At 36.9% G+C, this 72,089-nt stretch overlaps 1 protein-coding gene and 1 pseudogene across 1 annotated transcript; one reads left to right on the top strand and one right to left on the bottom strand.

The window, feature by feature from the left end:
* Positions 1–5,852: 5,852 nt before the first annotated feature.
* LOC119506263 lies at positions 5,853–7,327 on the top strand (annotated as a pseudogene).
* Positions 7,328–29,578: 22,251 nt separating this feature from the next.
* SHISAL2B (shisa like 2B) lies at positions 29,579–52,541 on the bottom strand. The gene is made up of 3 exons (XM_037799430.1): positions 52,222–52,541; positions 47,930–48,087; positions 29,579–30,046 (listed from the first exon to the last, which is right to left on the bottom strand). Exons 1-3 carry the CDS (start codon positions 52,410–52,412, stop codon positions 29,916–29,918), a joined length of 480 nt encoding a protein of 159 aa, XP_037655358.1. The 5' UTR covers positions 52,413–52,541; the 3' UTR covers positions 29,579–29,915.
* Positions 52,542–72,089: the final 19,548 nt, after the last annotated feature.

Below are 72,089 nucleotides of genomic sequence, written 5' to 3'. Positions count from 1 at the left end.
TTCTCATCCCCGTACTGTGGCCTGGAAACTTTATCCAGGCAGTAAGCTGGGGCCATCATAGAGCTCACCTTCGTTTCCCTTCTCAAGGATCACTGCCCTGTAGTATCTGATATCCATGTCCAAAAATCATTTTTTCATCTATTTCATTTGTTTAGTAGTTTCAACTAGGAGATTAAATCTGGTTTGTTAGCCCATTTTAGTTGGACTTGAAAGGGATTTGACTTGATCCAAGCTAGGTCAGCTGGGTACACTCTTTTGGAATTGGGATTCCACTATGTGGACAAGAAGGCACAAGAAGCTAGTGCAGGGAAGAGAAAAATGAAACAAACACGGAAAGAAGGATGAAAAGAGTGCTGATGGCATTGCAATTCTTGCTCAAGTCTTTCATGAAGCCCATGGCATTCCTACTCTTGGGTTTCTTGAGAAACTCTTGATTCCTTACAGTAAAATCTCCTTTTCTGTTGACTATATGTTCAAGTTAGAATCTATTACTTGCAACCAAAGGGTTCTACATCATACAGCATATCATCAGGCAAAAATGAGGGGGGTGGCGTTAAAGTCAAGAAACCAAAGATCTTTAATCAATGGAGCAACTTCTGTTAAAAGGGGAAGAAAAGCCAGCACAATGGACTTTTCTTCCTGTTGCACAAAGGAACCGAGGTTTTAAGATGAAGAGGAGGGAAGTTCTTCTGGAGAGATAACAAGGTACGATTTGGGTGCTTGAAGAGAATGGAAAAGATTTAGAGTAAACACTGTTGGAAACATGCCTGGCTGTCCATTAGAATGGAGCAAAAGAATTTGTTGTACTCATCGGGTAAACCCACTGCCCTCCCCCTACATGGGACATGACTCCCAGGGGTGTAAATCTCCCTGGCAACATGGGATCTGACTCCTGGGGATGAGCCTGGACCCAGTATCATGGGATTGAGACAAGCTTCTTGACCAAAAGAGAGACTTCAAAGTTTCAGTAGCTGTGAGACTTCAAATGGAGTCAAAAGGTCACTCAGGAGGGTACTTTTATGCATTATGTCGATATCCCTTTTTAATCTTTGGTGTATTGGAATAGCTAAAAGGAAATACCTGCAACTGTTGAACTGCAACCCAGTAACCTTGTTTCTTGAGGACAATTGTACAACTACGTAGTTCACACAATGTGATTCTGTGATTGCAAAAACCTTGTGGCTCACACTCCCTTTATCCAATGTATGGATAGATGAATAGAAAAATGGGGACAAAAATTAAATGAAAAATAGAGTGGGATGGAGGATACAATGTTTTGGGTATTCTTTTGTACTTTTATTTTTTCTTATTTTTACCTTTTTTGGAGCAATGAAAGTGTTTAGAAGTTGACTGTGGTGATGAATGCACAACCGTATGATGGTACTGTGAACAATTGATTGTACATGGGATGATTGTATGGTATGTGAATATATCTCAATAAAACTGAATTTTAAAAAAGTATTTGGTGCATATTGAGCCCAGTTATGGTTAGAAATCCTTGCTTTCTGGTGGAATAAACTTGTTGGTTTATGTGATTGTCTTCCACAATCAACAATTCAGGAACAGAAGCAAGGAAATGAACGCTAGAATTTGTCAGTGTTGGTTTCCCACAGCTGCTGAAACAAAGTACCACAAACTGAGTGGCTTAAAACAACAACAATGCATTGTCTCACAGTTCTGGAGGCTAGAAGTCCAAAACAAGGTATTGGTAGGGTGATGCTTCCTCTTAAACCGCAGGAGAGAATCTGTTCCTTGCCTCTTTCTTGACTTCTGGCAGTGACTTGCTGGTAATCCATGGTGTTCTCTGCCTCGGTTGTCACATGGCCATCTCTCTCCCTATCTGTCTCTCTGTCCGTGTCCAATTTCCTTTTCTTATAAGGACACCAGTCTTACTATTTGGGCATACCCTAATCCAGTTTGGCTTCATCTTAATGAATAACATCTTCAAATAGGGTCACCCAGATAGGATCACAGTCAGGGGACCAGGGGTTAGGATTTGGACGTATCTTTTTTGGAGAACACAATTCAATCCATCACAGTCAGGATGCTTCTCTGGGGCTGTGTAGGCTGATCCACTACTGGCTCTGCATATTCCCCAAATATACCCCAAAATACACCCAAAATGCACACAAAAGCACACACGAAGAAAGGCATGTCCACAGCTGCCAGACTTCACCAAGCTTAGAGTATAATAAGGCCTCTGAAGTTCAAGCAAACAATGGAAACTTTTACCGTATGAGTCTTAAAGGAAGTATCAAAAGTGTGGCTTTCCACAATAGCAGTTCAGAAAATGCATATTGCTTTCTTGACTTTGCCCACAATGTGGTCTTCTGTGATTGAGTCCCCAACTGTCTGCCTCCAGGCAGGAGGAATTCTGGCAAAGAGTGGGTGGGGCTGGCTCAAATACTGAAAGATAAATTGCATCTTTAGTTTTCCTTTCTTCTTGTATCTCAGTGGTTCTTAACAAAGGTGGTACCACCTTTAGGGAATATTTTGAAACTTTAAGGGGACATTTTTGATTGTCATTATGACTGGGTAACCCATCTGGCATTTAGGGATGCAAGCCAGGAATGCTGGACACCCTGACATCCTGCAGTATGTACAAGAAAATGAAGAACTGTCTGTGACTTTCAAATGTTCCATAGGACACTCATGTAGGTGAAAAAGCCATTTATAATTATCTGAGCCCAGAACCTATTTCCATGTTACAAATAAACACACTATATTTCCTGAATATTTCCAAGAATTGAACTACCATGTAAATTGAGGGAAAATTGTTCTTTGTTTTGTCTGGAACTTTACCAAGAGTTTTTTCACTATTTTAGGAAATCATGTACTGATGGCAATTTTGCTCAAGGTTTTGTATTTGATTTGACAATACTGCCTCCCATCTGTGTCAGCCTGCATTTGAACTGTCACTCCAAATATATGCTACACTGATTTGTACTTACTGCATGCACAGATTGGTGCAAGCATTATGTCTTTTAGTATCACTATGCCTGATTATTTACATATGGAAGTACATCTTTTATTGTATATCGCAATCCATTTATTTCTTTTTATTACAATAATTATATCTAATTAGGCATGTAGGTATGTCATATTATATATGAATTTTATTTCAAGATAGTTGTATTAGTCAGGGTTCTCAGAGAAAGAGAACCAACAGGATATATAATGTAAATATTAAGAGAATTATAATAGGAATTGGCTTACACAACTGTAGGGATGGGCAAGTCCAAATACCATAGGGCAGGCCACAAGCTGGGAACTCTGGTGAAGGTTTTTGATGAAATCCCCGGAGAAGCTGGTTGGCTGAAGAAGAGATGGAAATTCTCTCTTCTGACTGCTGAAGTCATCAGTTCTTTTAAGGCTTTCACTTAATTGGATGAGACTTCTCTCATGCTGAAGGCAGTCTCCTCAGTTGATAATAGATGTAATCAGCCATAGATGTGATCAACTTACTGATGATTTAAATCCATGAAATATCTTCACAGTAACAATCAGGCCAGAGCTTGCTTGACAAAACAACTGGACACAATAACCTAACCAATTCACACCATAACCTAGCCAACTTAACTATCATAATAGTAAAAGGAGAATTGCAGAAATATTTATTATAAAATGGGGACATGGAGTCTGATAGGATTGTGAACTACTGGTAACACTTATCAGTCAGGCAATGGTAAACAGTATGTCTCATAGATGAGTGCTGTCTCTTACTTCTAATCTCTTGCCCAACAAAGTTCATCTAGAATTGGCATGATGAACAAGCAGAGATAGAGTTTAGGGGCAATAAATATCTGTCTCTGGGGTAAAACACAGTAAGGGGACAAATGAAGCTGACTTGGCTATAGAAATAATGAAGAGGCCAGATGAGCACTTTGCTCAAAAACCTTCAATAGATCTTTATTCCCAAACTCTCTATAATCAGTGCCATGCTACATTTGCAACCTCATTTCTCTTTTACTCATCCCTAACATGCTCTCCCACTCTGGTGAATCAGTCTTCCCCCAGAAACATCTCCATATACATTTTTCCATCTAAGAAATTCCATGACTTTCTTTTTTTTCCAAAACGTATACAAAGCCCAACCTTTTCTCACCACGTAGTCTACTCTGAAACTCCCTGAAACGTCCTTCAACTGATAGAATTGAGCATTTAGTGGGTAAAAGAGAACCTGAAAATACACACATGAAGAGGCCATAAGGAAAAAAGGACTACAAGAAAGTTGAAATTATGGATTACAAGTTATAAGGAGGAGAGAACATATGAATAAACATATTATTATTTGTTAGGAGTGAAAGGAAGGTTAGAAGCAGAAAGGAGTTATTGTGGTGGTGGGCTGAATGTTGAATTCTTGCTGCTGGTTGTTGCATGTATAGGTAGTTCTTTTTTGTTGCTGTAGTAATGTATGGAATGGATGTCCCCCAGTTTGTTTAACCATTTATCTGTTCAAGGACGTCTGGGGTTGTTTCCAGTTTGGGGCTATTTTGAATAAAGCTGTGATAAGCAGGTTTTTAATTCAACAGAACTTTTCATTTCGGTGGGATTAATGACCAGAAGTACAGATGCTAGGTCATATGTAGTTCCATGTTTACATTTTTGCTAAGCTGCCAAATTGTTTTCCAAAGTAGCTATATACCATTTTATATCCCCACCAAGAATGTATGAATGAACTACTTTCTCAACATCCTCACCAACATTTGCTGTCACTTTTTAAAATTTAGCCATTCGTATATGTATATAGTGATATCTCATAGTTTTTAAGATACATTTCTCTAATGGCTAATGATGTTGAATATTTTTCATTGCTTATTTGCCATCTGTAAATTCTCTTTAGTGAAATGTCTTAATGTCTTCTGCCCAGGTTCTCATAGTATTATTGGCATCTTTACTGTTAAGATTTTGAGTCCTTTATATATTCTTTATACTAGTCCTTTATTGGATAAAGATTTTCTAAAAGTTCTGTAGCTTTACATTGAAATCTGTGATCCATTTAAAGTTAATTTTCTATAAGGCATGAAACGTATATCAAGGTTGATGTATTTTTTGGTCTATGGATATCCGGTTGTTCCAGCACCATTTATTGAAAGGTCCTCCACTGAATTGCTTTTGCATCTTTATCAAAAATGACTTGGGTATATTTGTGTAAATCTATTTTGGGGTTCTCTACTCTGTTCCATTAAGCTATATTCTTCTCTTTCCACCAATACCACACAGCCATGATTACTATAGCTATATTAATGTTTTGATTTCATGTAGATCAATACCTGCCCCTTTATTCTTCTGTTTCAGAGACATTTCATCTATTTTAATTCCTTGCATTTCCACATAAAATTTTACAATAATCTTGTTTATATCTTCAAAAAATTGTGCAGGAAAGGAGAGTGAGTGAGGCAGAGGTGTGGGGGAGTGAGGAGGAAGGTCTCTGCGGAGGAGGGAGGAGATGGAGGGAGGCCCTGGAGAATCTGTGGAGATTGGGCAGGGGGAGCTGGACAAGGACTGGTGGGGCCAGAGCGTGCCCAGAGGGATAGGGGGTGGTGACAGCTATTTCTGTATAATGGACAAGTGGTGAAGACATAATTTGCCAAAATGGGAAAGTTTTTGGAACCATGATGAATACAACAATTTGGTCAATATTGTCTTAACAGGCTTCAAATAAATCAGATATTCTCAGTACAGCTGAGTCTTGGTGACCAACCAAGGGAATCAGAAGGGAGCAGTATAAATAAGGCCCAACAAGCTACTACTAATAATGCTTTGTCTGAATCTACACTTCCCAAACCAGTTCAGAAACCACCCAAAAGTAAGGTTAATAATAACCCAAACAGTATAACTCCAACATGGAATTGAATGGGCTTGCTATGAAAAGGGGAGAGCCTGCCATCTACAAGCCATTAGACCCAATGCCATTCCCCAATTATAGAGCTAATTATAACTTTCGGGGCCTGTACAATCAAGAGTATCATTGCTCAATGCCTGAGATCTTTTTATGTCCAGCCGAAATAATGAATTTTTTGGAGAAGGAAATACCTGACAAGCTGCTAGACACAATGCTGCAATGAAAGCCCTTCAAGCGCTGCAGAATGAACCTAATCCGGAATAATCACCTCAGAATGGAGAATCAGGAAAAGAAATGGATGATGACAAAGATGCAGATAAATCTGAGATCACCTTAGTGTTTGAAATTGTTTTGAAGAGAAATATGCCCATCAGTTTTGAGGTTATTAAAGAAAGTGGACCACTGCCTATGAAAAGTTTTGTTACTCGGGTGTCAGTGCAGGAGTTCTCTGCAGAAAGAGAAGGAAATAGCAAAAAGTTCTCCAAGAAGCATGCTGCAACCACTGTTTTACAGGAGCTTAAAAAACTTCCACCTTCTCTGTGGTTGAAAAGCCAAAACTGTTTTTTTAAATATGCCCTAAAACAATAGTAAAGGCTGGTCCAGAATATGGTCAAGGAATTAACCCCATTAGCCACATGGCTCAAATTCAACAGGGCAAAAAGAAAAGGAGCCATATTAAATTTTGCTTTCAGAAAGAGGAATGCCTCAATGTCGAGAATTTGTGATGCAGATCGCAGTAGGCAATGAAGTTGCTACTGGAACGGGACCTAATAAAAAGATAGCCAAAAAAAAAAAAAAAAAAAAAAAAATGCCACAGAAGCAATGCTGTTACAGCTTGGTTCTAAGACATCCACTAACCTTCAAGAGCAATTTAACAAGACAGGGGAAAACAAAGGATGGAGTGGTCCAAAGGCTGGGTTTCCTGAACCAACAAATAATACTCCCAAAGGAATTCTTCATTTGTCTCCTGCTGTTTATCAGGAAATGGAAGCCAGCCACCACAAAGTAATCTCTGGCACTACTCTAGGCTGTTTGTCACCCAAAGATATGAACTGACCTTCAAGCTCTTTCTTCAGTATATCTCTCACCTTGAATAGTTCAGCTGCAATTGCCAGGGAACTCCTTATGAATGCAACATCCCCTACCTCTGAAGCCATAGGTTTAAAAGGAAGTTCTCCTCCCCCTTGTTCTCCAGTATAGCCTTCAAAACAGCTGGGATATTTAGCAAGGATTCAAGGCTTTCAGGTATGAACTAAAAGCAAAAACAAAAAAACAAAGTATCTCAGCCCCAACTCCTTCCTCTCTATCCATCAGAAGGTTCATTCTTGCCTTCTAGTATGGTCTGCATGCCACTTACACTGTAAATTAGGAACACAGAGGACAGAAGGAAGAGAGCCATGCACATGCCTCATTTCTTTATTATTTTACAGTCTATCCAGTAATTTCTTTGCTGCCTGGGTCTCCTCCATTTTCCTTTTTCCTTCTCCTCCTTTTTCTTTTTCTTCTTTTCTTTAATATTTTCATTCTCTGTTCTGGTCTGTCTTCTGATTGATCTTGAGTGGGTGCATCACTCTATCTTCTACAAATAAAAATTCTGCCTTCAGGCATTTGGTATCAAATTGGTTTGATTTTTTAATGATTACTTTCATTGCAATTTTGTACTTTGCATTCCATTGCCAGTAAAACTTCAGATACAGCATTAAGGTACCGAATCCTAGAGGTCTGTTACCTGAGGAGTTAATTAAGCATGCAGTTAAAATAATGAAATGCTTTCTAATTGTTTGAGGCATAAAAATGTGGATTTGTTTTACTGGGTCATGGTTGGGCCATCTAGTGTAGCACCTGCCTCAGAGGGTGCCAACAATTCTATTTCACCACATAATCTAAAACTAGCTTGTACCTCACTTAGCGTGTTGTGTGTATGAATTTGGGAATGGAAAGTTTTTTTTTTTTCCTATTTGTTTCTTTTTCAGAAAAAGTAACAATAATAACAACAACAAAACAATTCTTTATGGTTAGGCCAGAGCTTTTAAAAGAATTGTTAATTCTAGAAAGGTGAAACACCTGTGTCCTGATTTCTTAGTTGCCTTGAAAATCATGTTCTAAACTGTAACTGCTAACTTGACTGGATAAACAGCAGCATGCTTGTGTGTAGAGAGTGTACTGCTCCCTCAGATTTCACTGTTTTTATCCCCTTTTCCATCTTAGACTTAAGACCAAAAACTGTAATTTCCTTTATAAATACTCTAGAAAATCTGTATTCTGTAGAATGATCATGTATTTATAAAATTTTACAAGTTTAGTTTGTAAAATAAGAAAGAAAATCATGTGTTTTGAGGAGTAATTTGAGTATTTTTTGTTTTCCTTCACAAAAACCTGATTCTTTGAACTCTGTTGCCAGGTAGTTGTTGGTGTTTTAAATTGGACTATTAATGTGAAATTAAAGAAGCTGTTAATGATTCTTGGCTCTGTCATCTGAAATTAATTTACAGTTATAATTTTAGACTTTGTTTTTGTTTTTTACCTCAAGAATTACAATAAATCATTGTTTAATAAAAATCATGCAGGGATTTTGGTAGGAATTATGTTAACATGTATATCAATTTGGGAAAAACTCACATCTTTACTACATTGACTCTTCCAAACCAAGTACACAATATGTCTCTCCATTTATTTAGATCTTTGATTTCTTTCATCAACATTATGCAGTTTTCCACACACAAGTCCTGTACATGTTTTGCTAGATTTATACCTATGAATTTAATTTTTAAAAAAAAATTGTGAGCCTGATATTGTATTTTTAATTTTGTTGTCCACATGTTCATTGCTAGAATATAGAAAAATAATTGATTTTTGTATATTTGTATTATATCCTGCAGCCTTGCTGAGCCCACTTATTAGTTCTAGGGGGTTTTGGGTAGATTTCTTGGACATTACAACGTAGACTATCATATCATCAGTAAATAGAGATAGTTTTATTTCATTGCATGCCTTTTATTTCTTTCTCTTACCTTATCACACACACTACAAATTGCAACATTAATGTTGAATAAGAGTGTTGAGAGCAGACATCCTGGCCTTATTTCTGATCTTAGAAGGAAAGCATTCAGTCTCTCACCATTTGTTACCTGTGAATTTTTTGTAGATGTTCTTTATAAAGTTCCCTGTCTATTCCTACTTTTCTAAGAGGTTTTTTTTTTTATTCGAGAAGTTATAGTTTTACAGAAAAATTATGCAGAAAATACAGGGTTCCCAATACCCCACACACATACACATGCAGTATTCCCTATTATTAACATTTTCCATTAGGAAAGTCCCTTTGTTACAGTTGATGAAACAATATTATTATAATTATACTATTAACTATAGCCCATACTTTCCATTAGGGTTCACTGCTTACGTACAATCCTATATTGTTGTTCTTTATTCAAGTAATATAATATACAACCTAAAATTGCCCCTTTTAGCCACATTCAATATGTGAGTGGTATTAATTACATTTACAGTATTGTACTACCATCATCACCATCCATCACTAAAACTTTTCCATCACCCAAAACAGAAACTCTATACCAATTAAGCATTAACTCCTCATTCCTTACTCCCACCATGGCTCCTGGTACCCTGAATTCTCGTTTCTGACTATGAATTTGCTTGTTCTAATTTTTTCATTTCAGTGAAATCAGACAATATTGATCTTTTTGTGTCTGGCTTATTTCACTCAACATGTTGTCTTCAGGGTTTATCCATGGGGTTGCTTGTATCAGAACTTCATTCCTTTTTACAGCTGAATAATATTTCATTATATGTACATACCATATCTTATTTATCCATTTATGTTTATGCACACGAGGGTTGCTTCCGTGTTTTGGCAATTGTGAATAATGCCATTATGAACATCAGTGTGCAAATATCTGTTTGACTCCCTGCTTTCAATTTTTTGAGTATATATCTAGAAGTGGGACTTCTGGGTCATATGGTAATTCTATATTTAACTGAGGAACTGTCTTCCATAGCACTGTACCATTTTACATTCCCACCAACAATGAACAAGTGTTTCTATTAGTCCACATCTTCTCCAACACTTGTTATTTTCTATTGTTTTAATAGTACCTATTCTACTGGGTGTGAAATGGTATCTCCTTGTGGTTTGGATTTGCATTTCCTTATGGCTAATGATGTAGAGCATCTTTTCTTGGGCTTATTGGCCACTGGAGAAATGTCTATTCAAGTTTTTTTGCCCATTTTTTTTAATAATTCAATTTTATTGAGATATATTCACCTCCCATACAGTCATACAAAACATACAATCAGTTGTTCACAGTACCACCATATAGTTGTGCATCCATCACCAAAATTAATTTTTGAACATTTTCATTACAACACACACAAAAGTAATACGAATAAAATTTAAAGTGAAAAAGAACAATTAAAGTAAAAAAGATCACTGGGTGCTTTTTTTTTTTTTGCCCCCATTTTTCTACTCATCCATCCATGCACTGGACAAAGGAGAATAGGATCCACATGGCTTTCCGAATCACATTGTCAGTCCTCATAAGCTACATTTTTCTACAATCATCTTCAAGATTCAAGGGTTCTGGGTTGTAGTTTGATAGTTTCAGTTATTTACTGCTAGCTATTCCAATTCATTAGGACCTAAAAAGGCTTGTCTATATTGTGTGTAAGAGTGCCCACCATAGTGACCTCTCAGCTCCTTTTGGAATTTCTCAGCCACTGAAACTTATTTCATTTTGTTTCACATCCCCCTTTTGGTCGAGAAGATGTTCTCCATCCCACGTTGCCGGGTCCAGATTCCTCCCCGGGAGTGATATTCCACATTGCGAGGGGTATTTACACCCCTGGGTGTCAGATCCCACATAGTGTGGGGGTGGGGGGCAGTGATTTCATCTGCCAAATTGGCTTAGCTGGAGAGAGAGGGCCACATCTGAGCAACAAAGAGGCATTAAGGAGGAGACACTTAGGCACAATTATAAGCAGGCCTAGCAGCCCGTTTTTTAATTGAGTTGTCTTTTTGTTGTTGAATAGTGAGATTTCTCTATATTTTCTGGATATTAAACCCTTATTAGATACATAGTTTCAAAGTATTTTGTCCCATTCGGTAGGTTGTCCTTTTATTTACATAATGAAGTGCTTTGGTGCACAAAACTTTTTAATTTTGATGAAGTTCCTTTTATCTATTTTTTTCTTTTGTTGCTTATGCTTTTTAGTGTAAAGTCTAAATATCCACTGCCAAGTACAAGGTCCTGAAGCTACTTCCCTGTTTTTTTCTAGGAGTTTTAAAGTTTGGGTTCTTAGATTTAGGTCACTGATCCATTTTGAGTTAATTTTTATATATGGTGTGAGGTAGAGGTCCACCTTCATTCTTTTGTTTACAGATATCCAGTTTTCCCAACACCATTTGTTAAAGAGACTATTCTTTTCTCATTGAGTGTACTTGAGATGAATAGATGTTGAATGGATAAATGGATGGATGGATGGATGGATGGATGGATGGATGGATGGATCACTTTGAATAGAACTGATATCTTAATATTTGGTTTCAATCCATGAACACACAGACTTCCCTTCAATTTATTGAGGTTTTTTTCTTCTTAGGAATGTTTTGTAGTTTGCTACATTTAAGTCCTTTATATCCTTGGTTAAATTTATTCCTAGATATATGACTTTCTTAGTTGATGTTATAATTTTTTTTCTTGAATTCCTATTCAAATTGTTCATTACTACTTTGCATTTGTTGTTTTTTCTTTGACCCATTGTTTATTTGAAAGTGCATTGTTTTATTTCCACATCTGGGGAAATTTTCCAGTTCACCATCTGTATTTTATTTCTAGCTTCCTTCCATTGTGCTCAAAAAGATACACATTGTATGATTCATTATTTGTGAATTTATTGAGACTTGTTTTGTGGCCTAATATGTGGTCTATTCTGGAGAATGATACATGTGTACTGGAGAAGAATGTGCATTCTGCTGCTATTGGATTAAGTGTTCTGTATATGTCCATTAGGTAATTTGTTTAGAGTATCATTCAAGGCTACTATTTTGCATGGATCTTCTATCCAGATATTCTATCCATTACAGAAAATAGTGTATTGAAGTCTCCTATTAATATCGAACCATCTATTTCTCCCTTCAAATCTGTCAATATTTGCTCCATATATTTTGGAGCTCTGCCATTAGGTGCATATATATTTATAATTGTTATGTCTTCTTGATGAATTGACCCCTGTATCAATATATATTGACCTTTGTCCCTCATAAAAGTTTTTGACTTAAAGTCTATTTTGCCTGGTATTAGTATGGCTCCCTCACCTCTCTCTTGGTTAATATATGCATGGTACATTTTTTCTATCCTTTCACTTTCCACCTACTTGTGTCTTTGAATTTTAAATGAGTCTCTTGTAAACAACATATATGTAGGTCATACTCTGTTATCCATTCTGCTAATAATCTCTGCCTTTTCACTGAAGAGTTTAATCCATTTACATTTAAAGTAATACTGATAATGCCGGAACTTCTTCTTCCTTTTTGCCATTTGGTCTTTATAATTGATATACATTTTTTGTCCCTCCTCAATTCTTCCATAATGTTTACTTTCATATTTACTTGACCTTTTGTAGTCTACCAATTTGAGTCCCTTCTCATTTCTTTCTGTACATATTTTCATATATTTTCTTTGTGGTTGCCATGGAGCTTAAATTTAACATCCTAAATCTGTAACAATCAGATTTGATTTAAGTACCAATTTAACTGAAATCAGATGAGAGCTCAGTAACAGAAAGATAAAAAGAAAACCTCCAAACAGTTGAAAACTAAATAACAAACCTCTAAATAATTATGGGGCAAAGACGAAATACCAAGAGAAATTAAAAAGTAGATTGAGGGATCTAAGATGGCAGATTAGGAGAGACAGAACAGAATTCTCCTCCATGAAAAACACTAGATAAAAGACAGAAAGTGCTCCAGAACAGCAGTTCCAGGGTTCCACCAGCTGGGCAGGGACTTCTACATCCATAGTGATTGTGCACTTGGAGAAACCAAGAGACTGCATTCAGAGTCATTTAAAAAATAAAAATAAAGCACACGAAATATACTAAAATTAAAAAAAAAAAGGACATTTGGACACAGGGAGGAGGAGGAGACAGGGAGAGAGACAGGCATGGGACAAAGGCAGAGATTGAGTGACCATTGCCAGCGAGCCACCACCAGGACACCACCAACTTCAGAGAACACATGACCTACCAAAACCTGGACTTTGGACTTCTAGCCTCCCAAACTGAAACAATGAATTCTAGTTACTTTAAAAAAAAAAAAAAAAAAAAGTAGATAGAATTGAACGAAATGGAAATATACCAAAATTTGTGGGACACAATGAAAGAAGTGTTAAGAGAGAAATCTACAGCAGTAGAAAAGAGGGACAGTCTCAAATCAATATTCTAAGCTCCCACCACAAGAACCTAAAAAACAAAACAAAACAAACAGTAAATTAAATCCAAAGCAAACGGGAAATAAAGAAGATAAGATGTTCTCTGTATTGTACATATTGGGTGATATCTAATGTTCTGTCTTTCTGTTCAATGATTATTTCCTCTTCGCCTTCATTATGGTATTGAGCCCATCCACTGAACTTTTTATTTTCAGTCATTGTGTTTTTAAGTTCTAAAATTTCTAATTGCTTGCTTATTCTTTTAATCTTCTATTTCTTTGCTGAGACTTTTTTAATAATGAAAAATTCTCTAATTTCAGAAGAGTAGATTTTTAAAATACTTTTATGTGAAATATGACATACATACATAAAAGTGATAACTTTCAAAGTACAATTTAACAAGTAGTTATAGAGCAAATTTCAAAGAATGTTATGGGTTATGGTTCCACCATTTCAGTTATTTCTTCCTAGTTGTTCTAATACCCTAGAGACTTAAAAATATTTACTTATATGAAGATTCAATATTCATAATCCTTTGTTAAATCCTATGTTCTCTGTTGCTACTCCTCCCTCTCATTTGATCACTGTCTCAATCTTCAGTGATACCTGGGCAGTGTCCACCCTAACTTGTTCATATTGTAAAGGGGTGTTGACATGGGGAAGGGGATATGTCTGGTTGATGTTCTGTTGCCTCTGGGTTTGGGGACTTATCTAGCTTAGGAACACTCTGGAGGATTTAAGTTTCTGAAAAATAAATTTAGTGAGTGAAACTTTTATAGAATCTCAGATGGGGACCTAGCTATTCTTTAGGATTCTTGGAACTGCTGTTGATTTGGGTTTGGCATACTGTGGCTGTTCTGCTTTGCTAATGCTGCTGCTATGCAAAACACCAGAAATGGATTGGCTTTATAAAAGGGATTTATTTGGTTACAAAGTTACAGTCTAAAGGCCATGAAAATGTCCAAATGAAGGTATCAACACAAGTATACCTTCACTGATGGAAGGCCAATGGCATCCAGAAAACCTCTGTTAGTTGGGAAGGCACATGGCTGGTGTCTGCTGATCCCAGGTGTGTTCCAGCTCCAGTCTCAGCTCCTGTGCATTCTTCAAAGTGTATATGTTGGCTGCAGCCCCTCCTTCTGTCTGTGTACTCTTTTATAGGACTCCAGTGATTCAATTAAGACCCATCCTGAACGGGTGGGGTAGCACCTCCATGGAAATTATCCAATCAAAGGTCTCGCCCACAGTTGATTGAGTCACATCTCCATGGAAACAATCAAAGGAGTCCAATCTAATCAACATTAAATATGTCTGCCCCAACACAATTGCATCAAAGAACGTGGCATTTTGGGGGACATAATACATCCAAACCGGCAAAGTGGCCGTTTGGAATATCTAGCTGAAGCTTGCGTAAGAGTAACCTCCAGGATAGCCTCTTGATTCTATTTGAAATCTCTCAGTCACCAAAACTTTATTTGGTTACCTTTCTTTTCCTCCTTTTGGTCAAGAACGCACTCTCAATCCCTCAATGCTACAGCCAGGGAGTTGTGTCCCACAAGGACAGGGAGACTTACTCCCTTGGGAGTCATGTCTTACATAGCGAGGAGGGTCATGAATTTGTTTGCAGAGTTGAGCTTAGAGAGAGAAACGCCACAACTGAGCAACAGAAGGGGTTCTCTGGAAGTAGCTCTTAGGCACAACCATAGGTAGGCTTAGCCTTCCCTCTACAGACATAAATTTCACAAGTTTGCTGAGACTTTTTGTTTCTTTGTTAGGGCTTTCTCTTTTTTTTTGTTTGTTTTTTCATTTATTTCTAGTGTACTCATATTGCTTATTAAGGCATACGATGACTGCTTTAAAATGTTGATCAGATAATCCTAATACATCTGTCATCTTGGTGTTGTCATCTATTGATTTTTTTTTTTCTATTTGAGATCTTGGTTCTTGGTATGACTGGTTATTATCAGTTGAAACTTGGACATATTTGCCTTATTATCTATTGCAGTTTGTCACAGATTCGTCTCTTTACACCTCAAACCTATAAGCTCTGTTAAAAAGGCCTGAACTTTATCAGGTTATGATTCAATGGATTTGGGCTTCCATCAGGTAACCTCCCACTCAATTAAGAGTATAGGACAGGCAATAGTTTAAAAGTAAAGAGAACTCAAGACAAATATTCACCTTTAACACATTTTTACTAAAGGAGCACTTAAGGTAAAAGGAACAAGTTTACAGTGTAAAAATTAATTGATACATTACCAAGCCTGGGAGCCCCCGCTCTTCCAGATACAGCTGGACATGAGATTAGAGAGCTCCCTCTTGTTTGAGTTACAAAAAACTTATAGCATCTTGATTTAGAATAACTTTAATTAAGTCATGTTCTGTTTCTACATTAAATGATGCTTCATGAACACAAATGTCTCACGAAGTGAAACATCTTGATCCATGAATGGTTCAAGATCAGAGGAAGGTATCCACGTTATCAGAGACTTAGCCTTGAATCCCTGTAAAACTCTACTGATAATATTTTAACTAATTAATCTATGATTTCTGTAAGAGCAATGTAACACACTTTTATTTGTGCGAAGTCTAAAAATCACAAAAGATTACTATTACTTGTCTTTAACTTGTTAATATAGTTTTATCATTTTGTTTTATGATTAGTTTAGCCATTACATCATATTGTTAAACATACATTTGATTAGGACTGTATTCAACCTTGCTGCATTATTTACGACTTCTCAATGATTAAAGTAACAGCTGCAGCTCCATGTTGTTTTCACAGAGGACTAGGCGATTGCATGTTATCTATATATAAGAAGGTTGAGAGGGCCTTTCTGCTTTCTTGAATATACTCACAGTTCTTTTTAACCATTTAGCTTCTCCTTCATTATGATTTTGTAATGTAGGACTTGAAGGATATGAATCATCTGTCCCAGTTATTATAGTAAGGCCTTTCCACTTTTAATCATTTGGAATTTGTACTTGAGTGTTTTTAGGTAAAAGTTCTGTTAAATATGCTTCTATATCAGAAGGAATAACTGGTTCTTTACTATTAGAACAGAAAACATCAGTTGGTATATGAGAGCAGCATGGAGAGAAGGAGTCAGCATCCTCCTTATTAGATTCCTCAGTAGAGATATTATCCTGCAACAAGATTAGAAAGACAAGTTACAGACTGGGAGAAAATATTTGCAAAAAAAAAATTTTTATAAGGATCTTATAATGAACTCTCTGAACCTAAAGTTAAGAAAACAAATCAATCAAAAATGGGCAGAAGGTTTGAACAGACATTTCACTAAAGACAGTATACAAATGACAAGCATATGAGATGTTCAACTTCATTTGTCACTATGAAATACAAATTGGTAACACAGATACCTCTATGTACCTATTAGACTGTCTAAAATTAGAAGATTAACCATACCAAGTGTTTGCAAATTTGTAGAGCAACTGGAACTCTCATAATTGCTAGTGGGAATGTAAAATGATACAACCACTTTGGAAAACAGTTTTGTGATTTCTTCAAAAATTAAACATACACCTACCATATGACCCAGTCATTCTCCCAAGTATTTTCCCTAGAGAAATGAAAGTGTATAGCCATTCAAAAACTTGTAAATATATGTTCATAATAGCTTTAGTTGTAGTATCCAAAAACTAGAAACAACCCAGATATCCATCAGCAGGTTCATAGATAAAAGGAATTGTGGATCTGCAGTGACTGTTCAGTAGTTGCCTGGAAGCAGGGCAAGGTGGTAGGAAGTGATTATAGAGGTGTAAGAAAACTAGAGAGTGAAGATATCTTTATTGTCTTCATTGTGTTTATGGTATCTTGGATCATATGTCAAAACTTAACAAATTGTGCACTTTAAATATATGTGATTTATTATGTTAGTTATACCTCAATAAAGCAGATTTTTTAAAAATATGATAATGCATGCCAATAATTGAGCAAAATAACTCTGATTGTCAAAATAATACTAAATATGTAGCTTGATTTCTTTTATCCTTTCAGCAACTCGATAGGTTAACATTTTCTGTTCCCTTTTGATTTTTTATTTATCGGGAAATTGAAACTTAGTGAGGTTGAAACTTTTCTGACTTCACACACTAGTAAGTCAAGGGGCTAAATGCAAGTACACATCTGCCTTAACTCTAAAGCTACTGTGCACACTGCTTCTCATGCTTATTCAAACATGATAAATACATACCATGTTTCTCATGTACATTAAGTAGATAAGCAACTGGATACATCTTCTTTGGTAAGAAATCTCAGAATTGAGAAATAGAAGTTAATTTGAGGGAATGGAAAATAAAAAGAAAACTGAGACACAGAAGAAAGACCAAAGCACTGGTTTTCAGATGGTAATCAATGATCTCTGACACATGTTGGTTTGACCTTTACTTTAAAAGTCTCAAGCACTCTAATCTTTGCTTCTCTAACAGAATTCACCTGAGCTGGTAGAGTCTGCCGCTTGCAAATACCACATGTAATTGAAATAGGTGTACTTCAAATAACCATGTTATCATTCTGCTTAGGATAGAATATAATCTCTCACAGCTTTCCTCACTTTTACTTTTTTAATACTTCTCTCTTATAATGGGGAGAGAGCTTTGGGGGCAAATGGTATTGGCCAGTTTACTAAGTAGCTGCTGGCATAACTGACTGATAGAAGTAGCCTGTTATACTTAATTTTGCAATTTCCTACTGTCCATATATACATCTTCATGTGATTATTTTTAATAATTTTCTGTATTCCTCCTGTTTTTCTTCAAATTGCCTTTTATCATTTTTTTTCCAATTACCAGGCCGGCTATTGACACCTTTACCTGACAGTGCTCAAGAGATGAATAGTCAACTCAAGACTCAGAAAAGAAGAGAGATAGCCAAGAGCTGAAAACCATTAAAAATAATCCTTGGAAATTTCAGGATTTTTTCTTCCTTTTAGTACATTTTATCTTTGGCCATTTTTTTTGTTTGTTTTCCTTTTTTCAATCACAATTTTAGTACTCTTTATACAGAATCCTTCTCACTGATTTTCTTTAACAAATCTCATTTACACGTTTCTTTATATGATGAACATATCATCATATTGTTTCCCAACTATTAAAGAATGCTTTTTGAGGCTCCTGTCATTTGACTTTATCTTCCCATTTTTGTTGTCTTCATCTACCTATCTCAAATCACTCATAAGACTAGTATTTGGTTGCTGTCTTCCTTTTCATGTCAAATCCTCTCACTCGTGGTGGCCTCATTAGATGACTTAGCATGACCTGCCCAACATGCTAGCCCATCTTCTTCTTGATCTTCTCAATGGAAATTATCTTTTTTCTCACTTTACCTCAGCCACATATTTCTGTGACTGCATGACGAACTTTGTGCTCAAGCTCCAAAAGCAGTAAGTCAGACATCCCACCCTCTTATCTAACTTCCTATCCTTTCAGGTTATTTAACATAAAGATCACCAAGCTATTGTCCCTACCATTTTCATCAGTCTGTATTCTCCTTATCTGGCTTAGATTCCATCATTTTTTATTATAACGACTCTCCACAAATACCCTTACTCCTTTGTCTCTCGCGGTCTTTCACCCTCACAGGGCAAAAGACCAAACATGGGTAAACCCCTCCTTCACCTTCACCATGCTAATCTCTTACAGCAAACAATGGTAGAGAAAATCGAGGCAGATTACTGTCACTAGAAATTCGTGATTCCCAATCTCATCTATGCATTTAACATGGCCAGGAATCCTACCAGCTTTCTCTTTTAAGCGCTCCCCCCCACATATATTTGTACTTTCCCTCAGTGTTCAAACATCACACTTCTCATTTCCTCATTCAGCTAATGATTTCTTCCTTTATTGAGAAAATAGAGGACATCCAATGAAAGCTCCTTTGCCTTCCTTTTACCATATGTACAAATTTGCATCTTTGTCCATTTTCTCTTCCTTCCCTTCAGTTAAAATGGAGGAATTGCCCCTCCTTTCAAAAGGCTGTCCCATCGTATATGCTGTGAATTATATTCTTTGTGGACTTGCACCTTCATTTATCTCCTCTCGCTATCATCAATTCCCTCAACATCAGTTTTTTTTCTTGTTTCTCCCATTTTTAATAAAACTTCCCCAGATCCTTTGTGTCTCTCTTAACAACCCATTTCTCTGCTTCTTCATTACTAAACCTCTCATAAAAGTTATTCTTGCTGTCTCTTTTTTCACTGACATTGATTTTCCTTCCATTTGTCAAGGTCCTTACTGACTTTCTTGTTGCCTTTCCCCCCCTCCCTCCCTCTCTTACTCACAATGCCTCCTTTTAATCCCTAGCACAGAACAAACTCTTTTTTGCTAGCTTTGCACCTATTATCTGTCTTCCTGAAATGCACTGTCACTGTTCTTCACCAGATAGGCTCCTTCTTATCCTTTAAAATCTCCTAGGACCCTGTGATTGCGAAAACGTTTTGACTGACATTCCCTTTATCCAGTGTATGGACAGATGAGTAATAAAATAAACACACAAAAATATATAAATAATAGGGGGAATGAAGGGTATGGCATGTTTTGGGTGTTCTTTATTTTTTTCTTTATTTTGACATAATGAAAATGTTCTAAAATAGATTGTGGTGATGAATGCACAAATATATGATACTGTGAGCCATCAGTTGTATACTTTAGTTGGATTATAAGGGTGTGCATATATCTCAATAAAATTGCATTTAAAAAAATCTCCTAGGATTCTGTGAAACGAACTGGTCTCTGTATTCTCTGCCTTGCCAAATGAACTCAAGATTCCTTGACTACTAAAAGAATATCCTGAAAACAATAACAAAATTATAATTCTCTTATTTATACTTTTTCTGACATCTACAAAATCTTTATATTGAATGTGCATTTATTTTATAATTAGAAAATATATAGATTAAATATATATACACATACATATATATGTAAATGTCTAAAACCTTGACGATGTAAAAATAATTTAACCTAAGAATTGAGAAGTAGAGTGTAGAAAAGTGAGAAGTATACTTCTTACTTCTCAAATAGTGAGAAGCTATTTTTTTCTTCTTTTATTGCAAGGAGTCAAGCAATACTATCTAAATTTGAAATATAATGTTAAAAAGTAATCCAACCTCTTAAATTTTATGAACTTTTTTTCTTAACCCTAGAGAACTTTTATGAGAAATAATTTTTCTTTTGGAAAAGAAATATTTAGCTAAAGGTTAGCTCTTTAAGTTTTTTTTTTTTTTTCAGTGTTATTTTCTTCTATTAAATTCAAGTAAAATTAAGTGTAATACTTTTAATTTAAATCTTTGTTTAAAAAAAGTCACCTCAACCAGAAATACTTCTCACATATGCAAAGATGTACATACAGGATTTCTAGTGCTTATTGTTTCTAAGGAGGAAAAACTGGACATAAACCTAACTATCCCTCTAAAGGGAAATGGATAAATAAATTATAGTTCGTGTGTATAGTAGAACACTAATCTGTTTTTTAAAATGAAATTTGACTTATGTTTAATGACAAGGGGAAATGTCTACTGTGTTAAATGAAAAAAATAAGTTGCAATTATATACGCCATGATCCATTTTTCAAAAGAGAAAAAGAAAATGCAACTATGTATATATAAGAGAATATGTCTGGATTTGGTTATATAGAGAAAAGGCCTAGAAGAATACATGCCAAACTGTATATTTTTAAAAGCAATTTAGAGAATAATACATATTACATGGTCTTAATTTTATTTAAAAAGAAAACACAAAAACTGTATACTTTTGTCTTTTAAGGCCTGGAAGGATATCAGCAAATGTTGATCTTGATTTCCCATGGGAATTAGAGATGGGGTGCTTGCATTTTTTACTTTTTATATTTAGAATTATTTGTAGTTTTTATTAAAAGCATGTAATACTTTTATAAGGTTTTTAAATTAATAAAAATAATCAAGAAAGGGAAAATTGTTTTATTAGAAAAGAAAGTGCAATATCCTGAACAGTAAAATTAAAGTTTCACATACCATATTTGTTTATAGACTCATCCTGACCTGAATTTTTTTATTGTCACAGGAATAAATGAAGAAGAGGAGAAGAAAAGAGCAAAAAACAAAGAGAAAATCAAATTGAAAAAAAAAAAGAAAAGGTAATTTTTTTAACATTAGTTTTAAAAAAAACAGCAGGACTGTGAGTCCAGTATGGATTATAAGATGTTATTTTTAATGTGTAATTCAGTTAATTGAATGTAAATTTTTTTCTTAATCTTTTTTTTTTTAAGAACAAATCAAGGTATAAAAAGATAGTAGCCCTTCTTTTCTTTTATGTATTCTATTTGTATTTTAGAATTTTACGTTTTAAAATACCAGCCAAACCTTTAGTTGGACATATGCCCAAATTCTTCCTTGTATACTTCATCTTCTTATGTATAAAGAAGTTGGAGCTTAAATATTTATATTTTCAAAATACCATTGTCATGGCTAAGGAATTAATTAAGTAATAGAATTTATGTACTTACTTCTAATGCTAAAATATCCTTCAACTCGTTCAGAACCTTCATCAGCCACCTGTGAATTTTTGCTATTGACTCTTTTGACAACTATTAGGTTAACAAAATTTATCAGAAGAATTAAGAGGCAGCTTCTTCCCTGGTTAACGAATGCTGTTTCATTCATGCTAGAATAAATATAAATGAAGACATTTTTTAAGGCACTTGGCATGGTTTTGTCTGGTTTGGACTCTAGTTCTCACACAATTACAGTGGGTTTTTTAAGTCAGTTTTTACAGAGTGTTGTCACATTATAGTTTTTATAGAGCAATTCATCCATAAATTCTAACACCTCAGATATTTTATAAATTGGAAAAGTTCAGTTTCAAGTATTTAGAGTCAAATAATAAACTAAAAACTAATAGGAAGCTAGAGCTCAGGATTTCTGACTAGTGTATTGTAGAATCATTCTACACTAGCACAGCAAAGTGGATTGCTTCTAGAAAAAGTAAGATTATCTATTTTCTTTCAAATCCTAATATACTTGCTTTATATTAATAGATTATTTATGCAGACCCCTCTATCTTAGGTCACAACAGCCTCAAAACAGGGGCTGAAATGAAAATAATTTCTCTAGGCACTCTCAGCATACATAATGCCATCTAACTGTTGCTGTGCCAAAAGCCTATCATTTTGCTTTTAAAAATGAGAACCCAGGACGAGAAGAAGTCAAAGCAAAAAGTCAGATTCCAGAGGTCAAGTCAAGCAGAGTTCTTTAAAACAGGAAAGCAGACAGGATCTGAGAATAATAGAGCAGAAGAGAGATCAGGAAAAGAGAAAATTGCCTCAGCAGATGGTCAGAGGTCTAAGTAGACAAGGAGGAGAAAGGAATATAGCATTACAGATATAATGGAAAACAATGGCATCACTAAAAAAAGTAGGCAGTCAAGGAATTTATGCAAGTCACTATAAAGACACAAGATAGCCTTGAAACCTTGTCTGTTGCATTTACTTTTTGCCCTCTTTATATGTTTCTGACAAGTTTCTAATGTTCAAACCATTGAACTATTGAGATGCTTTCCTTTTAATTAACCCAGTTTCTGTCTTGTCACAAATATACTGTGTTCGAGTATAGGTATAATGTTACACACTTCCTTTTGTATGATCTTAGCTGGGTTTTTCTGTTTTCTGTTTTTCCTTTTCTCTTGTTTTAATTTTAGAAGAATGAATTCTACAGTTTATTTCACTTTAGTTTTAGAGTGATATTAGAAAAATAAAATGATCAATCATACTCATTTATTTTTATAAAGTAGTCATTTAAAAGCACTCTTTCTATAAATAATGAAAATTATATTGGAATACAAGTGTTCATCTGTATCACTCTGCATTTAAAGGGGTCAAGTACTTTAACTTGAAAAAATCAAAAGAATTAACAAACATGCTTTTATTTTGCTAATTTTCAGCTTTCATCCATTTATACCAAGGTAAAATTAGAGCCCTTTATACCTGCATCCCTTTGTAGTTCTTTTAGGAGCATATGCTAATAAGTTATTAGTATACAAACAAGTGAATTATTTCTATATTGAGACTTGGTTAATGCCACTTTGTTTGCCTTATTAGGTTTTAAAGTGTAGGTATAACCTTAAATCAAATCACAGAAAAATTTTGTCTTTCTTACTGAATTCAAAATTTACTGCTAGAGTGAGCAGAATATAGGTATTTGTTTTGTCAGTTTCTGTGACCAAGTTGCACAAATTCTGAATTCAGCATTTTAAAAGAATACAAATATATGAAGTGTTTTATTTGAGTTTCTTTATGTGTATTCTCCCACCTTTGTTCAGGAAAGGATTTAAGGCATTTCAAATCCCATTTAAATTTACCTATCAGCCATAAATGCAATTAGTATGTATTATTGCCCATAGGTCTTATTCCTCCAGTTCCACTGATGAGGACACTTCAAAACAAAAGAAACAAAAATATCAGAAGAAAGAAAAGAAAAAAGAAAAAAAGAGCAAGTCAAAAAAAGGAAAACATCACAAAAAGGAAAAAAAGAAGAGAAAAAAGGAAAAGCATTCATCCACCCCTAATAGTTCTGAAATCTCCGAAAAGTAACTGAGATTTTGGCCTAAGCCATTAAATTTTAAAATGTGTTTTTAAAAATTATTTAACCTTGGAATTTGCTATATAATTATGCTTTGCAATAAATCACAGCCCTTTCCATGTAGACATTTTTTCATATGTGGGACCATTCTCCCTTTGAAAATACATTTTTGGCATGCTATGACTATGAAGTATTAAATCACTTGGTAGTCATTCCCCAATTATGGATCTTTGTACTTACAACACATCATTTTTGTTATTTGTGCATGTGTTTGGCTAAATTATTACTTCATAAGTTGATTGTAAAATGACTTTACTACAGTCAACACAGGTAATCTACCTAGCATTTCATGAGTATTGCTGAATTGAGTGTCAATCAAGTGATGAAGCTAAATAGGGGATGATGCTTTGCTCTGACTCTTAAAAATTTAATACCTTTGTATACTATTATGTAATATATAGAGAGTGAAATTCTTCACAGTTGTTTTTAAATCTAAGCTTTTTATTAATGTTATAGGAGATGAAGCTGCTTTATTGGTCTTGAGTAGTACTTTTTAATGAGCGATATCTGCAGAAGATGATGAGCAAAAATATTTATAACAGAGTTTCACTGTTTTATGAAATGCAGAGTTTCGAGCACCTGCCTCTTCTGTTTTGTCACAATTAAAATATTTCTTCCATATTTAGAAAGATAAGTGTACTTCAGCTTATTAGTCTCGTAGAGATGATGCTGTGCTGATAAGAATGTTTAGGATAAACTGCTGGGTTGTTTTGCAAATATGCCATATTGGCATGTGATAATGTGATAGCTCAAATCTGGACATTTTTATTTAGGAGGACAGTGAAATCTTAATTAGAACTGATTTTTATTGTATTCAGTATGTAAATTTTATGAAGCTTATTTCTATGATTAATATGGAAAAATTTTATAAATATGAACATATATATTTATTTCATTTGAAATAATTTGTATGTAGTTTTGAATCAGGTTTCACATTGAATCTATGGGTTCATAAATAACCAGTTTGGTATGTTTCCAGTCTTCTACTTCAGCCATAAACCTCAGAAGCAATGACAAAAATTTAGAATTAAGAGTCTTTTTCTGTTCTTTTTAAAATTTAAGAGCCAGGGAGTCACATCATGAAAGCCTTTATATAACAATGGAAATTATATATGGCTAAGCATTTTTGTATTAGCAGGTTTAAATGTTTCTTAGATTTTAAGTTTCAGTGGTCAGTATTACTTACTTTACTTAGTACTTAGATATCCCTTATACCCAATAAGTTATTATTGTAGCAGCATTGAAAGTCAACTCAATATTGTGGCATAGCACCAAAGATTACAAGAACCTCAGAGTAGTGCAATTAAAACTTTTCAAATTGGTAACCCACAGATGGGGCTACGGGTGAATTCACATGGTGAAATCAGGTAAGTGCATATAACCTCATAGATTGGAAGGATTCACCGGCTCCCTAACTGGCTTGCCCTCGGTAAGACTGCAGAAGCTTCAAAATTCTTCCTAACATATGCTTACCTGAAGCCCATGCTCAAATTATTTTGCTGCATCCACATCTCTGTATTCTAGCATTGTAGTCATAGAAGCTCTCACACTTCTTGCTTTACCATAACACAGTTTAGTTATGTGGCCCCCTCAAAAAAGAAATTGTTTTGTTTAAATAATTCAGTCAGTTATTTGGAGAGAAACAGAGCTACTTGATTTTTTAAGAGTTTGTTTTGCCTTTGCTACTATTTTGTGAAAATACAGTACAGTAACTCTTATTTCTTTGGTTATCAAGATGAAAAAATAAATACAAAAATCTTTTTTTATAAAAAGAATGGAAAACGTTACACACAAAAGGATGGCTTTATCCCACTGAGAGTATAACATGGTTAAAAATGATAGTAATTATAGTGAAACAAAGTTAATCCAATTTTTCGTAACTTATTTCTGTTAGTTTTAGAGATGACAAATTGGCTCATTAGATTTTTCTGAATGGTGACACAAGTAATTATGATTTAGAAAAATTACATATAATATTCAGTCTTCATTGACTAATATAGTATGCAAATTCAAAAATTTTAATGTTCAGTAATTTCCCCCTTGAGATAATCTTGGAATTTTTCTTAAGTAAATTTCCCTTAGTGTTATTAGCATAGTTTATGAAATATTTCATTTCAATAAAAATCCTTTATTTTTACTAAAAAAAATTTCTTCATAAATGATCTTGTTAGTATTATTGGGCTTGGATGCAAACCTCACTGATAATCTTTAGGAGAATATAAATGAAATCTTATTTCAGGCAGTATGTAGTGGAAGGAAAACTGAATTTAATTAAAAAATCCAAAGACTTGGCTTTTCTAACTACTTATATGACCTTCAACAAAGACATTTAACATCTCTGGGCATAGTATCTTTCATCTATAATATGTACCAGACTATCTCTGAGATCTCTTCCAGTCCTTAATGTATATGATTATCAGTATTTCAGTAAAATTCAAATAATATTTTAGAAATTATTGCAGATAATCAGCTAGCATTCTCTATTGGTAAAGGTTGAAATTATGAATATAGCTGTTAAATGCATTCAAAGGGGATAATTTTTGGTCCACATCATTACCACCAAATGTCATTTTTACCAGATGCAGACAGAATTTGCATTTAGATTCACATCATTAGCTAGATTATCTGAACACTTCGAAGCCCATTGCTTTTGGACTGATTGACCTATTCCACGCACAGTTCCCCCTTTTGTTTCTCCGTATCATCTGTTGGCTAAAAGCTCCCAGAGGTATCTCCAGGTCTTCGTACTTAATACATCTCTATTTACATCTTTGGTTTCCCTGAGGCCGAAACACCAGTAAATGAGGGGTAAAACTACTACGTGAGTCTGTATTTACTACTCACTCTACCTAAAAGTCTATAGCCCTAGGCACCTTCTATTGCAAACTAGGCTGAAGAGTCATTAATAGTGTTGATTATAATGCCATTGAGTCCTTTCTTAAGCAAATATTTATTGAATGCCTAGCATGTCAAGCCCTGTGTTAAGTACTGGCGACGCAGAGATAAATACAGCCCGTTTGCTTCCAAATGGATTTTGCCATTTAATTGGTAGGAGAAACACCAGAACACATCATTATATAATAAGCGCAACAGTTGACCTGAACATAGGTTTATAGAAACACAGAGGGGTACCTAACTTAGTCTGGAGAAATTAGAAGTGGCTGCTGCTTAGAAAAGGTAATGCCTGGATTGCATTTGGATTGAGCATGAGAGTAGGGGTTATGACAGTTCCTGGCAGAATGGGTACTGTGAACAGAGACCACAAATATAAAAAACAGTGCTGTGTGTTAGGAAATACAGACAATCTGGTGTTGCTGGTGTGTCATATGATACAAGAAGTGGTGAGAATTCAGACCATCTTTCTAGTTTCTCGCGAACAAAAGGAGGTCTTGTGTTCCGTGTTTGGGAGCTTGGATTTTAATCCGTAAGTAGTGAGATGCTGTTAAAGAGTTTTAGGGAGGAAATAAATTTTATTGGTGCTTCGTTCCTTCCATTTCATAAAATCCACAAGTTCTAAAATCCACAATATCTAATGATATTGCTCTCATTAGAAGGCTACATCAAAAATAATTTGGTTCTTTTATGTTCTATTATTTGAACTCTTCTTCTAAACCTATTATTTTTTTCTAGGATCTGATTATTGTTACCAAAAATGACACAGTGAATTCTAAAAATGTATAAATATACTATATTCTTTATCAGACCCATCTCCAGAATTATATGTATGTATACATACTTTGAAGTTTGTTTTATTTTGTTTGTAACTAATTTAGGTTATTTTTTGACTGGCTTATAATATATTCTATCCCTGTGTTAGTATTCATTAAGTCCAAATAAATCTTTAAAATATATTTTTAAATGTACAGACTGTGCCATAATTGATAAGTCTTCTTGCTTTTAATATTTTGTCTAAATTGCTTCAAAGTTAGAGAAAAACATAGCAGTTAGTTCACTAGATGACCCCTGTGGCTCTGCCTCAGGTAACCTAGCAATAAGCTGGCTCATCAGGGAGTGCTTCAAGGACCTCAGCTGACAGTGGTGCTGGATTCAAACTTTGTAGGCTGTTAGCATCCAAGAAAGAAGGTTTCTTCTGCCAGCATGACAGTAACCCCAGTTGTAAAGCCCAGGTTCCTCTGACCTCAATTGTCTCCTCCATACTCCTCTAAAAAAAATGCAGAGTGGCAGAGAATTGGAGACCCCTCCTATAGAGTAACCTATGATGCATCCAGCCATACCCAGTCTCAGAATGCCTCTCCTCTAGAATGGCAGGAGTCTGGTGGTCATAAGCATTCCGCTGACCCCGAGTCTCTAAGTTTCCTGCTCCTTGTGTCCTTATGGCATCTGCTCTTGCTCTTGAGCAACAAAAGCAGAACTGTACCAGTGCCTTAAACTAAGCTTTCTCAACCTAGATTTTTACCTGAGGTGACATCTAGTTAGTAGTAAATTATTAATATCTATATATCAAAATAGCCAGTTTTCAGGGATTTTTTTTTAATCAAAGCTGGATAAAAGATCTAGAAGTACCCACAAAAGCTTTATGAGCTTTCACAAAAATAAATTAAAATTCTTTGATTTTATGACCATGTAAAGTCATTTATATAATGGAAACATTTTAACTTTCAAAATTCACATATTATATGAAAGCAATTTTAATATTTCAACATTGGCAAAGATGTCAATGTGTACTTTTTGAATGTGAAATCCAACTTAGGCAAAAGGATGTTGCAGTAATGATCTGGAACTGCACTGTTGATACAGCCACATGTATCTATTTAGATTTTAATTAATTACAATTTAAAATTTAGTTCTTCAGTTGTACTAGCCACATTTCAAGTGCCCAGTAACCACACCTAACTAGTGGCTACCATATGAGACAGTGCATATATATAGAACATTTCCATCATCACAGAAACTTCTATTGGACAGTGGTAGTCTAGAAGATATCCACAGTTCTTTGTAAAAAAATTTTGACAACCTCGTAATCAAAAGTAATCTAGCCCTAAACTTTGTGTGCCCAAGAAGAATAAGGCATTCTTTTTTTTCTCTATATCAAACCAAAAAAATATATATTTTTGTATTTGTTTTGTATTTGGCACATTTTTAAAAGATAGCTTTCCCAGTCATGGAAACTTCCCACAACACTATAGATGTGTCAGCAGAGATGGCTGTAAAATTAACCTTTTTTTTCCTATTGAATTTCATTATACAACCTTGTCTGTGTTCTTGAAGTAGAAATCACACCTTTGAATAAAAATCCTTTAAACCAATTATAATTTGCAGAAACTGTAGTTTTATTTCTATATGTCTAGATAGTATTACTGTGGTAGAATTAGATGAGACCAGAGAACTGGTATTTTTTATAACTTTAACCATAGAAATTCTTTAGGAACTTTATCAGAGAAGGATTTTTATTATGGTTGTCCCTTGAAATGCAGAAAATATTTATGCAGGTTATGCACTTCAATATTTTTTGTTACTGAATATATTATTAGCTTTTATGAAGGTAATAATTGCCTGCCAGCAAATCCTCCAAAAAGGCAAGGATTTGATTTTTAAGAGACTTAAGAACATGTCACTCATAGTTTACAAGACATTCCCCCTGAGATTTATGTATACAGTACCATCTCAGTAAAAAAAAAAAAAAAAAAAAACCTGTCTCTGTCAAAAACTTGTGAAATGCTTATGTTACAAACTCATTGTTCCTCACTAAGGTCTGTTACTGATGTCATTTCATTTTTTCCTAAAGTATTAGCATAATTTCATGTAATGCAGAAACATCTTGATTAGCAAGTAAAAGTAAACTTAGGCACGTGGAAATCTGTCAGAAACCCTTAGTGAGTGTTTAATAAATTAATCAAATGATCAAAAATGGAGCAGGGTCTTGCTTTGTGAGTGATGAATTTCTGAAAACTACTCTAATAACTATATTTGAATGCATTCTTTATTTTTATTGCTCCATTTCTCCAGTGAGCTCTTACAACAGAAGATTTTTAGTTAAGCATCATTGAAGTTTGTCATATCCATTGTTCTTTCTTGAATTACATCATCAGCTTCAAAGGATGTTTCATTTGTTGAATTTGATGCTGCATTTGAATTGATGGCTTTCATTTTTCTATTTGAGTTGCCTGCAAATACATAAAACAAAATGATACTATTATTTGAAATGACATAAAATTTGACTTCTTAAAATTTGTACTTAAAAAACACGGTTAATTTCATAGCATTATTGAAAATATGATGTCCTTAAAACACTATGCAGATGAGTGAGAAATGAGCCATTTAACAGTTGTTTTTGAACATTTCTTCAAATGAGGGAAATATTCAGTAACAGAAGTAAAGATTTTATTTCCATACTTGGCTTTCTTTCTCCATGCTTCCATGGAGGAAGCTACACTTTTGATAAAAAGTTAATTTCTGGATCACTAATAATTAAAGTCTAGCTTCTTATGCAGAAAGTGAGCAAACTACTCTAAAGCCAGTCATCATAATTTGCAGCAATCTTAATTAAATCTTTGCCGTCATACTAATCAATTTAGATGTGTGTGTGTTTTTTTAAAGAACACATTTGTGCCATATCCCATTCACTCACTCTACATAAATATGAGACCAAAAGGAACAAGGGTAGAGGATTGTGGATCTTTGCTCATTAGAAGTTAGGCTAACAAGGGGAAAAAAAAAGTTAGGCTAACAAACTTATAGCAATGAAATGGATTATTATTTAGTGAATGGTGTTAGACAAGTTGGATAATTGTGTAAATAAATAATTTCTCATACATTTCGCCAATATGTAAAATATAAATGTATTTAAGTAATATGTAAATATATAAAAAGCAGAACAACTAATTTTAAAAATGAACAGTGATTGAATAGATATTTCTCTAAAGAAATTATACAGGTGGCCAATAAGCACATGAAAAGGTGTTCACCATCTTTAGTAATCAGGAAAATGTAAATCAAAACCACAATGAGATAATACTTCACACCCACTAGGATGGCTACTATTAAAAAAAAAAAAAAAAGGAAAATAAGTATTGGCAAGGATACAGAGAAATAGGAACCCTTGTACATTGTTGGTGGATTGTAAAATGGTACAGCAGCTGTGGAAAACACTTTGGTAGCTCCTCAGAAAGCTGAACATAGAATGACCGTATGACCCAGCAATCCTTCTAGGTATATATCCCAAAGAATTGAAAACAAGGACACAAACAGATATTTGTTCATAAAGGTTCATAGTAGCATTATTCATAATAGCTAAGAGATGGAAGCAACCCAAATGTCCATTAGCAGATGAATGGATAAACAAAATGTGGTATATACATATAATGGAATGTTATCAGCTATAAAAAGGAATGAAGTTCTGATACCTGCTACAATATGGATGAACTTTGAAAACATCATGTTGAGTGAAATAAGGCAGACGCAAAAGGACAAATATTGTAAAATTCCACTTATATGAAACACCTAGAATTGTAAATTCATAAAGACAAAAAGTAGATACAGGATGCAGAGTTATTGCTTAACGGTTGCAGAGTTTCTGGGGTGCTGAAAAAGTTCAGTAACAGATGGTAGTGATGGTAGCACAATATTGTGAATGTAACTTACTGAATTGTACACATGAAAGTGGTTAAAATGGGAATTTTTGAGTTGCACATATGTTACCACAATTTTTCTAAGCAGAGGAAGAAATCCCATACATTGCTAATGCTAATGGTCTCCATGTTGTTAAATCCACAGTCCAGTTTTCAGTCCATCTTACTTGACCTGTCGTCAGCATTTCATCAGACACAGTTATTGCCTTGGCTTCCAGAATGCCACCATTCCTTGGCTCCCTCCTACCTCACCGTTGTTCTTTCTCAGTCTCTTGTTGGTTCCTTTTCTTCTCCCAGGCCTCCCAGACTTTGGAGTGCCTCAGGCTTTGGTCTTGTCCCTCTTTTAACACCATCTCTATGCTCATGACTCACAAATACATACCTCTAATCAAGACCTCTCCTGAACTCCAGGCTCAATTGCCTAGGCATCATCTCCACTTGGATATCTAGTAGACATATCCCACTTATATCCCAAACTGAAATTCGGATCATTTGTCTCACACACACACACACACACACACACACACAAACACACACACACACACACACAAGCCTGCTCCACTTGCAGTCTTTCTCTTCTTAGTGGATGTCAACTCCATGTCTCCGGTTGCTTGAGCCGAAAACCTCCGAGTCATCCTTGATTCCTCTCTTTTCTTTCATATTCCACATCCAATCTGTCAGGAATCCTGTTTACTTTAAAAATACATCCAGAATCAGACCTCCTCTGACCAGTTCACTGCTATCACCCCGATTTCTTGTCTGGATTATTGCAATAGCCTCCAAACTGGTCCCACATCTGCCCTTGCTTTCCTATATTCTATTTTCAGCATAAAACTAACAGTTATACTTATAAAACATAAGTCAAATCATATCCTCTGCAAAGAGCCATTCATTTACACAGTCTTTACAGTGGCCTACATGATCTCATAAACACACCATTATCTCCCTGACTTCAACTTTTTTACTTTGCCCCGTTTGCTCTGACCTCTTTGGTCAAACATTTCAGGCACTTTCTACCCTTAGGGCCTTTGAACTGTCTGGTATTCTCTTCCCCTACATAATCTGCATAGTAACTCCCTCATCTCCAAGATCTTGCTCAAAAGTCACCTTTTCACCCTGTTTAAAATAGTTTCCTGTACCCTCTAATCCCTTTGCCCTTCATTTTTTCCCCAGAGCAACTATTTTCTAACACACTTTATAATTTACCTATTAAGTGTATTATTTATTGTCCATCTCCCTCCACTAAAATGTAAGGATTGCATGCCAAAGATTTTTAACTATTGTGTTCACTAACAGTGTATCTAGAACAATGCCTAGCACATAGCTGGTGTTTAATAAATATTGAACTAATGAATTAAAGGATAAGATTGAAAGTTTGATATAATAAAGGCTTTAATATTTTAGATAGCAAAAGATCGAATTGAAAGCTAACTAGGAAGAAATGATTTATGCCTAACAAAGAGGTCTTAGAAATCAAAATGAAAACATTATCATCTAGTGGGCAAAGAAATGGACAGAAAAGATGCAGACAGCTAATAAACAAGAAAAATCTTCAATCTGGCTAGTATGAAATAAATGCAGATTCAGAGAGTAAGATACCATTTTTCATCTCTCAATTAGGCACAGATAAAAAGTAATCTTTCCTGGTCAAGGGTATGGTGTGATGAGAATATTCATAAATTTTCTGGTGGGTGTAGTAAATTGGCAATTTTTTTTTAAGTCTGAAATGTTCCTACCCAGTAATTCCACTTACCATGAAATTCCCAAGGAAACTATCAAAGATGAGATCTAAAGTTTATAAACAAAGATGTTTACTGGTTATTTGCAATACAAAATAATGGAAGTACCTTATATTTCCAATAATAGAGGAATAACTAAATAATCGTCATGCTAAGGTATCGTGTAGCTATTTTAAAAAAAATAGTTTCCAAGAAATTTTAATATCATAGAAAGTGTGCAGAATACAAACAATGTTAAGTGAGAGAGGCTACAAAACTATCAACAGCATGATGATACTTAATACTTATACAGCATTCACTATAAGCCTCTCTCAGCTTAAAAACCTTTAGGATCAAATCTGAACTTCTTGCCTGTCCTGGCTCAGCTCTTCCCACTCCCTTCCTTGTACTTGGCATCTCAGACACTCAGAAATACTTACAATTTCCCCAATCTTGTCCTGCTGTCTCTGTCCCTAGCCTTTGCTCACACTTCCAGCTGCCTAGTTTCTCTTACTCTTCAACCTCTTTTGCTTGAAAATCTCTTACTCGTCCTACAAGTTTTAAAAATCTGCCCCATTGATAAATGTACAACTTTATGATGATACCATGAGCAACTGATTGTACACTGTGGATAAATGTATGGTATGTGAACATAACTCTATAAAATTGTAGGAAAATATATATATAGGAGTAAAGTGTTGGAGAAAACATGGTGAGAAGGATGATGCCTCACCGATATGGACTAACTACAATGTGTAAACTCAGAATTGAATCTTAGAACATAGCCTAACGTGGACACAATAATTGTAATAGTCCCTAGATTGTAAGCTCTTACAGCAGTTAACTCTATCCCTGAATTGTAAGGCCTATCTCTAAAATTTGAGAAGCTGATCCCCTAGCGTATAACCTGATTGGTCTCTGGAACAATGCATATCTCTGAGACAGCTGAAACTCAGAGCTAGAGCTCGGCAGATATGAATGTCAGTATTAGTGCATACAGCCACTGTCAAAAAAAAAAAAAAAAAAAAAAGCTGAAAAAGAGCCCAGACTTCAATTAGTGATATGAATGAAGCAGGTCTGGTTAAGACCAGGGCAAGCCAGGCCAAAGGGTAAAGGTTGAAACTGATTGTGTTTTAAAACTTCAACTTTCATATGAGACCAACAGAATAGATATCTATTTGGTATAGGATCTAAATTTTCTAAACGGTACAACTCTACAGTCGATTTGTTCAAACTCCACAATTGCATGGAACTTTGAATAGGAAGTGAGATACGGTAGGTTAGTATAGGCTGGAGTGAAATAGTGACACATCCTAGAGTAATTTGGGCAGATAATGAAAAATATATTTACACAGCCTCCCCCCTCCCCAGCCCCGAGGATCTGGGGGAAGGTGCGGATGTGTTGGACATCCTCACCTGGACTGGTGTTGATGTCACAAACATTGGGACTGGCGGTTTGATGTGCTGAGCCCTCGAGCATGGGACTTGCCCTTATGAAGCTCATTACCACAAAGGAGAGTCTAAACTTGTATGTAATGTGCCTAAGAGTCTCCCCCTGAGTACCTCTTTGTTGCTCAGATGTGGCCCTCTCTCTCTCTAACTGAGCCATCTCGACAGGTGAACTTGCTGCCCTCCCCTCTACGTGGGACCCGACTCCCAGGGGTGTAAATCTCCCTGGCAACGCGGATTATGACTCCCGGGGATGAATGTGGGACCCGGCATCGTGGGACTGAGAGTATCTTCTTGACTAAAAGGGGGGATGCAAAATGAGACAAAATAGTTTCAGTGCTGAGAGATTCCAAATGGAATCGAGAGGTCACTCTGGTAGACATTCTTATGCACTATATAGATAACACCTCTTAGGCTTTAATGTATTGGAATAGCTAGAAGTAAATACCTGAAACTACCGAACTCCAACCCAGCAGTCTGGACTCCTGAAGACAATTATATAATAATGTAGATTACAAGGGGTGACAGTGTGATTGTGAAGACGTTGTGGATCACCACCCCCTTTATCTAGTGTATGGATGAGTGGAGGAATGGGGATAAAAACTAAAGGACAAATGGTGTGGGATGGGGGAATGATTTGGGTGTTCTTTTTTTCACTTTATTTTTTATTCTTGTTCTGGTTCTTTCTGATGTAAGGAAAATGTTCAGAGATAGATTGTGGTGATGAACGCATAACTATGTTATCATACTGTGGACAGTGGATTGTATATCATGGATGATTGTACGGTGTGTGAATGTATTTCAATAAACTGAAATTTATAAAAAAAAAAAAACACCTGGCTGCCTGGACAGACGTCTCCCCAACATTCAGCCTCAGTAGATCCCACAGTGGACGTGGGTCAACCGATTCTAGATTATTTTTAAAAATAAATGACAAATACAAATAGAGCATAAATTTATAAATTAAAAAAAAAAAAAAAAAAAAAAATCTGCCCCAGAACCTCCACAAGGGAAAGTCCATTGGGTAAGACTCCCTTCTTCCACTATTCCCTCTTCTTGCCTATCCTCTTGATAACAGATTTAATTTTTTTCTTTAAGTCTAAGCCCTACTTTAAATATGTTAAAACTGACTGGTTTTCTCCATTTGTAAGTAACATATAGACTGCTTTCTAGGTGGAGTCAGGATATCCCCCACTATGGGCTTATTTCATAGTTGAACACTTATTGGGCAATATTTTCAAGTTCTGAAGAATAAGGTCTCACTGCAGCTCCCAGATACTGCCAATAGGACTGAAATGTGCGATGTTGGTCTAAATATTAAAAGTTTTCTAAGTTTAAAATCTAGGGCCTAGAGCAGTGTAGTACTGGTTCTGTTTCATTGCTTTTCTTCTGAACTTTATTGGTAATAAAATAAATTATTGAATGTTGTACTTCTAAGCATTCATCATAATGTTTCTAGCATATAATTTGATTTTTAAAAGGTAATTTGCTATGGTTGTGCCTAAGAGCCTCCTCCCGAATGCCTCTTTGTTGCTCAGATGTGGCCCTCTCTCTCTGGCTAAGCCCACTTGAAAGGTGAAATCACTGCCCTCCGCCTACGTGGGATCGGACACCCAGGGGAGTGAATCTCCCTGGCAACGTGGAATATGACTCCCGGGGAGGAATGTAGACCCGGCATCGTGGGATGGAGAACATCTTCTTGACCAAAAGGGGGATGTGAAAGGAAATGAAATAAGCTTCAGTGGCAGAGAGATTCCAAAAGGAGCCGAGGGGTCACTCTGGTGGGCACTCTTATGCACACTTTAGACAACCCTTTTTAGGTTCTAAAGAATTGGGGTAGCTGGTGGTGGATACCTGAAACTATCAAACTACAACCCAGAACCCATGAATCTCGAAGACAGTTGTATAAAAATGTAGCTTATGAGGGGTGACAATGGGATTGGGAAAGCCATAAGGACCACACTCCACTTTGTCTAGTTTATGGATGGATGAGTAGAAAAATAGGGGAAGGAAACAAACAGACAAAGGTACCCAGTGTTCTTTTTTACTTCAATTGCTCTTTTCACTCTAATTATTATTCTTGTTATTTTTGTGTGTGTGCTAATGAAGGTGTCAGGGATTGATTTAGGTGATGAATGTATACTATGTAATGGTACTGTGAACAATCGAAAGTACGATTTGTTTTGTATGACTTGCGTGGTATGTGAATATATCTCAATAAAATGAAGATAAAAAAAAAGAGAGAGATAGCAGAGAAAAATAAAAAAAAAAAAAAAAAAAAGCTGATTTGTTGTAGGTACAGCGTTTTCCCACCTGGCAAATAGACCTGTCTGCAATTAGCAAGCAAAACCATTTAACATATAATGTAGTTGAGAAAGTGCCATGAAAATTTGATGAGCTGGTAAATTCTTGGCTGTTATTTGTAAGGTAGCTTTTTGAAAATATTAGATTCAAATTTAGCTACTGAGCACTCAAATAATGGAATATATTTGACAAAGGGGCCCTTAAAACCATTTCTCTTCATAAAACATTCGAAAATCAAATTTAAATGTTTGCAGGTTATTTTTCATTTGTTAGCATGTTTATACTCTTTCCGTATCATATCAGGTAAATGTAAAGATCAAGGAAATAAGATATAAATTAGTTTCATATTATCTGGGGCAGCAATTATATCTTATATAAGCATTTCTTTAAATAGCTAAAATTTTAATATCTTACTGGACTTTCCTAGAAGCGGTTGGCTAAATTCAACTCCTTCATGTTTCCTAAATTTTTTGCATACTTAAATCCATAATATTTTCATTAGACTTTCAAGGTGTTTCGTTCTGTTTTTCACATACAGTGTTTTGTTTTTGTTTTTTGTTTTTTTTGATGGAAAATAAACTCAGGAAGTTATTTCCTAACTTGGTTATTTTGGGGTTCTCTCCCAGTTGTTTCCATTATAAGAGCTCTTAATTTACATTGTGTTTTTCTCTGGCAGCAACTGAAAGAATTTATGTAACCTGTCTATGCCCTCTGAGATTTAAAGGTTTGCAAAATATATTCCAGTATTATAGATTTTTTCTTCATCTTGGACTTGTAATGACACACCTCCCACCCTCCACTTCCCCAACCCTGACTCATTATTTACCTAGCTACTGGATTCTTCTAACCAGTGAAGTCAATGATAATTTCTTAGATGGACTTCTTAAAGCAGTTCCTCTAATGAAACCAATTTGCTTTATGAAATTTTTAAAAATCTGTTATAAACTCCATACTGACATCATTTGAAGCAGGAGCTTGGATTAGCAAATTAACACCTCTGGTGTTTACTATCGTCCCACAGATTAGAAAATCTAAAAATGTTTTCAGTGTTTAGCCCTCTCAAAAGTTAGAATAATTGAACATACAGAAAAACAACTGCAATGAGAGGAACAGTAGTGGTAACAGTTTAGCTAGCTGCATCTCCTTAGGATGTATTTTTTAATTTATTGAGGTGAAATTTACATAATATAAAAGGAACCATTTCAAAGTGTCTTTGCAGTGATTTTAAATGAAAAGAAGGAAAGTCTCATCAACCTCAGCTTTTTCCTCACTTTCCTTTAATGAACAGAACCTAATTTCTTAACCACCAAAGCAGGAATAACCACCTGCCCCTTTCCTGTCATAAGGTTACAACATGGATTCAATTTTAAATAAGAATTCTGTAATACCATTGAGCTCCCAGGGAGTTGTTACACATAAAGAGTTTTTCTTTTTTAATTCTTTTTTTCTGATACCTGAGTGAAGACTGCCAAGATCCAACATCACTGTTTTTTCCTGGGTGCCCATTAGGTGCTCTGCTGGTCTCTTCCTATTCTTTTTTCTTTTTTTTTTTTCCTGGTCCTCATATCTAAATCTCAAACTTCCTTTAATACTCTACTTCCCAGGCAGGCATTTAAATCAACTTTGGCTTTTGCCAAAATTTAAATTCAATTCATCAAACAAAATCTTCCCACCTATCTTCATCACAAGCTAAAGCAATTTAGTTTTTCTGATAGTTGAATTTTGCAGTTTATTTTCAGAGGCATTCCTCAGGAGTCCACTTATATCCCATAACCGTTCTTTGAACTCTGCTCTTGCCTGCTATTTCAAAATTTAAGAGAATGTTGGGGATCTCTTCAACTCCATGGTATCTGGCAGAACGTAATTAAGCTTTTCTGCCATTATCTGCCTTCATGCTCCTAGCTTCTGTGTTGCCATTCTGAAGTCCTACAGCAGCTCCCAGTTACTAACCTAGCTGGATCACCTTATTATTTATCAGAAAATCTACATATTCCTCTCATCCTGCAGTTCCTCCTAGCAGAGACAAGTAATCTTAATTGGCACTCTAAAACTTTTTTGTTTGCAAGAGGACACTTTCTCTTCAAATTTAATATGATGCACAAGACTGGGTCTGAGCTAAATGAAGTGAGCAAAACTTGGCTAGTAACTATTGACCTGCTGACCACTTCCTTCTTCAGCGCCCCTGCCTTCCCCTTAAGTATATTGAGAAATCTCATGTAAACATGATTAAAAATTAATTGGGATTTGCCATTTAGCTCTGGCCTCTCATCAGTGAGGGAGGCAGTTTATTCAGATATTTTTTTTCCTACCCCATTTTCCCCACAGTTAGACATTTTTTTTTTCTTTTCTGTATTGTTAAATTTTTCCAACCATTGATATTAATATAGCTCACTAAGGAATTTAGCTGACATTTTAAATCCCTGAAATGATTTTCATGCTGAAAGACAGGCTTCTATTTTGCATACTGGTTCCAACATCAGCTAGAATTGCCCAGCACTGCACCCTGAGGAGGACTTATAAATGCTAAATGTAGCAGTAACTTTGCTGAGATACTTGATTCTAGGAACTATTATTTTAAGTAGAAAGAGCCCTTTAGGGGGCACAGGAGGCTCTTTCTGAAACAAAGAACAATCTTAGTAAATAACTTGACAGACTAATTAGTGAGAGTTTTGAGCAGAATTTTGTTGGAAGGGTATTAAGACTATTAAGAAATTAATCTATAATTAATTAATTTAGAAATTAATCTATAAGTTTAACACAAAGCTCATCAAAATATAACTAGAGTTTTAAAATTTTGGCTATATGATTCAAAAGTTTACTTGGATACCTGAACATGCAAGAGTAGCCAAGAAAAGTCTGAAAAAGAAGCATAATGATTGGGGGGGGGGGTAGGGAAAAGTCATGGCCTAACCAGGTATTAACCATAAGGCTACGAAGATTTTTAAAGTATGTTACTAGTTTAAGAATATACAGACTGATCAATGACACAGAGCAGAAAGTCCAAAAACAGACCCCAGTATATGTGAGTTTAGTTTATGACAAAGGTGATATTTTAAATTGACAAGGAAAAGATGGATCATCCAATAAATATTTGAAGAACTGGTTCATTATTTGGAAAATAGAGGCAAGATTCCCTACCTCACACTTCACAACAAAAATCAAAACTCCAGAAGTGTTAAAGGTGTAAATGTAAAAACAAATGGATAAATGTGTTGGAGAAACATATAGGTGACTATCTTATTTATATCTTATAATGAGGAGAGAACTTTCTAGGTATGAAACCAAAGGAAGGAACCACAAAAGGAGAAACTTCTACATTTGAAAAATTGTCACATACAACATTGAGAGAAACTATTGTGAAAAATATTTGCAATATGTGTGAAAAAAAAAGTTTAGTTACTATATGGAAGGTTCTTATAAAGCACTGAAAAGATGAACATTCCCATTAAAAAATGTGTTGAAGACAAGAGCAAACAATTTACCATCAAAGAAATAATAACAAGCAAGCATAGGAATGTCCACTCTTACTACTAATCAGATAAATTTAAAATAAAAGATACCATCTTTCTCAATGAAATTGGTAAAATATATATTTTTTGCCCTTGGGAAGACTGTTGCTGCAAAGGAGAGGCTGGGCCTGCTTATAGGTTGTGCCTAATTGTCTCCTCCTGAGTGCCTCTTTGTTACTCAGATGTGGCCCCTCTCTCTCTAGCTAAGCCAACTTGGCAGATGAAATCGCTGCCCTCCCCTCTGTGGGATCTGTCACCCAGGGGTGTAAATAACCCTGGCAACATGGAATATGACTCCTGGGAAGAATCTGGACCCCGGCATCATGGGAGGAGAACATCTTCTTGACCAAAAGGGGATGTGAAATGAAATAAGTTTCAGTGGCTGAGAAATTCCCAAAAGGAGCTGAGAGGTCACTCTGGTGGGATTTCTTACGCACCATCTAGATAACCCTTTTTAGGTTCTAATGAATTGGAATACCTAGCAGTAAATACCTGAAAACTATCAAACTACAACCCAGAACCCTTGAATCTTGAAGACGATCGTATAAAAATGTAGCTTATGAGGGGTGACAATGTGATTGGGAAAGCCATGTGGATCACACTCCCTTTTGTACAGTGTATGGATGGATGAGTAGAAATACAGGGGCAAAAAAAAACAAAAAAAACAAAGCACCCGCTGTTCTTTTTTACTTTAATTGTTCTTTTTTTCACTTTATATTTTATTTTCTTATTACTTTTGTGTGTGTTGTAATGAAAATGTTCAAAAATTAATTTTGGTGATGGACACACAACTATGTGGTGGTACTGTGAACAACTGATTGTACGTTTTGTAATGACGGCATGGTATGTGAATATATCTCAATAAAATTGAATTATTAAAAAAAATACCCACTATCACAGAGGCAATAAGGAAACAGTAAGTATGCAGTGGTACTTCTCTGGAGGATGGTTGGCAAACTGTATAAAATACCTTTAATAGGTGCCCACCCACCCTCTGATCAGCAATTCCATTCCTAGGGATTTATTCTGAGAAAATATTTAGGTTTCAATGCATGTATAATAGAAAAAATGTAAACTAGTTTAAAAACAATAGTTTAATAAAATACAGTATACTTAGACCTTGGTTTCTAAACACAATTCCCAACTGAAATGAACCAAGGAGAAATGGCATATTCCAGGGCTTGGTACAGGAAAGTACAAGATAAGCTGGATTATCTTGTGAAGAAAACAGACAAACAAAAAGCTTAAAAATTGATGGACAGACGTCAGAGGGACACAGGACTTAATTTAAAGGAGTACTTTCTGGCTAAATATGGAACAATTTAAGCATCAAAATAAATAATAGTAATAGAATATTTTGGAATAAAGAAATCTATGAATCCATACTGATTAATATATAAATGAAAAGGAAAATAAATAGGGGAGAAGGGAAAGTTCTATGTAGTAGAATAACAACTAACAAACATAGAAGGAATATGAGGTAGAAAATCACCATTTTGCAATTATCATAATACAGTCAAGAATCATCAACGGTTGGATGAAAGTTTGAGGAGAAACAGGATATTTACATATTTCAAAGTACCTCCCACAAATTACTTAGTGATCAAAGGGAAGAAGAGTGACTTTGCAATGGATTAATCTAGCAACTACAACCTTAATCAAGGAATCCAAGTTAACATCACCAGTAATGGGACAAACCAATATTAAGTCCTTTCTCATGTGATGGCCTGGGAAAACAACATCTGTGATAGGCCTGTCAAAAATGTAGAGTCTGCTCCAACCATGAGAAACATCAGGACAAATCTAAATTGAGGGACATTGTACAAAACAGCTAGCCTGTACTTCTCAAAATTGGTCAAGATCATGAAAGACAAAGAAAGGCTGAGGATTAAAGGAGACTAAAGAAATGTAATAGCTATTACAAAGTGTTATTCCTGGATTAGATCCAAATAAAAATAAATAGGTATAAATGAAATTATTGGGAAAATGTGAATATGAACTGCAAATTAGATAAACACTACTGTGTTGATGTTGTATTTCCCAATTTTGATAAACGTACTAGTATTATGTAAGAGAAAAGTCCTTGTTCTTAGGAAATACATGCTGAATTATTTATGGATAAAGGGGCATGATATCTGCAAATTATTCTCAAATGGTTCAGAAATATATATATATAAAGAGAGCCAATGATATAAAAAATGAGGCAAAATATTAACAATTAGCAAATATAGGAAAACACATACAGAGTTCTCAATACTTCCCAATTTTCTGGAAGTGTGAAATTATATCAAAATAGAAGAATAAAAGTCATGGTACTCTATAAAGTAATACAAAGAAATCTTTTAAAATGTTGGCAAGGTATTTATTTATTGGCAAGAAAGATGTCAATATTGTTAAGTGAAAAAAGCTTAAGATCCATTTTTCCCATTCTGTTATATACTATAGATGCACAGAAAAAAAATTATTATAACTATAGATGCAAGAAAAAAAAATTCCACTCCTAGGGATTATTGTTAATATCTACTATCTCTATGTGGTGAGATCATAAGTGACTTTATTTATTGTCTATATTTTGTAATTTTTCCTACATGAACATGAAGGAAAAGTTTTCTCTGTGGAGAAAAGGAGGTGTTTTCCTAGAAGAAGAAATTAAGCAGAGCCAGACCAAGTCCTGTTTTGCTCACAGGCAGAATAATGATTACATGATCTTCAAATTTGCTTTCTTTCTCAGTAGTCTGTATAAAGTTTATGTTTTTCTCCTACACGACAGTGCCCTACCACTAATTTACTTACCCTTTTTCATTTGTATCATCTGCCTTTACAAAAGAAATTGCCAAATACAGGTATGTGGTTGTCTGTTATTCCTATACAACTGTACTGTTATATTTGCACCAAAGAGCTCTACTAATATATGCCCTTCTACTTTTCATCAAAGACTCTGCTTCTAAGTGTCTCTCACCTCACTCCTCCAGCCCTCCCTACAACCCCAGGGAAAATTCAGAGTCACAGCATGAACATGACTTATCTTACTGGAGCAGAGATGGGAGGGAGAAGAGATTATTATTAGAGTTAAATAAGCCATTATATTATGAAGTCAAATTGAAAATTCCCATAAATTTTAAAAATAAAATGGAAAACATAAAATAATTTAAAGCTCACAAGGCTTGAGGCAGACCTGTGCACTCTAGCCTTCAGAACTAGGGATACATGTTCCCTACCTTTAGGGATTCTCCAATGAACAAGTGTGAGAAGCAGGAATCTAAGGCATTCATCCTTTTAATAGCTCCTCTATTGGCCATGAGTCCTTCTACATCCTATGAAATGAGCCCTCACAGGGATATCCACTCAGGAAGATGCCCTTTACACCGCCATCTTGTACTTAGGTGTCAGCCTCTAGGGAACTGTAAGTCCTATATGATACAATTAACAAACCATGATATCCTTTTAAAACATTGGTATTTGAAACATAGATAACCCAAAGCACAAAATTCAAAGAAAGAAAATAGTTGTGGGGCACAATTTAAGGGCCAATCAATTGCTTAGCAATAGGGTTCTGTACAAAGTGAGCCCAATTAGACTCTATAGTCACTGCTTTTCTGCACGATCAATTCAAACACATCTAAAGCCCTAAAGCGTATACATTAAAAAGAATGAAACCCAATAAAATAGAGATACACTAAAGAAAAATCATTGGCAAAATAGTGTAATTAAGCTTGGATTATTTTTAGTCTGTCATTTATAGAAAGAAAGGGGAAAAAAGGCCAGTATTCGAAATCAGTTTTCAGTGTGTGCACAAAAAACACGTTTCCCCTTAGGCCATTCAAACTGCCTGTAATGAAAATAGTTTCAATTATAAAAATTATTCTAAAATAATGGGAGGTTGATTCTTAAGAACAAGTAGTTTTGAAAGAAAAGGCCTATAACTACTGAAACCAATTTTCTTCTGATGTAATGTTTGCTTGCTTCATTTATTATTGCAAATATTTTATGTTCCTCATCTTTAAAAACATTCCTTAAATGGACTAAAGCTCCAGACTTGTTTTCTCAATAGATAGAACATTGACATCTATTGTTGGGTGGGAAAAATCACTGGAATGGAACGTGCATATTTAACAATAGATACAGCAATGTTTAATTATCACTTCAAATGTTGCTCTCAAATACAAACTGTTTCCTTTTCCTATTCCAGTGACATTTAATTACTTATTTTGTTTTTGTCTCTCCACTGTGTCTGAATTAGTTGAAATCAAACCCAAGGAGCCAAAATCACCTCATTTGAAAGCAGCACAAAGGCAGTGACCATAAAAACATCCCGCCTTAACAATAACAAACTCTCAAGAATTAATTAAAGAATGAATGAATCTGCTTACTTGATAAATATAATATTTTTGAGAGGGTCAGAGGTGGGAACATTTTGTTGCAAGAAAGCAGTGCCATGTAACTATATAGGAAGTGCACTAATGAGTCTTCTTAGCTAAACAGTATTAAGAACTAAAGGACTTGAATCCACAAGCCAACTGATTCTGTAACTAGGTTCTCAGAGCCAATAGGAAATAAAATTTTGGAGCAGTCCCTGAGAAACACCAGGAAAAATTACCATTTTTTTTTTTTTTTTAGCACAGTCCATTGTATAGAGGAGGCATTTAATGAATATTTGATGACTGTAATGGTGACAATATTTTAAGTCCTTGTTTCTCAAAGTATGCCTTTTTATCCCCTAAAATAGAGGTGCCGTGCTGCTCCAGTCAACTCATTCAACAGATACTTTTAGTGTGTTCTTGGCACTGGGAATACAAGTAGTGAACAAACCAGACAAAATTCCTATTGTCATGGAACTTATTCCTAGTTTGGGTAGAGAAAAGTTAGACAATAGATAAATAAAATACATTGTATGTTAGTGGTAAATGCTTAGGAGAAAATTAAAACAGTAACGGGATATGAAATGTTGAACAGGAAGTTAAAAATACAGCTAAGGTGACCAGGGAAGAACTCCTTGAGAAGGTGACTTTTGAGTAAAGATTTATAAGCAGTGAGGGTGCAAGTCACGCAGGCTATCTAAGGGAGGAGCATATGCAAAGGCCCTGAGGCAGAAGTCTCAAGGAACAAGAAAAAGGCCAGTGTGGCTGGGCATGAAGAAGCTTAGTGGAGAAATAAGGGTGAAGAACAGGTCACACAGGTCCTTGTAGGTCACAGTAAGGATTATGCTTACATTGAGGGAGATGGGACGTAATTAGGGTTTTGAGCATAGGACTACCAGAAAATCTGACTTAGTTTTTAACAGACTCACACTGCTCTCTGCAGACCAGACAGCAGGGGAGAAAGGGCAGAAGCAACAAGGGGAGCTACTTATCTAAAAATGCAGATTCCCCTCTGCATCCCCACAGAATCTGAATCTGGAATTTGCATTTTTAATAAGCTCCCTGGGTGATTCTATGCACAGTAAATTTTAAGAGCTGCTACTTTAAATTATCTAAGCAATTGAGATAAAAATTGATTTTACAATCTGATTATTTAATAATCACTAATCCACTGTTTCACTCTGCTTGTGGAGAAACTAGGTCTAAGCCATTAGGGCTAAATTCAGCTAACAACCTGTTAATTTGGCCATGCAATTTCCAAACACTGCTTCATGAAGAGAACTCCAAAGGGATCTTGGTCTCTTGCTTTGTGACACAGGACACCCTCTGAGAGAGGTTTCCTCTACAGAGAAGAAAACAAACTAATATGTTCCAGAGCATGTACTCCATAAACATGACAATTTTCAAGATTCTGTTAAAATAGATCACATGGTGAGCCCTCTATCATGGGACTTGCCCTTATGAAGCTCATTACTGCAAAGGAGAGGCTAAACTTGCATATAATTGTGCCTAAGAGTATCCCCCTGAGTGCCTCTTTGTTGCTCAGATGTGGCCCTCTCTTTAACTGAGCCACCTCAGCAGGTGAACTCACTGCTCTCCCGCCTGCGTGGGACCCAACTCCCAGGGGTATAAATCTCCCTGGCAATGCAGGCTATGACTCCCGGGGATGAATGTGGACCCGGCATCGTGGGATTGAGAACATCTTCTTGACCAAAAGGGGGATGCAAAATGAAACGAAATAAAGTGTCACTGGCTGAGAGATTTCAAATGGAGTCGCGAGGTCACTCTGGTGGACATTCTTATGCACTATATAGATAACACCTCTTAGGTTTTAATGTATTGGAAGAGCTAGAAGTAAATACCTGAAACTATCAAACTCCAACCCAGCAGTCTGGACTCCTGAAGATGACTGTATAACAATGTACATTACAAGGGGTGACAGCGTGATTGTGAAAACCTTGTGGATCACACTCCCTTTATCTAGCATATGGATGGATGAGTAGAAAAATGGGGACAAAAACTAAATGAAAAATAGGGTGGGATGGGGAGAATGATTTGGGTGTTCTTTTTTATTTTTTATTCTTATTCTGATTCTTTCTGATGTAAGGAAGATGTTCAGAAACGGATTATGGTGATGAATGTATAGCTATATGATGGTACTGTGAACAATTGATTATGCACCATGGATGATTGTATGGTATGTGAATATATTTCAATAAAACTGAATTTAATTAAAAAAAAAATAGAGCACATGGGCCAGGACTTATCTCAATGTTTAAAAACAGGTTTTAATTTTCTTTTAAAATGGGAAGCAAGCGAGCACTTGTGTATTATTCTAATTATATGTCTCTCAAAATAAAATTCACAACTACAGCTTTTATAATACACCAATAGAAATTTATGTTCACAAAAATTTTAGCAATTCTTTCTAAGTTCAAAATAATTATGATTATATCACATTTTATAATTGAGATGAGACAGTTTCACAAACCATATATAATCATTTCTTTTTACTTTGTAGTTACACAACATACACACACACACCTATATTTTAACTAGTTTGTAATCTATTAACAAAGATTGTTTTCCATTTATTTTCTATTTCTTTCATTTTCCTCTTAATTATTTTATATGCCCCATAGGATTCTGCACGCATTGGGTACACAGATCAATGTGCCATTGACCATTGATTAACCAATCTAGAGAAGGGCAAAACTGAGAATTACTTTATTCCTCTATTTATTTGACTTCTTTAGCTCCATACAAAAACAAGATTTAAAATACCAAGAGGAAAGAAACTTTATAGCTGAAAGGGAAATAAATGTATCAAAGTGGATTTATTGTGCCAATGTTTTATTGTTCATGAGAACATTTACATCATGCTGCTATTGTTCCTTGAGTTGAATTTTTCCTATGGTGTTTCATCATTAAGGCCTGATTCTGTGTGAATTTTCACAAAGATGCAGAAAATTGAATTTTAAAAAGAATTCATTGTTAACAGTTATGATCTGCTACCCAGGTACAGATTATTCTTTTGGATAGAGAACAGGTAATTGGTAACAAATAATGGACACTTATTACCTTCTCGAGTGGAAGAAGCCTCTAGGTGTTGAAGTTTAAGGCCAGTGTCTAATCTTTGAGGCTTTGTATATAGAAATAAATAGCAAAGGACACAGACGCTGATGACAAAAGCAAGTAAAACAAGAGCAGCAATTCCCAATCCAATGAGGGCACCAATGCTGAGGAAAAAAGACAAAACATTGAGTATGACTGTCACACGAACTGCTTTATACATGAACTGAAGAGAAGGCTTAAATATTGTTGATTCTTGTTCTCAATCACTCATGACCAAATCATATTTTAGTATAAGAAGTATGCGATTGAAATCTAAAGCTCACCACCAAATGCTTAATGTATTTTCTATATAGGTTTTCAGGCTCTTTTAAATTTATTTGTTAATGTGAGTATAAAAGACCATGTGAATTCATATTATAAGTCAAAGGTCACATACTCTCTAGAGATATTCCAAGAACATCCCAATCAAATAAACCTGTTATTAATATTTTTTTAGAAAGAAAGGTCAACCAATAAAAGATGAAGAGAAAAATAATAGCCTCTGCAAAAGTAGTAAAGCAAATGTTTATTAGAGACAGAACTTTTCTTTTGGAGATAAACACGTGAGATACTATTTACTGAGAGGAGAAAAAGGTTTAAGTGAAAGGAAAACAGTATTTATGAAATTTATATAAAGCTCATGTTCAGTCTGTGTTTCCTCTTCCTGAAAGAGCATAACAACAAGAGCATAAACATTAAGGAAGAAACCTTTGTACTTTTCTGTGAAAATAAAATGTATATCTGATTTAGTTTGCTGTGCACTAGATTTGTAATAATTCCCTCTGATACAATCACTTAGAAGGCTAATCATTTAAGAAATAATATAGTTTTCATCAACCTACTAACTTAATACTTTTAAGTGGGAAAGGAGCTTGAAACGAGAATTATCTTGAAAGACCAATATGCAAATACATGCATTTTACCTTCTTTAATCATATGTATGTGTATGTGTGTGTGTGTGTGTGTGTGAATATATATAAAACTAGATTTTAAACTCTGGTGACTTTCCCATAGTGTTCTGCACACTTATTAAAAGTGTTTAATAGAGTGCTTTACTTGTAGTAAATATTCAATAAATGGATGTAAATCATAATTGACTGCTAACTGATCTATCTGTAGTAACTTGGCACATGCATCATTGAAAAATAATGATCCTTTTCTTCATTACCTTCCTGGCCCACCTCTGGGCTTCTGCTAGTTCCCAGGGATCAGGGCCCTGACAAGCGTGACCTGTACCGGAAGTCAGGAAAGGGAGAACTTGACCACGGGTGCTAGGCACATTGCTTCTCTGGGAGGAAGAAGAACAGAAGCTAAAGGGAGAGGCTGAGCTCAGCCCACTTATCCTTGACTTGAGGAAATAAAGCACCCCTGTAATTTAGAGACTGCCTCCTAAGCCACCTACATGGAGTCAGACCTCTAGAGATTCTTGTGCTCAGTTCTACTAGCCCGCTAGCCCTGCATACAAGTGAAGACAAGGTAATTTTATGACAAGGGTTACTATGTAGTTATATATTTGAACTTGGGGTTTAACCCTACTTGGTGCACTGTTTTCAAAGGGATAGAATCCCTGTGTCTGGCGACTTCTCTTTTGTGCTTGTTTGCACCAAAGCTGACTTTTGTAGATTCTAAGTATCAGGAAGAGTTAGGATCACTGGACAGACACAGATACATGGGAACTTAATCCACTTAATTAATATTATCTGGTGCTTAAGGCAGATAGGAGGTTAGACATCTGGAAAAGTTTCTGAAAACAAGAACCCAATTATTAAAAAATCTTCAAAGTAAAAAACATCAATTTAATTAAATTCAACATACATTTTGTGGGCTTTAAATGTACAAAATTTAAAAACCAGACCAGGCAATTTGAAGAAAACAAAAACTTAGCAGAGTGAGTCTATGCTCTTCCTTGCCATTTATGCTTTCTGTTATAAAAAAAAGAGTTCTTCAAAATCTTGACAAACTGCTTCAGTGTAACAGTTGCACTTTATAGACGCTTTCCTTTATGCATGCAAAATTCTAGGTATAAACTCTGGGTAAAGATGAAGCTTGATGAGTCTCCACAAATATTCATTTTAGCAAATATTTATCAAATATCCACTCATGCGTGGCATTAGGCATTATTTTCTTAGCTCCTAGAGAAAGTTACCAAAGGAAACCCTAAGAAGTTAGAGATTTACAGAAGGATAAAAAGATGGGGGTGAGCCAGGCCCAGGAAAAGGAAGAATTATCCTTTCCTCACAATTCCATATAGCAGTTGCTTATCAAGCCCTGAGAGAGAGTCTGGAGCTGTCATTATATTAATGCAGCATTTCTCCTACTTAGCAACTTCACTTACCTTGTAGTACACACAGCTGCATCTCTTTTCAGCAGCTGCAGGATCTCAGAACAAATACTAGTGACTCCTGGAATATTTTTTCTGAGTTGGTCTATTTTAAATTAGGAGTGTAAAGCAAATTATCCGAGAGAAATGAAGCTCTAATAAATTTATCTCCTCATTGTGTTATCAGAACTCAATAATTCAAAAGAACCCCAGGTTTAACACTGCTCAATGACACCTTCAATTGAAATGATTTTTATATTTCCCAGGAACGATAAATGGTAGTTGAACTGTGCTGTCCATTTTGTCTGTGCTGAATGACGATCCCAGCAAGCTGTTCACTCCTTTGTCTCCTCATATATCTTAGGAAGGTTATATAAACTCTACAACTTGTCACTTTGGAACTATTCAGGGATCTGAGAATCCCGGGCACATTTTCCAATTGGATTTGACTTAGGAGTTGCCAGTCTCTGCGGGAGGTGCTGCCACCATTATTAACACCTCCAAATACTCAGAGAAGGGTTATTTTGTTATTTTCCCAAAGGCCACATAATATTCCAGAACAATTCGGATTTCTTCCCCCAAATAAACCATTACGCTAGAGGATGAGTTATTATTTCTGACATTTTGCCCCACTCCAACACAAGACAACTTTATGTGTTGAATGTACTAGTATGTGGGTATGCCTTTTGAGATTTCTTAAGATCCTATATATATATATATATATATATTTTAAAATGTTTTGTTGCTTTAAGAAATAGCATTTAAAGTCATTCGCTATAGACTTGGCATAGTGTCAAATTCCAAGTGCCAAATTCTGGCTCAAGGTAGGCAATTGGGAGAAGTGATCTTTCCTCTTGTTAGGAGTTTTTCTCTCTCTCTTTATCCCCCTTGTCCAGACATAAACCAGTTAGTTTGTAAGAAACAATTCAAGGCAAGGTTCAGGTTCTTTCCTACAATCTTGGGATCCCATTCATTCTCCAGGCAAAATGAAAGAATCAATTTCAAAGCTTGCAGTCCTTTAGAGTGGAAGGATAAAAAACATAAATGCATAAATTCTAGCTGGAGTAAGTAAAATTCCCATCATAGGCAAAGGAGACAAGAAAGATTTCACCTTACAAGGTTTCTTTGCTTTACAGCAATCATCAAATGGGTCAGGTGTTGGAAAAACGGGGTGTCCTGGAAAGTTTCTATAGTGTGTATAATCATCGTAGCTAAAACTCAACCGCTCAGTGAACTCTCTTCAGTTAGGTTCGGGGTCGGTGTCAGAACATCTGAAAAGGGCAAATTATAAAGCCCAGGCTAATGTGTATGCACGTGCACACACACACGCACACCCACTTATTTGGTGTTTTAAAGAAAACATATTTTGAAGAACAGCTAATTCCTTCTACATCTGAAGAGACTTAAAATACTCTGTTCCTTTGTTAATGCCTTAGAATTAGTCCCAAAGCAGCTGCTTTCTATTCAATCACCAAATGCCCAAACTAAAAAGAAAACTAAAACCTCCCCCCCCAAGTTATCTGCTCCACTTCTTTCTCTGCCAGTAAAGCCGCCTGCCTCGGACTGGTTCTCTGGCAGTGGAGAGCACTCCAGGTCCTGAGTTCGCCCTGGGCGCAAAGCCTGAGTTCCTCGCATGGTCGCCTCACCTCGGGTCCCCCGGACAGATTCACATCCCGGGGCGCCTCTGGCGGCCACAGCCGGCGCTCGCCCGGCACCGGGCGGGTCTGGGCTCCCGGGGGAGTTGCAAGCCCGGGGTGAGGTTTATCTACCGAGTCCTTGTTCGCCCGCGCCGGCTCCGCGCCCTTCCGGATGGACCAGCCCAGGTCGCGAGGACGAGGGCGACTTCCCCCCACCTGGCACCGCTCTTGGCCACCCCGGACCCGGGGCTGGTCCGCCGCACCCCGCGCGGGCTCCGAGCTCCCTGCCCTGCCCTGCCCACCTCAAGCTCCACATGTAGCTGTGCTTGTAGGGGAAGTAGCTGCCCGGCTCGCTGCAGCAGTACTTGAGGTCGGCGAAGCCACAGCAGTAGAGGAGAGCGGCCCCCTCGCCGCGCCGGGGGCACTGGAAGGGCTCCACGAAGCTGTGGTTGAGGCTGTAGTAGCCCGAGCAGACCCGGCTGGTCTCGCTCATCTCTGACGGCTGCGTGCAGGGGCACGCGAGCCCCCGGATCTGCCTTGGGGCCACACCGTCGCGCACCCTCAGCGCACCGGGCGGGGACCTGCTCCGCCCGGGCTCGCCGCTTCAGATCTGGGGTCTGGCTGCCTTGGCGACCCGTCTTCGCCCGTCCCCTCTGCTCTCTCTCCTCCCCCTGTCCACATGGTGCCTGGTCGCTTTACTCGCGCTTCTCCCTCTCGCTACTGAGTGGTCCTTGTATCTGCCGGTCTGGGGCCCTGTACCTCTTCTCTAGCTCCCTTTTGGTTTCTTTGGGCTCTCCTTCCTGCGCTCCACTTTCCCTCACTTCATCAACCGCCCGAGGACCTTAGCTGTTCCCACTCCGTGCCAGAAAAAGATTTCATCGGAGGGAAACAGTGGAGGTATAGGATATGTTTTCAGTCTGGGTAGATGAAGCCAAAATTTTTTTGCCCTGGAGCAGGGCAGGTGGGTTCTGGGCAAACAGAGCAAAGCTCGGGGAGTCTTTGCTGATCACGAGCTATTGACCTAAAAAGTAGGTTAGTGGACGGAATGAAAAGGCAGCGGAATTACTGGTGAGCTTGTTGATGTTTTCTTTTTTTTGAGAAGTACATCTGCCAACTTTAAAACCAAAGATAAACAAAATATTCTCCCCAATCTAGCCATGATGTTTAAAAAAAAAAAAAAAAACATACTGCAGTTGCATTCTGTGTACAGTCCAAGAGCCTGGAAAGACAAGAGATGCCAGGAAAGAATGTGAGAATGAGAACTTTCCGGATAAGGAGGCAGAGGAAATAGCGAGAGAGACTTTCAATGAGCTTTGAAGTGCTGAAAAAACTACTCATGTCCCTTTTTGCTTGACAGCCTCATTTTCATGATTCATTTGTCCACAGAGTCTTTAAAATAACTATAGCAATGCATACTCATTATAATAAGCCAAACAGTATTTAGGTGTGTAAAGAAGAAAATATTAGCCTTAAGATGTGAGAGTAGCATTCATAGAGTTTCCCAGGTAGATATAGTGTGGGTCCTTCCTCTTCCTTTTTCTGATTCCTTCCTTCGGCCAGGGGATTGATTAGATGCCTTATAAGAATTTCACCTTGTTGGATGCTAAATATTCTTGTATTTCTATAAATATTATTTAGCTTTGTTCTGGGATGCAGATACTGGGAAATAGTTTGATTCTTTCAGGCTTGTTTTTAAACTTTGTTATGTGGGACCAGATCAGTCTTTAGTCTAGGGCTAAATTTTTCCACACTGTTGAGGCAATATTCTTCTGAGTACTCTACCTGATAACCTGTAAATTGTAAGGTTTACCATCCTCTGGTCTTGTGTGAGCTCTGATTGTTCCCTCTGCTCCTTTTAGATGTTTTTTCACTCTGGCTTTGAGTAGTTTTCTCACATGCATGCACTGAACAGTACTCAGCTCAAGGGGAATCCTCTACAAATTTCCAGAGCACTCTCTCTCTCTTCTCCCAATCCCGCCCTGTGGTGGTTTGAAGCTGAATGTACTCCAGAAAAACATGTTCTTAAATCATCTCCTGTGGGTTTAAACCCATGTAAGTAGAACCTTCTGAGGAGGCTGCTTCAGTTAAGGTGTGACCCACCTCATTCAGGATGTGTATTAATCCTGTTACTGGAATCATTTATAAATGGAAAAGAGAGAGAGAGAGAGAGAGAGAGAGAGAGAGAGAGAGAGAGAGAGAGAGAGGAGAAGGAGAAGGAGAAGAAGCTGAAGTCAATGAAATCCAGAAAGAGATGGGAGGGACCAGCAGATGCCACCATGTGTCTTGCCATGTGATAGAGAAGCCAGGATCCCCAGCAGCCAGTCTTCAGGAAGAAAGCATTTCCTTGATGATGCACTGATTTGGACATCTTCCTGACCTTAAAACCATGAGCAAATAAATTCCCATTGTTTAAACCGACCGTTTCGTAGTACTTGCTGGAACATCCTAGAAAACTAAAATGAATTCTCATTCTCTGTCTCTCTCCCTCTCTCTCTCTCTTTCTGTCTCATCTCCGGTACTCTGTCATGCTAACTAGTCACATTGGCCTCTAGGACTCCCATCTCGCTCTCTCTCTCCTCAACTAAGGGAGACCACTTGGTTCCACTTGGATTCTCATCCCCGTACTGTGGCCTGGAAACTTTATCCAGGCAGTAAGCTGGGGCCATCATAGAGCTCACCTTCGTTTCCCTTCTCAAGGATCACTGCCCTGTAGTATCTGATATCCATGTCCAAAAATCATTTTTTCATCTATTTCATTTGTTTAGTAGTTTCAACTAGGAGATTAAATCTGGTTTGTTAGCCCATTTTAGTTGGACTTGAAAGGGATTTGACTTGATCCAAGCTAGGTCAGCTGGGTACACTCTTTTGGAATTGGGATTCCACTATGTGGACAAGAAGGCACAAGAAGCTAGTGCAGGGAAGAGAAAAATGAAACAAACACGGAAAGAAGGATGAAAAGAGTGCTGATGGCATTGCAATTCTTGCTCAAGTCTTTCATGAAGCCCATGGCATTCCTACTCTTGGGTTTCTTGAGAAACTCTTGATTCCTTACAGTAAAATCTCCTTTTCTGTTGACTATATGTTCAAGTTAGAATCTATTACTTGCAACCAAAGGGTTCTACATCATACAGCATATCATCAGGCAAAAATGAGGGGGGTGGCATTAAAGTCAAGAAACCAAAGATCTTTAATCAATGGAGCAACTTCTGTTAAAAGGGGAAGAAAAGCCAGCACAATGGACTTTTCTTCCTGTTGCACAAAAGGAACTGAGGTTTTAAGATGAAGAGGAGGGAAGTTCTTCTGGAGAGATAACAAGGTACGATTTGGGTGCTTGAAGAGAATGGAAAAGATTTAGAGTAAACACTGTTGGAAACATGCCTGGCTGTCCATTAGAATGGAGCAAAAGAATTTGTTGTACTCATCGGGTAAACCCACTGCCCTCCCCCTACATGGGACATGACTCCCAGGGGTGTAAATCTCCCTGGCAACATGGGATCTGACTCCTGGGGATGAGCCTGGACCCAGCATCATGGGATTGAGACAAGCTTCTTGACCAAAAGAGAGACTTCAAAGTTTCAGTAGCTGTGAGACTTCAAATGGAGTCGACAGGTCACTCAGGAGGGTACTTTTATGCATTATGTCGATATCCCTTTTTAATCTTTGGTGTATTGGAATAGCTAAAAGGAAATACCTGCAACTGTTGAACTGCAACCCAGTAACCTTGTTTCTTGAGGACAATTGTACAACTACGTAGTTCACACAATGTGATTCTGTGATTGCAAAAACCTTGTGGCTCACACTCCCTTTATCCAATGTATGGATAGATGAATAGAAAAATGGGGACAAAAATTAAATGAAAAATAGAGTGGGATGGAGGATAGAATGTTTTGGGTATTCTTTTGTACTTTTATTTTTATTCTTATTTTTACCTTTTTTGGAGCAATGAAAGTGTTTAGAAGTTGACTGTGGTGATGAATGCACAACCGTATGATGGTACTGTGAACAATTGATTGTACATGGGATGATTGTATGGTATGTGAATATATCTCAATAAAACTGAATTTTAAAAAAGTATTTGGTGCATATTGAGCCCAGTTATGGTTAGAAATCCTTGCTTTCTGGTGGAATAAACTTGTTGGTTTATGTGATTGTCTTCCACAATGAATGTTCAACAATTCAGGAACAGAAGCAAGGAAATGAACGCTAGAATTTGTCAGTGTTGGTTTCCCACAGCTGCTGAAACAAAGTACCACAAACTGAGTGGCTTAAAACAACAACAATGCATTGTCTCACAGTTCTGGAGGCTAGAAGTCCAAAACAAGGTATTGGTAGGGCGATGCTTCCTCTTAAACCGCAGGAGAGAATCTGTTCCTTGCCTCTTTCTTGACTTCTGGCAGTGACTTGCTGGTAATCCATGGTGTTCTCTGCCTCAGTTGTCACATGGCCATCTCTCTCCCTATCTGTCTCTCTGTCCGTGTCCAATTTCCTTTTCTTATAAGGACACCAGTCTTACTATTTGGGCATACCCTAATCCAGTTTGGCTTCATCTTAATGAATAACATCTTCAAATAGGGTCACCCAGATAGGATCACAGTCAGGGGACCAGGGGTTAGGATTTGGACGTATCTTTTTTGGAGAACACAATTCAATCCATCACAGTCAGGATGCTTCTCTGGGGCTGTGTAGGCTGATCCACTACTGGCTCTGCATATTCCCCAAATATACCCCAAAATATACCCAAAATGCACACAAAAGCACACACGAAGAAAGGCATGTCCACAGCTGCCAGACTTCACCAAGCTTAGAGTATAATAAGGCCTCTGAAGTTCAAGCAAACAATGGAAACTTTTACCGTATGAGTCTTAAAGGAAGTATCAAAAGTGTGGCTTTCCACAACAGCAGTTCAGAAAATGCATATTGCTTTCTTGACCTTGCCCACAATGTGGTCTTCTGTGATTGAGTCCCCAACTGTCTGCCTCCAGGCAGGAGGAATTCTGGCAAAGAGTGGGTGGGGCTGGCTCAAATACTGAAAGATAAATTGCATCTTTAGTTTTCCTTTCTTCTTGTATCTCAGTGGTTCTTAACAAAGGTGGTACCACCTTTAGGAAATATTTTGAAACTTTAAGGGGACATTTTTGATTGTCATTATGACTGGGTAACCCATTTGGCATTTAGGGATGCAAGCCAGGGATGCTGGACACCCTGACATCCTGCAGTATGTACAAGAAAATGAAGAACTGTCTGTGACTTTCAAATGTTCCATAGGACACTCATGTAGGTGAAAAAGCCATTTATAATTATCTGAGCCCAGAACATATTTCCATGTTACAAATAAACACACTATATTTCCTGAATATTTCCAAGAATTGAACTACCATGTAAATTGAGGGAAAATTGTTCTTTGTTTTGTTTGGAACTTTACCAAGAGTTTTTTCACTATTTTAGGAAATCATGTACTGATGGCAATTTTGCTCAAGGTTTTGTATTTGATTTGACAATACTGCCTCCCATCTGTGTCAGCCTGCATTTGAACTGTCACTCCAAATATATGCTACACTGATTTGTACTTATTGCATGCACAGATTGGTGCAAGCATTATGTCTTTTAGTATCACTATGCCTGATTATTTACATATGGAAGTACATCTTTTATTGTATATCGCAATCCATTTATTTCTTTTTATTACAATAATTATATCTAATTAGGCATGTACGTATGTCATATTATATATGAATTTTATTTCAAGATAGTTGTATTAGTCAGGGTTCTCAGAGAAAGAGAACCAACAGGATATATAATGTAAATATTAAGAGAATTATAGTAGGAATTGGCTTACACAACTGTAGGGATGGGCAAGTCCAAATACCATAGGGCAGGCCACAAGCTGGGAACTCTGGTGAAGGTTTTTGATGAAATCCCCAGGAGAAGCTGGTTGGCTGAAGAAGAGATGGAAATTCTCTCTTCTGACTGCTGAAGTCATCAGTTCTTTTAAGGCTTTCACCTGATTGGATGAGACTTCTCTCACTGCTGAAGGCAGTCTCCTCAGTTGATAATAGATGTAATCAGCCATAGATGTGATCAACTTACTGATGATTTAAATCCATGAAATATCTTCACAGTAACAATCAGGCCAGAGCTTGCTTGGCAAAACAACTGGACACAATAACCTAACCAATTCACACCATAACCTAGCCAACTTAACTATCATAATAGTAAAAGGAGAATTGCAGAAATATTTATTATAAAATGGGGACATGGAGTCTGATAGGATTGTGAACTACTGGTAACACTTATCAGTCAGGCAATGGTAAACAGTATGTCTCATAGATGAGTGCCGTCTCTTACTTCTAATCTCTTGCCCAACAAAGTTCACCTAGAATTGGCATGATGAACAAGCAGAGAGAGAGTTTAGGGGCAATAAATATCTGTCTCTGGGGTAAAAACACAGTAAGGGGACAAATGAAGCTGACTTGGCTGTAGAAATAATGAAGAGGCCAGATGAGCACTTTGCTCAAAAACCTTCAATAGATCTTTATTCGCAAACTCTCTATAATCAGTGCCATGCTACATTTGCAAACTCATTTCTCTTTTACTCATCCCTAACATGCTCTCCCGCTCTGGTGAATCAGTCTTCCCGCCCCAGAAGCATCTCCATGTACATTTTTCCATCTAAGAAATTCCATGACTTTCTTTTTTTCCAAAACTTATACAAAGCCCAACCTTTTCTCACAACGTAGTCTAGTCTGAAACTCCCTGAAACGTCCTGCAACTGATAGAATTGAGCATTTAGTGGGTAAAAGAGAACCTGAAAATACACACATGAAGAGGCCGTGAGGAAAAAAGGACCACAAGAAAGTTGAAATTATGGATTACAAGTTATAAGGAGGCAGAACATATGAATAAACATATTATTATTTGTTAGGAGTGAAAGGAAGGTTAGAAGCAGAAAGGAGTTATTGGTGGTGGTGGGCTGAGTGTTGAATTCTTGCTGCTTTGGATATTAGTAATGGACCTAGTTCCTATAGCTGTGCTGTGCTTTTCAGGTATCTTGTCTCCATGACAACTGGGTATTCCTGAATTCCTGTAAGTGTTCCATGATTGGGATGTGTTCTGGTTTGCTAATGCTGCCATTATGCAAAATACCAGAAATGGATTGGCTTATATAAAGGGGGTTTATTTGGTTACAAAGTTACAGTCTTAAGGCCATAAAATCCAAGGTAAGGCATCAACAATAGGGTACCTTCACTGGAGAAAGGTCACTGGCATCTGGAAAACTTCTGTTAGCTGGGAAGGCACGTGGCTGGAGTCTGCTTGCTCCGAGGTTGTGTTTCAAAATGGCATTCTCCAAAATGTCAGCGTCAGCTTTAAATGGCCATTTTCAAAATGTCTCTAAGCTGCTCTTAGTTCCTCCTGTTTGTTAGCCCTTTTATATGGCTCCAGTGATTTAATTAAGACCCATCCTGAATGGTTGGGGTAACACTTCCATGGAAATTATCCAATCAAAGGTCTTGCCCACAGTTGATTGAGTCACATCTCCATGGAAACACTCAATCAATATGTTCCAACCTAACCAACACTAATACATCTGCCCCTACAAGATTGCATTAAAGAACATGGTATTTTGGGGGACATAATACATCCAAACTGGCACAGGATGGAAGTTCTCCTTAATGCATTCCATATGACAGCTGTCATTTACTCTTTGGGAGCACATATCTAGATCACAGAACCTCACAATGCCCATCCCTCTACAACTTCCAAACCACATCCTACCTCTAACAGATCTTTGTTGCTGCCTACAAACATCCATTCTTTCCTTCCTCCTTTCTAACATTATCCATATTTTACTTTCTCCACACAACCCCTGTTCTTCAGAGGTGGCTGACACTACCCCAGTTCCAGGGATGGACCCTGATTGATGTAAGTCAATCAACACTTTCTATTCTCCTGTTTTCCTTCATAGGTTCAAAGATTAAGCAGAGGACCCCAGCATGTAGACTCAGGATGAATTTCAAATGCCTGCTTGAAATGCTAGGATGGAAGCTGTCTGTCTACTACTGGATGTGAATGGGAAGCAAAGGCCTGAATGCAGCTGGCAGTCATCCTGGAATCATGGTGGAAGCCAGCCTTGGGATGAAGAGGACACTACAGATGACCAAGTTGGAAATCAGAAAGAAATGGGATCCTTTTCCAACACTGAGCCCCTTGTTTAGGGGGTGGAGTGGGAAGTACTGTGCAAAGCTAATGATTCCTATGCCATAAAACCTGATTTGGCAGCTTCAACAGGAAATCTGGTAATTTAAATTCCACTGTGAGGCTCCACTGCAAATGACCACAGTGATGTCTTTAATAAACTACACATTAGATTAAAAGCCATGTGACTCATTTTTATGGCTGGCATGCAGAAATCAGCCGCAGCAGTGATATCAAATAGCAGGCTGTGGAGGACTGTTAACGTGCACAGTGCAGAATGCCTGCAAACCCCCATACATTGGAGGAGATCAGCAGCATAGTTTAGGAAGCTCTCCCACACTTATTGTCCCTATTCCCATTTGTGCCCTTACAATACTTCCTCCTTTTTGGAGAAAGCAGTATGGTCACCTGCTCCTTCCCACTGAAGGGTCCCAACCACATACAGCAAAACTAATGCTAATGGTTACCATTTATCCAGCACCCTCCACATGTCAGGCACTGACATGAACACTTCACATCTATTATCTCACTTAATCTTCATAATATCCTTTGAGGCAGGAACTGTAATTATCTCCTTTACGGAGATGAAGAAATGGAGACATGAAGAGGGTAGGGTCACAGAGTCAGTAGGGTCCCATGGCTAGTAAGAGGAAGAGTAAGAATTTAACCCCCGTGGTCTAGTTCTGGTTTATTAACCCCTACACTACGCTGCCTTAACCTGTATGTGGTACCCGCTTTACTGCTCCTGGACCCCTCCAATGATTTATGAGTAAATAGTCCTCTTTATACTTTTATATTCTGTATTTTACATCTGTGCATATTTCCACATATATTTTATAAATATAAAAGTACATGGTGTATCTTTTATATTTATGTTATTATTATTAAAAATAAATAGAATCCTCCCCCACCTAAGAGGGTAGGCTTGCTGGGATTCCCTGTGAGCTCCATGGAGGAGTCTCTGAGCATCAGATATTGGTGAACAGTAACTGGCCCAAGAGTAGGCAGGGTAGAAGAAGCAGTCAAACTTAGAATTCACAACCTGATGTAGAAAGAAGTGTCAGATTTCATCCAAGCCATAAATATGCCTGTCAAACATTCTGGTCCATGAATAAGCTCATGAGGCTGAAGCCATGCCCAGTTGGCATAGTCATTTACATCCTTCTCCTTCAGGATGAGCCTGATCATGTCAAGATGTTCCAAGAGTTTGTGCCCTCAGATGAAGAATAAGACTGAACTAGTGCAGGACTGGGGGCAGGGTGACCCAGCCAGTGACTACAAAGACAAATAGTCACCACTTCTTCAGGAAGTAGTTGCTGTAACTAAGGCACCATAAATGAGATGCCACATGTTTCACTTCGCTAAAGCTGCCACAATGCAATATACCAGAAATTGGTTGACTTTTTCAATGAGGTTTTATTAGGTTACAAATTTACAGTTCTAAGTCCATGAAAATGCTCAAATTAAGGTATCAAGAGGAAGATACCTTCTCTGAGGAAAGGCTGCTGGCGTCTGGGGTTCCTCTGTCACATGAGAAGGCACGTGATGATGTCTGCTGGTCCTTCTCTCCCAGTTCTGGTTTCCATGGCTCTCTTCAAATGTCTCTGCACATTTCTCCCTCAGCTACCCTGGAACTTTTCCTCTCTTAGCTTCTCCAAGGCAAACTCTGGATTTCTTCTCTTAGCTTCTCTGAGTGCTCTGAGCTTCATCTGTCTTTTATCTTCTCATAGAGGACTCCAGCAAGGGGATTAAACCTACTTTGATTGGGCTGGGTCACATCTCTATGGAAACAACCTGATCAAAAGGTCCCACCCACAATAGGAATGCCCCTACAGGGATAGATTAAGAGAGCATGACCTTGTGTTTGTATGGAAGTTCTGTGGGATGTGTTGTTTTTTTCCAGTGATCTGTATATCTATCTCTGACAATACTACACTGTCTTAGTTAACCTACCTCTATTGTAAGTCTTATAATTGGGTAGAGTGCAATACTAGCAGTCAATTAGAGGTGGGAGGTACAAGGTATGGGATGTGTGGTGTTTTCTTGTTCCTTTTTATTTCTTTTTCTAGAGTAATGCAAATGTTCTAAAATGATCATGGTGATGAATGCACAACTATGTGATGATACTGTGAACCACTGATCATATCCTTTAGATGGATTATATGATGTGTGACTATATCTCAATAAAAAATTACATTAAAAAAACAAAGAACATGGCCTTTTATGGGATACATAACAGCTTCAAATCAGCACACCACACTTATGACTTGAGCTGCGAGGGGATTCTTTTGCAGCTTGTAGGGACCTCAATCAACCTTTTATCCCTAGGGTGAGCCAGGAGATGAGAAAAAGTTATCATATCATGACACCACCACGGGTCTGATTTCTGACCCTCTGCCCTTCCCATGAAACTCTCAAGATGCCAGGAGAGGGAAAAGGGTCTCTCCCTCATTTAAGGAGGCAGTTTGATTAAAATTTGATTTGTCAATTTCTATTCCCCTAAGGGTTTTCTCTTACTGCAGCAATCTATGCTTAATGATTATTAACCTGCTTTAACCATCACTGTTTAACCCTCTCGCCCCAAATTAAATGCTACCATTCAGTGAGCATTTACTATGAATCAAGTATTGCCATAAAGAATAATTGACCCTTCCCTCTTTGTCCAAATTAAATTGGAAACTGTCATTTGTATTCTTGAAACCTGGTATAAAGACAGGAGAGGCACTGTCCAGTTTGAACCTGTTAAGAATGAGTGGTCCAGTGTGAGTATATCATTCCTAGATCTCTAATGTGCTAGCTGCATTAGTCATGTTGCTTCTTCCTCACTGAAAGAGCCAATGGAAGATGACACCTGCATCTTTCATTCATGAAGGCAAAGCAACTAGACCATGACAGTGACCTCTGATGATGGGCCTGAAACTCCACTTTGGAGAAGCTGTGGTTCTCTCTTCTAGCCTGTGGGTTTGCAAGAGGAGAAGCTGGATTGCAACAGACTTTTGATGGGAAAGAGATTTTGCTAGGGCTTGGTTTCTCTTTTCTATTTTCAAAGCTCAAAGATTGTTCTTTCTAAGCATTGCTGTGGTGCAGTGTGGGAGCATATTTATGCTCCCTTTATTTATGTATCCCAAATACTTTCATCATAAGTGTAGTTAGTTGACTGCCAGAAGGCTGTTAAACCATTCTGTACTTCCCAGTGCAAAGCCAGCGAAGAGAAATCTCATTTGCTTTCTCTTGTCCATACTATACTCAATGCCACAATAAGTAGATTGCACCCAGCAACATTAAAAAAAATAGTAGTCTAACATTCTCTTTCTCTGTTCAACAATAAATTTAGTTATGTGATAAGGGAGTAATTCCTTATTAGAAAACCCAAATGTAAATGGCCTTCCAAAAGAAGGCTGGAAATTCTCTTTAAACACTGTGAATACAAGTCAATTGATGATTTCTCAGGACCTTGGCACAAGTTTCATAAATGAAAAACTCTCTGAAAACTTTAAAGCCTTGTCAAGTTTGTAGGTATTATTACCCCAGTAGTTAACAGTTTAAAATCACACTTCGTAAAAATGCAGTGTTAGTATTTTTACAAAAGAATAAAATGCTGAGTCATGTTAATGGTCAATTTATAGAAAACTTTTTTTATTGGTGTAAAATATTATTATTAGAGAATTCATAGGTTATAGAGACATTATACTTAAAAATATACAATACAGAATATTAATAACTTGCATTAATGGCATACATTTGTTATAAATCATGAAAGAGCATTTTGATGATTGTGCTATTAACCTTAGACCATATTTAAAATAGGATTCATGGATTGTTACTGATATTCTCACAATTTGAGGACTGGTGGCTTGATGTGTCAAGGCCTCTATCTTGAGACTTGCCCTTATGAAGCGCATTACTGCAAAGGAGAAGCTAAACCTGCTTATAATTGTGCCTAAGAGTCTCCCCCTGAGTGCTTCTTTGTTGTTCACATGTGGCCCTCTCTTTCTAACTAAGCCAACTCAGCAGATGAAATCACTGCCCTCCCTGCTACGTGGGACCTGACTCCCAGGGGTATAAATCTGACAATTCAGGATATGACTCCTTAGGATGAATCTGGACCCGACGTCATGGAAATGAGAACATCTCTTGACCGAGAGGGGGATGTGAAATGAAACAAAATAAAGTTTCAGTGGCTGAGGGATTCCAAATGGAGCTGAGAGGTCACTCTGGTGGACATTCTTACACACTATGTAAATAACCTTTTTTAGGTTTTAATGCATTGGAGTAGCTAGAAGTAAATACCTGAAACTATCAAACTGCAACCCAGTAGCTTTGACTCTTGAAGACGATTGTATGGCAACATAGCTTACAAGGGGTGATAGTGTGATCGTGAAAGTCTTGTGGACACACTCCCTTTAACCACTGTATGGATGGATAAGTAGAAAAATGTGGACAAAAATGGGTGAAAAATAGGGTGGGAGGGGGGATGATTTGGGTGTTCTTTTTTACTTCTATTTTTTATTCTTATTCTTGCTTTTTCTGGTATAAGGAAAATGTTCAAAAATAGATTGGGGTGATTATGCACAACTATATGACGGTACTATGAACAGCTGATTGTACATCATGGATGATTGTATGATATGTGAATATATCTCAATAAAACTGAAATTAAAAAATAAAAAAAATAGGGTTCATTGTGTTGTATAGTCCTACATTCATTCTTTAATTTTTATTCTTTTAACATAAATGCAACCTAAAATGTCCCTTTGTAGAAGACTGTTGCTGCAAAGGAGATGCTAGGCCTCCCTATAATTGTGCCTAAGAGCCTGCTCCCAAATGCCTCTTTGTCGCTCAGATTTGCCCCTCTCTTTCTAACTAAGCCAACTTGGCAGGTGAAATAACTGCCCTCCCCCTATGTGGGATCAGACACCCAGGGGAGTGAATCTCCCTGGCAACGTGGAATATGACTCCCAGGGAGGAATGTAGACCCAGCATCATGGGGTGGAGAACATCTTCTTGACCAAAAGGGGGATGTGAATGGAAATGAAATAAACTTCAGTGGCAGAGAGATTCCAAAAGGAGCTGAGAGGTCACTCTGGTGAGCACTCTTACGCACAATATAGACAACCCATTTTAGGTTCTAATGAATTGGGTAGCTGGTGGTGGATACCTGAAACTATCAAACTACAACCCAGAACCCATGAATCTTGAAGATGATTGTATAAAAACGTAGCTTACGAGGGGTGACAATGGGATTGGGAAAGCCATAAGGACCACACTCCCCTTTGTCTAGTTTGTGGATGGATGAGTAGAAAAATAGGGGAAGGAAACAAACAAACAAACAGACAGACAAAGGCACCCAGTGTTCTTTTTTACTTTAATTGCTCTTTTTCACTTTAATTATTATTCTTGTTATTTTTGTGTGTGTGGTAATGAAGGTGTCAGGGATTGATTTTGGTGATGAATGTACAACTATGTAATGATACTGTGAACAATGGAATGTACGATTTGTTTTGTATGACTGCGTGGTATGTGAATATATCTCAATAAAATGAATATAAAAAAAGTCCCTTTTAATCACATTCACATATATAATTCAGTACTGTTAATACATTCCCAATGATATGCTATAATCACTACAAACATATCAAAATATAACAATCAACCCCAATAGGAATTAGGTTCAATTTGAGCATCAACTCTCCGTTCCTTATTCCCAACCCATCCCCTTGTAAACTATATTCTGGATCCTGACTCTATGATTTTGCTTATTCTAATTATTTCCTATCTGGAATATCAGACAATATTTGTCATTTTATGTCTGGCTTATTTCACTCAACATAATGTCCTCAAGGTTCATCCATGTTGTCACATGAATCAGAACTACATTCTTCTCTAATGCTGAATAATATTACACACACACACACACACACACACACACACAGACACACACACACACACTCCATTTTGTTGATCCATTTATTGTTTGAGGGACACTTCCATTATTTCCATCCTTTGGCAATTGTGAGTAATACCACTATGAACAAGGCTGTGCAAATATCTGTTCGTGTCCCTCCTTTCAATACTTTTGGGTTTGTGGGAAACATTTGTATAATTTTGATTCTTAAGATAACAGTGACATTATCATTTATGTCAGGAAAGCAAATACCAAAATTAGACACAATGAAAAGGCATCAATGTTGTTAATATGATTTTAATGAAAATTGTTTGTGAAAGAATTTTTAAAGATATTTTTGATGGTTCAACATTTATATTCTTAAAATACTCTATGTATGATATATTGAAATGCCCTAAATGAGACTTTTTAAATGTTTAAATATTAAATTTTGGAAATGTACTTACAAGTCTTCTAAAACTCTATTTGGTAGGAGAAAGAGGGATATGAGGAAAGGAGGGTCTAAGCCTTGTTTTATTGTTCTAAACTTTATATTTTAAACTTTCTGAATTAATATTTACTATATAAATATATAATATTTATATTACATTATTGAAAATGTCTGTAATCATTAATTTGGAGTATCCATAAGTGCAAATAAATATATGTATGCAAAAAGTGGGATGCTATTGTTGCTATATAATATTTCTTAAACAGATAAAATCTTTTTTGAAGACAATGCCTTGTTTCTAGAGGCAGCTAGGGAAATATATTGGCATAATGATAGAATTTTGGTGTTTTCTAAAAGCAACAGTAATTTTAAAAATTTAGTTGGTATAATAACATCCTACTCCATAAATTTTATATTCCATAAACATCATGCTAATAAAGATTCCCTTGCCTTTAAAAAATAGTCTAGAGAGATGACTCAACTCTTCAAATTAAAACTTAGTTTTTTAAAAGAAAGAATGGGTGGTCCAGGGCAATTGGGTCCCAGAGAAGGGCAGAAATGGGATAGCATGATGTCTAGATCATCAGCTTTGGTTCATAGAACCAGCAGTCTCCAAGTACAGAATTAATCATCAGTCCACCGAGGTTCTGATTGTTAAGTATGGCCAGAGAAACTGGTTGTGCTGGTTTGGATATAATTGTGTCTCCCCAAAAGCCATATTCTTTAATGCAGTCTTGTGGGGGCAGAGGTATTAGTGTTGATAAGGTTGGAATCTTCTGATTGAGTGCTTCCATGGAGATGTGACTCAATCAACTGTGGGCAAAATATTTGATTAAATTATTTACATGGAGATATGAACCCTGCCCATTCAGTGGGTCTTAATTTAATCACTGGAGTCCTATAAAAGAGCTCACAAACAGAAGGAGCAGGGCAGCTGAGAGGGACATTTTGGAGAGATGCTAAGAGCTGACACTGATGTTGACACTTGGAGATATTTGGAGACATCTGGAGATGCTAGCCCAGAGTTTTCTCTGGAAAAGGTAAGAGAGGACCCCAATGCTTAGATGCACAGGAGCTGAAGAAGCTAAGAGAGACCCAGAGACATTTTGGAGAACGCCACTTTGAAATGCAACCTGGGAGCAAAGGAACAGCAGACACCTGCCATGTGCCTTCCCAGCTGACAGAGGTGTTCCAGATGCCATCAGTCATCCTTCAGTGAAGGATGTTGTTGATGTCTTAGTTTGGACACTTTTATGGCCTCAGACCTATAAATTTGTAACTTAATCAATTCCCTTTATAAAATCCAATCCATTTATGGTATTTTGCATAAAGGCAGCATTAGCAAACTGGAATACTAGTCTAAACCAGTATTTATTCAAAGGTTCTGTCTCTCCCTCTGCTAGATTATGTGAATCTGGAAATCAAGGGCTGAGGATGGGATCTGCTGGTCTGAATGTTTAGGTACTATGCCAGTTTGAATATATTGTGTCCCCCAAATGCCATTATCTTTGATGCAATCTTGTGTAGGCAGACTTATCAGTGTTGATTAGATTGTAATTCTTTGAGTGTTTCCGTGGAGATGCGCCCCACCCAGCTGTGGGTGATGACTCTGATTGGATAATTTCCATGGAGGTGTTGCTCCACCCATTCCAGGTGGGTCTAAGTTGAGTCACTGGAGCCATATAAATGAGCTGACAAGCAGAAGGAACTCAGTGTAGCTGAGATGACATTTTGAAGAGGACCTACAGCCAAGAGGGACACTTTGAAGAAAGCACAGGAGCTGCAGATGAGAGAGAGTTTGAAAATGGCCATTGAAAGCAGACTCTTGCTGTGGAGAAGCTGAGAGAGGACAAATATCCCAATTGCAACTAAGAGTGACATTTTTGAGGAACTGCAGCCTAGAGAGGAACGTCCTGGGAGAAAGCCATTTTGAAATCAGAACTCTGGAACAGATGCCAGCCACATGCCTTCCCAGCTAACAGAAGTTTTCTGGATGCATTGGCCATCCTCCAGTGAAGGTACCCAATTGCTATTGTGTTACCTTGGACACTTTATGGCCTTAAGACTGTAACTGGGTAACCAAATAAACCCCCTTTTATAAAAGCCAAGCCATCTCTGGTGTTTTGCATTCCGGCAGCATATGCAAACTAGAACAGGTACCAAAAAGCAGAATGCTTCTACCAGGAGAAATGATCATATTTTCTATAAATTGCAACCTGAGACTGCCTCTTGGCTAATTATGATTGTTAATGCCTTCTATTTTTTCCAACTCATTCCCTTCCTCCTGAAATGAAGTGTCCATGTTCTTAATTTTGGTTGTAATCTCAAGTGCTGCTACCAATATTCAAAGACTCATAGGGTCTCACAGCTCTAGCCCAAGCTGGGCTGCTGCACTAGCATTGGTGACGGTGGCAGCAATGGCAGCAACAGCTTTGTGGAGGTGACAATGGTGTCCTTGGTGGAAACAGAGGGTCCTCATAGCAGGATAAGGGGCTTTAATGGGCTCCAAGGCTTGGGGGGGGGCACTGGAGATCTCTGAGTTGATGGAGGCTGAGAAGACTTGTTTGCAAAAATTAGTTGACCCCCGAATTCCACTTATAAATAAATTCAGGTAATTGGGAAGGTGAAGAGTGTCTGGAAGTACTGAAATAGTGGGTGGAGCTGAAGCAAAGAAATGCTTTTAATTACTATTTATATGGAGACAATTTTACTCCTAAAATGGTATAAATTGGGGAAATACAGATTGGGTAATTTTCAAGCCTGGAAATCTTTTAGTAACTAGTAAGGTGGGGAGGGAAAAAATAATTTTTACCATATCTACATTAGATATTTTGGTTGAAGCATTGTCTGGGAAAAAATTGTTTCTAAGCTCTATGATTGATTTATTTTATAATTTTTTGAAATTTTGACTACCCTTTCCAATATTTCATCAGTGAGAAAAATCTTAGATTGTTTTTTTAATTTAGGAAAAATATTTTTAAGTATGTGATTGTTCTCATTTGCTAATGCTGCTGGAATGCAAAACACCAGAAATGGATTGGCTTTTATAAAAGGGGGTTTATTTGGTTACACAGTTGCAGTCTTAAGGCTATAAAGTGTCCAAGGTAACACATCAACAATTGGGTACCTTCACTGGAAAATGGCCAATGGTGTCCTGAAAACCTCTGTTAGCTGGGAAGGCACGTGGCTGGCATCTGCTCCAGAGTTCTGGTTTCAAAATGGCTTTCTCCCAGGATGTTCCTCTCTAGACTGCAGCTCCTCAAAAATGTCACTCTTAGTTGCTCTTGGGGCATTTGTCTTCTCTTAGCTTCTCCAGAGCAAGAGTCTGCTTTCAACGGCCATCTTCAAACTGTCTCTCATCTGTAGCTACTCTCTCAGCTTCTGTGCATTGTTCAAAGTGTCCCTCTTGGCTGTAGCTCCTCTTCAAAATGTTATTCTCAGCTGCACTGAGTTCCCCCTATCCGTCATCTCGTTTATATGGCTCCAGTGACTCAACTTAGACCCACCCTGAATGGGCAGGGCCACACCTCCATGGAAATTATCCATCAGAGTCATCACCCACAGTTAGGTGGGGCACATCTCCACGGAAACACTCAAAGAATTACAATCTAATCAACACTGATAAATCTGCCCACACAAGATTACATCAAAGATAATGGCATTTGGGGGGACATAATACATTCAAACCGGCACAGTGATGTATCACTTATATTAATTATTTTTGGCAATGTTATTATAACTGACATGAATTTATAAGACTCAGGTGAAGAAAAGGCACATTTAATTATTTCTCAAATTCAAATTAAATCTAAGGCCAAACAGCAACCTAACTTACAGGAAATTCAATCTCCATCATATTTTGGGGGGCCTCTTCCTCTCCCTCTGGGAGTACAAATGTCTTGGAGGGATTGTGCAATCCAAACAATCTGTGAGCACCAAAAGTGGATGGGTGGAAGCAGCCTTCTCCAGGTGCAATAAAGGGTGCATTTCTGTAGATAATTAAAACCAATAATAATGCTGGTTAAAAAGTCACTTTGCTTTTTTATTATCACTGTGTGCTGGCAATTTGAACAATGTCAGTGACAAAATACTCATTCCTGAAAAACAAAATCTTTTGTGGGTTGAAATGTTAAACAATTGCTACAATTACTTTTCAGTCATATGTAAGCTACAAAGTAGCCCTGGTTGTTCCTTATCCTTTAATAAATATTTCACTCTGCCTGGACTTTAATGAGTAGAAACTATGGTTAGTCAGCCACATTTGTTTAGTGATGAATTCTGAAGGTTTCATAATCATTTGAGCAAAGCCCTGTGGTGCTACATATTTCTACATTTAAACAGATTCAAAAGAAGCAAGGATAGCACAGAGATGTAAAGATGAAGAATAGATAAGTTCTATTCTTCACTACTCTGAGGCAGTGAAAGCTCAACTTTCCTATTTTGTGTGTATCATTAGAAGGTCAGGATGGGGACAGGGAATTTGAAGCGACCCATCTCATTATTTTTATCTTGAGACTGTAGACACATGAAAAACAGTTCATTTTTCCCTTGGGTTAATTCATTTTTCCCTTGGGCAGTGATTCTGCCACTCCATATGACAACTTGGAATTTTTTATTTGCATCTGAGATTTAATACAGTGATTCAGAGTGTGAACTGCAATGTATGATATTTTTGTTTGGCTAGCACATTTTTGTTCCTACGTGAGCTATTTAACTGAATTTGCATAATACCTTTCGATGGAAATTTTACATTTTTAATTGTTAACTGCTTGTTTTTGAGCTAAGGGATGAATTGAGAAAATGATATATATGATGTGATTCATTCTAAAAATAATTTGTCTTATGGAGGTAAGGGCATCATAAAATGAAGGGCTCCTGGTGTTAAATGCGCCAGCCATGGCCACTGCTCTCAGCAGCAGGCTCCCTTTGGCACATCACTGGGACAGTTGCAGCGGATCCTGGGTGCATACATCAATTGCTTTCTTCCTGACCACAGGCAACGCGGGGACTGCAGTTAACTGCCGTCTCCTTCTTCTTCCTGTGTTGAGTCTGGTGTCTCCCCTTCCCCTCAACCCTTAGCACTCTGTCCTTCCCAGACAATTCTGGTTTGGTCCTAGGTTTTTGAAACAGATGTCTCTTAATACTACTCTGAGGCAGTGAAAGCTCAACTTTCCTATTTTGTGTGTATCATTAGAAGGTCAGGATGGGGACAGGGAATTTGAAGTGACCCATCTCATTATTTTTATCTTGAGACTGTAGACCCATGAAAAACAGTTCATTTTTCCCTTGGATTATCTTGCCTCAATAGTCAAGAGGACTGTGGAATTGTATTTAAACAGCCATCCTTGCATGTGCTATGGCCATAGAGAAGTAAAAACGATTGCATTTGTAGTACCCTTAAATCACACAAGCTGAGAAATATTATCCTCCACTTGAGTCACTGAGTTTGATAATTACAGTTTGGCTTTATTTTTGTGGGATATGACAGTGTTCATTACTGATTGTATTATTGTTCTTCTCAGTAGAATTTGTCACTGTGTATAATGTGGGTAATGGGTTTTTTTTGAAATGGCAAAAAGATCACATTTTTCTAAGGTAGAATGCATCATTTAAAACATGAAGTATTAACCAAATACCCAATC

Source organism: Choloepus didactylus, chromosome 11 (assembly GCF_015220235.1).
Source record: "Choloepus didactylus isolate mChoDid1 chromosome 11, mChoDid1.pri, whole genome shotgun sequence".
In the NCBI taxonomy this organism is placed as follows: Eukaryota; Metazoa; Chordata; class Mammalia; order Pilosa; family Megalonychidae; genus Choloepus; species Choloepus didactylus.
The sequence above is the reverse complement of the archived record's forward strand: the minus strand, read 5'-3'. Positions and strand labels throughout refer to the sequence as shown.

Coding starts and splice junctions, on each gene's coding strand:
- SHISAL2B (XM_037799430.1), bottom strand. CDS start 52,412: ATGAGCGAGACCAGCCGGGTCTGCTCGGGCTACTACAGCCTCAACCAC. Junction 48,088..52,221: donor AGCTACATGTGGAGCTTGAG/GTGGGCAGGGCA, acceptor TTTTTTCCTCAG/CATTGGTGCCCTCATTGGAT. Junction 30,047..47,929: donor GGCTTCTTCCACTCGAGAAG/GTAATAAGTGTC, acceptor ATGTATTTGCAG/GCAACTCAAATAGAAAAATG.